This window comes from Leucopleurus acutus (genome assembly GCF_964270905.1).
Source record: "Leucopleurus acutus genome assembly, chromosome: X".
NCBI classification, from domain to species: Eukaryota; Metazoa; Chordata; class Mammalia; order Artiodactyla; family Delphinidae; genus Leucopleurus; species Leucopleurus acutus.
The window spans coordinates 131,871,659-131,943,747 of NC_139148.1; the positions used below are offsets into that span (position 1 = coordinate 131,871,659).

At 38.4% G+C, this 72,089-nt stretch overlaps 1 protein-coding gene across 1 annotated transcript; it reads left to right on the plus strand.

Annotated features, from left to right (window-relative positions):
* The first annotated feature begins 20,478 nt into the window (after nucleotides 1-20,478).
* SPRY3 (sprouty RTK signaling antagonist 3) lies at nucleotides 20,479-30,096 on the plus strand. Its single transcript, XM_082864807.1, has 2 exons — nucleotides 20,479-20,791; nucleotides 26,290-30,096. The coding sequence occupies exon 2, from the start codon at nucleotides 26,393-26,395 to the stop codon at nucleotides 27,257-27,259; it is 867 nt and encodes a 288-aa protein (XP_082720933.1). The 5' UTR covers nucleotides 20,479-20,791; nucleotides 26,290-26,392; the 3' UTR covers nucleotides 27,260-30,096.
* The last annotated feature ends 41,993 nt before the right edge of the window (nucleotides 30,097-72,089 follow it).

The window sequence follows — 72,089 nt, forward strand, 5'->3', positions numbered from 1 at the left end:
TTGTGTGCTTTTTTCTACATAAATGTTATATGGTGTGTGTGATTCTGTAACCTGTTTTTTTTCACTGAATTTTACATTTTTAAGATATTTTCTTATTGATACATATAGCTTTAATTAATTTATTGTGACTGCTTTATGGCATTCTATTGAATATATAATTTTTTGTTTAACTATTTCTGTATTGTTGGACCTTCAAGCTGTTTTCAAATTTTTGCAGTGTTGTAGAAAATATTCTTGTACATGTCTCCCAATGTGTTTTCTCCAAGGAAGAAATGAAATTGGTGTGTCACAGGTTATTAACATTTTCAATTTTAATAGAACTGCCAGTTTATATATGCTGATTGGCTGTACCAATTTATACTCCCACCATTTTCCTATACTCTTGATAAAATTAGATCTTATCTTCAAAATATAACCTATATAAAATCAATCCACCTATGGCAGTCCCAGCATGGAGTCATGTCCAAATAAGCATTTGTCTAAAATCCAAAAAGAAATGTAAAAAAATTACCTTTGTGTGTTGCCTTTCAAAACACATGGCAAACTATCTTTTAAAAAATAATTTTGACCCATTTACTTCCCCAAATTCCCACTTATTATGGCATAGCAGATACTCTAATCTCTTTCTGCCTCTCTCAGAATTACCTAAAACAGTCATATCTAGCCCAGGTTAATATTTTCTTCTTTTAGTAATTGTCTACCCTTTCCAATGTAAGTCAAACAAATCCTGGCATGTTTCATTTCTCTTAACCATTATCCTGATCTTTGGAACAAAGTCCAGGAACAGAGTGTGCAAGGACAAAATTCTCTTTGGTGGATGTATGAGAAGTAGAGGTTGTAAATATTTTTATTTTAAGTCTTTTCTTATCTTACACGCTTATGTAAAATGCAAGATTAGTTTTAAGTTTGAACTTTAAGCAAGAAGAATGTATTCCCACAAGTGGAGTTTAAAAATTCCTCCCCTATGTACACAGTACACAGAGAAAAAGAAAAAGAAAACAGCTTTCAGGGAGAAAACAGATAAGAAGTGCTCAGATCAGAACAGTTGCAGCAAGAAGTATTAATAAAACACTTTCTAGTTATGATTACTCTACTCATACAGTTTCTGTTTCAATTATTCTGAGCCCTTCAGCAGGGCTTTAAATATTCCCATGATTGGTTAACAGATATTTCTAGAGTTCCTGCTGTGTGCAAAGTCCAATATTGTCTAGTTTGTGAGAAAGGTGGAGCAAGTGAAGATTAGGAGATATGGTGTCTGCTCTTAGGGACTTTTTAATTTAGTTTCAGAGTGTCATTGTGGTTAAGACACACAAACTGAGGTCAAACTGCATGGGTGACATGACTTCACCACCTATTTGTGTGATCTTGGGTAAGTTGTTTTAGCTCTCTGAGTCTCAATTTCCTAATTTATTCAAGTAATAATCATACCTATCTCATAGATCTGTTCCTGATATATCTTACATGAAGGGAAAATAAAAACATATCTTTTCTCTGATTCTCACTCACTTCTCTATCAGGGACATGCAAGTCAAAACCACAGTGTGATACCACTTCACATCCACTTGGATGGCCATAATGAATATTTTTAATGGAAAATAACAAGTGTTGGGAGTTCCCTGGTGGTGCAGTGGTTAAGAATCCGCCTGCCAATGCAGGGGACACAGGTTCTATCCCTGGACCAGGAAGATCCCACATGTCATGGAGAAACTAAGCCCATGCACCACAACTACTGAGCCTGCGTACTGCAACTACTGAAGCCCATGCACCTAGAGCCCGTGCTCTGCAACAAGAGAAGCCACTGCAATGAGAAGCCTGCACACCACAACCAAGAGTAGCCCCTGCGCAGCAATGAAAGACCCAACGCAGCCAAAAATAAATAAGAAAAAAAAGAAAATAATAAGTGTTGGCAAGGCTATGGAGAAATTGGAACCGTTATACATTGCTGATGAGAACATAAAATGGTTCAGCTGCTGTGGAGAACAGTTTGACAATTCCTCAAAATGTTAAACATAGAATTGCCATATAGCACAGCAATTGCATTCCTAAGTATACACAAAAGAAGTGAAAACATGTTTTCAAACAAAAAGTTGTACATGAAAGTTCATAGGATTCTTTTCTAAATTTAATTAATTAACTAATTAATTTTGGCTGCGTTGGGTCTTCGTTGCTTGTACATATGTGTGTGTGTGTGTGTTTGTGTGTGTGTGTGTGTGTGTGTGTTCCATGGTAATCCTACAGTAGAAATTCCGGCTAAATGCTAAGAGTAAGTAAAAGTGTTGGAGAAACAAGAACAGCATGAACAGGTGACATCCTATGACAATATGTGTTTTTGCAAGGGCAGTCAGACACAATGCTGTCCAGAAGATCTCCTGAGGTAGTTTGTGGTTAAGCAGCAGAAAAATGTCCCCTGCTTCCTGGGGTGACTGGAGTGATGTTTCCTTGCAAAAATCCTGCCATCTATATCTCTGCAAAGTGTGCTGTTGGTTTCACTTTGGATTCCAAGGGAGAGGGGCTTTTCCTGGCAAATGCAACTTAAAATGTTTCTCTCAGTGTCATGTTATACAGAAAACACTAACCCCACAGAGAGGATTAGCCACACACACACACACACACACACACACACAAACCAGAGGAAAAAAGTACTACATGAGCACAGGCCAGGACACTAAAGTCAAAGAGACGGAGCCACAGCCTCACACAACCATTGCTCACGTTGTACAGAGCATTACTAGAGGGAAACAAAGTCTTCCACAGAAACCTCCTGTACCACTTTTAGGAATGGCTTCCTTTGGCTTGGCCTGGGGCCACTCTACCAGTGGATTATTTCATAGTAGCCTTTATAGGTAATACCTAGATTTTCAGACTCCCCCAATTCAATGGATTGAGTCTTAGGAGCTCTTTCTGATGTGTGTCTGATTCAAATTGTGTTTTAGGAAAACATGGAATCAAGGAAGAGTATGCTGGTAAAGTACCAAGTGCAAAGCTCCTTTACAAACTTCCGATAGTGTCAGAACTCATATCTAAGGAATATAGGAACACCTTTCAATTCCTAGTCCCTTCCCACCACTCAAACATTCCTTATGGAGAACAGAGACCCAGTGCGACTTCAGTCCCAGGAGCAGCTCTAGAGAAAACTAAGCTGGAGAAATTCACCTTATCTCAGACCAACTCTAACTCCCTGAATTTTGTTTAAATCAAAGCTAGTCAATTAGAAGGGGTAAGGTAGTTAGTGTTCCATAGTGTTTAAGGTTTTCCTTGAAGCAGTAGTAAAGGTCCTTGACTTATTACTTAACTGTTTATGTCAGTAAGGGTGCATCAGAGAACCCCCTGTTGTAATTAAGTTACATCACTACTAAGGAGCCCATAAGACTGTGGGCTGGTTCAAGGACCATCATGAGGTGCAGATACTGAGAGCCACTGACAGCTTTTTAGAAGTGCAGCTTAAAGCAACCAGCAGTAATAACAGACAAAAACTTCTGTTGATGGGAGTCACCTGTGAGGGCAGCAGCTAAATGTTCAGGCTTGGGTGATCTTACTGTTCTACAGTACCTGGCTTTGTCTTCTAAACAAAAATCATCCTTCACATCAGGAAAGAATATTGATATCTAAATAGTCTTGTAATTGAGCAAATAAAGTAATTTGACCTTGAGCAATTTTTTTAACCTCATTGAGGATCAATTTCCCCATTTGAACATAACAGTACTTACCTCATGGGTTTGTTGTGAGACTTAATTGAGACAAAATATGTAATTAACCTTGCATAATACTTAGTACATAGTAAGCACCAATAGTTATTAATATTATTATTTTCACTAGCAAATTTAGTAGGGCTGAAGGCTCTGAAACACTGGGTAGGAACTTGAGCCAGCCATAGAGACCTTGAATTGTAACCTGGCCTTCAGATTTCTCATCAAGAGGGTGGGACCAGGAATAAGAGCTACACTTGGCACAAATCCAAACTGCATGACTGCACAAACACTGTAACTGTTCTGTATTCAGACACATTTGAAAGGATTTTTCCAGCATAAATTTCTAAATGTGCTGCTTGTTTTGTAATTCAATCTAGGGCAGCAGCAGCAGCAGCATTGCTATCATTATTTACATTTCTGCCTCTCAGTCTTGGATCCAAGATATTTGCAGCAGTATGAATTGGTGCATAGCAAAACTCTTCTCTTTTCCTAAAAAAGTATTTCACATTACTTTCATTTATACCCATACACAAATAAATATTAACAATATTTTACATTGATTTGTTCCAGGGACATTTGGTCAAAAATAATTTATAGAAATAAACTGTCTGATCCAGACACTATAAAGTAGTTTGACATTAAATTCTTCCTATTGCTTTGATTTTAAGAAATTTTTCAGTAGAGGAGAGCCTTGTTAGCAACACATTAACTTTCTAATATTATTATTTTTCTCCATCTTAATGAACAAAAGACAATACAAAGACCTTATAAACAACTGGAAAATCTCACCCTCGATTAGTTGTAAATTGGAGTAAAACAAATTATTTATGTATTTGTTAAGTCTTAAGATGGTTCTAATAATGGCCAGTTACTTTTCACTCTTTGCTTTATCCTGGTTGTTTTTGGAGTCTTACATTCTCTAACATTAATAAATAACTGCACATCTGCATTAGTGTTTCTTCACTAGGGTACGTTCAAGTTCTGGAAGGACTAACATGGCTGGTCTACAATGGACTGCTGCAACAACCCCGGTAAATGAATTCCTGCAGAATCTGCAACTAGCCTAGACTAAAAGCATGAGAATAAATAGTTTTTGAAAGATGAATGATTGAACAGTCAGGATTGTTCTATGTAAGAAGGCTACTGGGAGTCATTCTACATACAAGGTTTCCAGGGACTATATTTCAGTATTTCTGCCTATATTTCTAGTTACTCCTTCTTTGAATCTTTTAATGTCTCCTCTTGGCTCCAAACTGTGGATCTGGGACCATATATTTCTCCAAGTAAACTTTCAACCCTCAAGTGCCCTCAGTATTACATCATTTATGAAGGATAACAGAATTTTTTTCTAAATTAAAGGGGAATCACAAGGCCTCACACTTAATAGTTCCTGATTCAAAATTAAATTTTCTTCCTTAGATGCCTAAATTACACCAGCACACAATTACAGAATCTTGCTTTGAAAAGGACCCTAGAGCTTAATCTAATTTTCAACTCACTGCAGGATTCATTATTATAGAATCACGATAGTTTGTAAATCAGTCTCTGATTGAGTACTTAGCTGATAAAGAATACTGCATTAGTTGTTAGAAAAGTATTTCTTAAAATTTTCTTTGAGTAAAGGTTCATGGGTTCCATGTAAGGAGAGATCTTTCTATTTTCATTTAAAATGTCGTCCTATCAAATTCTCTCTAAATAGATAAAACATAGCATATTTTAACAGGAAGTATTCCTAGTATTTCTATCTCCATTAATCCATACTCCAAAATGTTGTCCCCTCTTTCAAGCTATTGCAGCAACCTAAACATCAGTGTCAAAATCAGAACTGCATTCTCCTATTACATTAATAATAATTTTACAGTATGGTGGCAGGAAATGCACTTTCAGTTCACTGGCTGTAGCTATTACACTATGCGGAAACGACTGCCTGGAAGGCAGCCAGGTCCCTTGGCTTAAAGGCCAACCCTGAGGAAGGCAGAAGGTAATACAAGAAGGAAAACTATGCCACCTGACCAAAAGCATTATTGAAACACTCTAGAGCAGGGCTTCTCAACTCTCTATGGTGAAGGAGCATTTTTTTTTTAAAACCCAATCTGCCATTGACTTTTGTAAAATAGGAAATCATGCACTTGGATGTAGCAGCAATGTCAAAATATGCTAAAAATTTTCTAAATACTTACACTTACTGTTTGTATATTTGATCAGTATACTTATACTTGTATGATTTGTATATTTATCATACTTATGTCATGAGGTTGGTAACAAACAGTTTTAAGACTGGTATTAGTCTGTGGAACACACACTGAATAAGAAAGGATGAGAATTATGTTCGGCAACCTAATCCTTTGAGTATAGTTCAAGTGATATGCTAGTTCAAGCTTCCCTGCTGCTGGTAAACACCAAATGTTTGTATGTTAAATACAAATTGATGGGCATATTTAAATAGATAGTAAACACCTGGTTATGCAGATCATATCAATGAAACCAACTGCCATTTATAAATCATGTTTAAAGTAGTTAAATAATGAAATCTTGGCTAATCAAATGCATATGGGGAAAATATGTTTGCCCAGTGGTAGATTGTATCAAATATCATTTTTTCATAGTTAGATAATTAACAGAAATTGAGTTTAAGAAGTGGCATGGCCACACAGGCAAAAGAGAGACATCACAATAAGTAATTTTGCCAGTAGAACCCTGAAATAGCCCTAGGTCAGAGGTAGCAAGGAAGGAATGGGAATGGGCCATAGGATGACAGATGGTGTATTTAATTAAAGGACTGAGGAATAATTACATGAATTCCCCCCATTCTGTCACTGGTGTTTGCACCAGGATGAAGACTTTTGAATGAAGAATTCGGACATTGAAGGCTATCAGATTGGGCTGACCAAGAGGGCAGTACCTCATGGAATGTCTGCCTGCTACATGGAATCAGTAGACTGATTAGAAGGTAACCATCCACCATGAAGGGGCAACTTCTTGTTTTATCCCTGCTCCCATGTGCAATGAACTAGGGATGTACCAATCAGATTCTGCATTAACTGCCAAGGGAACATGAATTTTCACATTTACAGAGGATATGAATTCCAGCCACAAATACCTTTCAATCTAGGTCTTCATGTGTAAATTATACACAGGCAACCAAGAACCACCAAATATTTCATCAAAAGTAAAAACATTAAAGAGAGTCACCAGACTCAACAAACACAATAACTAATTTCTAAGGAAATAGTAAATGATGAAAACAGAAAAGAACTATAAATATGTATAAAATAGTATTTAGAGAAAGATTCATCTTACTCATAGAATATATCATTAAATATCTCACATTCATAAAATAAAAATAAGCTCCTATTCAAAAAATAAAATAGTGTTCTTATTTGTAAACAATTTCATCCATGCAGGCTAGTCTAAGCATAAGGAAATATTTACTGAGTGGCTACTATGTGCTGGCTACTCTTTTAGACATTGGGGATACAGAAGTGAGTGAAAAACACAAAAGTCCCTGTCCTTAAGGAGATTATATTTCAGTGGGAGACTAGAGACAACAAAGAAGCACATGATTCAGGTAGTGATATCGAGTAAGGGAGACAGCAAATGACACACAGACACACATATGCATACCCCTGTCATTTGTAGATGGAGTGTTCAGAGAAGGCCTCTCTGATAAGGGTAATAGTTGATCTAGGAATTAAAGGATGTGATGAGGTGAGCCAGGAGAATAGAGGAAAAGTTTTCCAAGCAAAAGGAGTGTGTGGGTTTCTTGACTGATAGTAAGGAGATCAGTATGGCTTCAGAGGAGTGAGTAAGGAAGATTGCTAGACATTGAAGTAAGAGCAACAAGAACAGGCCAAATTATAGATTCTGTAGACCATTGTATTTTGACTTTCACTATGAGCTATATGGAAAACGATTGTAGGGTTATGAGTAGAAGACTGACATAATCTGACTTACATTTTAGCATTTTCACTCCGGTGGCTATGTAGACAATAGCCTTCCAGGGGCAAGGGTAAAAGTAGGGAGACCAGTTTGCAGGTTATTACAGTGATGCAGGAATAAGATGACTGTGGCTTGAGGCAAGGTGTTAGCAGTGGGGATAACGCTGTATGGTCAGACTGGATACATTTAAAATGAAATATGGGTAGGATTTGCTGGTAGACTGAGTCTGGGGCATGAGAGAGATAAGACAAGCATAACTCCAAGATTTTTGTCTGAAGAACTAGAATAACTAAGGTACTATTTATTAATGGAGAAAATAGCAGGAGAAGCAGTTTATTTGTTGGAGAATGAAGAGCAGAGGTTTTGGAGATGTTAAGTAGAAGATATCTATTAAACATCCAAGTGGAGATGTTGAGTAGGCAGTGGGATATATTATTCTTGAGTTCAGGAGAGGGATCTTAGGCTATAGATATTAATTTGAGAGTCCTCTCTCTATATAAGGCATTTAAAATATTCATACTGGATGAGATCAGCTAAGGAACAAGTGTAGATAGAGAAGATAAGAAGAGCAAGGATTGAGTCTTGTGTTACTTCAACATTTTGCAGTTGGGACCTAAAATATCACCAGAGGATAGTGAGAAAAAATAACCAGTGAGACAGGAGGAGAAGAATAATGAGGTGTCCTGGAAGCCAAGTAAAGAAAGTTCTTCAAGAAGGAGAGAGTAATCGACCATGTAAATAATACTGACAGGTAAGATGAAGTAAGATCAAGTAACATGAAAACCGATAATTAACCTTTGAAATTAGCAATATGGGGTCATATTGCTAATATGCTAATATGGGTTATGAAACCGTTATAGCATTGCCAGGCAGCACTAAAGGCCCTCTGAGGTTAATGGTCATGAATTTGAAGCTAAAATGAAGATCAAACCAGTTAACATGGAAACAGAATAAGTGGAGAGTTGGATTTAAGCAGGTTTGGGTTTTTTATCAGGTGAGTATGATGAATGGAAAAAGAGACAAAGGAGTTAATGATATATACCTGGGAGTGATGGTAATGATGGACCATGAAATATAAAGTCAGGTAAGAAGGAACGTGGCAGTAAAAAGAAGCAGGGTCAATAGATTGGAAATCCCAGCAGGGTCAAGAAAATGTTGGTTTGGGGGCATTAGAAAGAGTGAGCAGACAAGATAGGAAGAAATAGTTTGAGAAGGGGATGCTGAGATTGAGATTATATGCATAGTGCAGTTATTTATTAAAAGAAGTCTTGGAAAACCAGTCTTGAGGCTCACTTTCCAGAAACAGTTGCCCAGGACAAATGCCACAGAACTGGCCTGATAAGAAAAACTGTTGCTCCTGAATTAGATGCCAAGAAATTGACTACTGCAACAGCTACTGCTGCCAGCACTGATGCTACTACTTTATTAAGAACTTAACCTTGCCATCTCTGCCATCCTTCAAAGCCGAGTTCCTTCACTACTACCTATTCCAGCAAAACAGAAACCATACAATACCACTGTATGCATGTCTTCAATTCCAAATCAAAGTCGCATATCAGGGCATCTGATTGGTAGAACCTGTCATATTCCTACATCTTAGTTTCAACACAGACTAGAAGTTTGAGTTTTGACTTCTACATTTGAGATGTAAAAATTATAATGTAAGAATTTCCCAAATATAGAAAGGACATTCATGATATGTTGGTCAGACACAAATATAACAAATGTCTACTACAGAGGTTTTAGAAATTAAAAACATACTTGCCAAAAATTTACTCATTACTAAAGGGGTGACTAGCAGTATGCATGCAACTAAAACCAGAATTACTTAGTTGAACACAGAGATTCTCCCAGAATGCAACACAAAAACCAAAGAAAAGATAAGAAAAATGAAGAGACATACATATCTTTATGAGAATTCCAATATCTATTGAATGAGAGTTTCAGAAAGGAAAGGAAGGGAGGGGAAGAGAAGGAAGAGACAGAGAAAGAGAGATAGAAAGAAGAAAAAAGAGAGAGAAGGAGGGAGGGAGGGAAGAAGGGAGGAATGGAGGGGCAGGGAAGAGGAAGGAATCAAAGAAATACTGGATAAAAAATTCCTTAAACTGAAGAATGACTTAAGTCTTCAGATTTAGAGACCCCACCAAGTCTCAAGCCAGAATAATGGGAAGAATGACATGTGCCTAGATAGATTTTAGTAAAAAAATTAAACTCTAAAGCCAAAGAAAATATCTTCTCCCAGGCACTTTTGTGCAGTGCCTAAGTTACACATTCTTATGAGTTAGCTCTGCTGGATCGCTAACTCATCCCCACAGGAAAATAAACTCAAATGGATCAAAAATATATCAAAAAGTATAAAATCATCAAAATGTAAGATGTATTAGAAGAAAACATGAGGAGATGTGGCACAAAACCTAGATGTCATAATCCCTTAATGGAAAAGATTGATCAGTTTGACTACATAAAAATTTAAAACATTTGCCCATTTTTTTGATTGGGTTGTTCGTTTTTTTGATATTGAGCTGCATGAGCTGTTTATATATTTTGGAGATTAATCCTTTGTCAGTTGCTTTGTTTGCAAATATTTTCTCCCATTCTGAGGGTTGTCTTTTCATTTGTTTATGGTTTCCTATGCTGTGCTTTTAAGTTTAATTAGGTCCCATTTGTTAATTTTTGGTTTTATTTTCATTATTCTAGGAGGTTTGAGGTATTATAAATGAAGTTAAAAGGCCAATGGCAAACTAATAAAAAATATAATATATAAAAAATATGTTTATACCAGAGATCATGCCTTAATATTTATATTAATATTGATATTTAAATGTATATATCAAATTCTTACAGGTCCAGAACAAAAAAAAACTCAATAGAAAAATGAACAAAGGACATGAAAATACTGTTCTCAAAATGAGACATATAAGTAGCCAACATTTATGTGAAAAAATGTTGAATCTCACTCATATTTTAAAAACCCAAGATTTTTACTTTTCAGGTGGAAAAAGGTTGAGAAATTTGATAATATGCTAAGAATGTGAGAAAATGAGTATCCTTTTAAACTCTTGGTGGCAGTGTAAATTGGTGCATGTTTTTTGGAGAACAATTTGGTAATACTGAATATTAAGCAAAATTAAAATACATGTATTCTTTGTCCCTGCCTTTTTACTTTAGAAATTTATCTTACAGATAGACTAGCACAAATATACAAAAATATATGTAAAAGATGTTTATTGCAGCATTGTTTGTAACACGAAAAACCTGAAAACATTCTAAATGTCCATCAGTCAGAGATTAGACTTAGGCACTCTGGCAAAGTGAAAAGGTCTACATGACAGAAGTCTATTTTCATGAGGACTAAAGAGTCTCCCAAATGTATTCTTTTCAAAAAAAAAAACAGCTTTCTGAGATATAATTCACACACAATAAAATCCACCCATTTAAAGTGAAAAATTCAATAGTTTGTAGTCTATTCATAGAGTTTTGCAACCATCATTAACTAATACCAGAACTTTTTCATCACCCCAAAAAGAAACTCATTAGCAGTCACTTCCCATTTCCCCCTCTCCCCAGCCCCTGAATTCATTAATCTGCCTTCTGTCTTTATAGAATTTCCTATTCTGGAAATTTCATATAAATGGAATCATACAATATGTGGCCTTTTGCATGTGGCTTCTTTCACTTATTGTGATGTTTTCAAGGTTCATCCACGTGGTAGCATGAATCAGTACTTTATTCCTTTCCATGGCTGAATAATATTCTATTGTGTGGATAGACAACATTTTATTTATCCAGTCATTAGATTGATGGACATTTATGTTGTTTCTACCTTTTGGCTATTCTGGATAATGCTGCTGTGGATATTTTTATACAGGTTTTTGTGTGGAGCTATGTTTTCAGCTCTTGCCATATCAGTTGATAACTTCATGTTTAACATTTTGAGGAACTTTCAAACTGTTTTCCAGAGTGGCTGTATCATTTTTACAATATCACCGGCAGTGTGTGAGGCTTCCAATTTCTCCATATCCTTGTCAGCACTTCTTACTGTCTGTTGTTTTGACTTTAGCCATCCTAGTGGGTATGAAGTGGTATTTGTGTCTTGCTTTGCATTTTCCTAATAACTAATGATGTTGAGCATCTTTTCATACAGACATTGACCATTGGTATGTCTTCTTTGGAGAAATATCTATTCAAATCCTTTGCCCATTTTCAAGTCAGTTATTTATTTTTGTTTCTGTTGAGTTGAAAGCTTTTTTTATCTTCTGTGGATACAAGTTCTTATCAGATATATGATTTCTGAACATTTTTCTCCCATCACGTGGGTTGTATTTTCACTTTCTTGCTGACATGTTTAGTAGCAAAAAAGATTTTGATTCTGAGGAAGTGCAGTTTACTTTTTCTTTTGTCATTTGTGCTTTTGTTATTGTATCTAAGAAGGCTTTGCTTAATCCAAGGTCACAAAGATTTATTCCTATGCTTTCTTCTAAGAATTTTGTAGTTTTAGCTCATACAATGGGTCTGTGGTCCATTTTGAGTTAATTTGCATATATGGTTTGAAGTAGAGGTCCAACTTCTTTTTGCATTTAGCTCATACAATGGGTCTGTGGTCCATTTTGAGTTAACTTGCATATATGGTTTGAAGTAGAGGTCCAACTTCTTTTGCATGTAGCTATCCAGTTGTCTCAGCACCATTTGTTGAAAAGACTATTCTTTCACCCATTAAATTGTCCTGACAATGGACCATAAATGCCAAAGGTTTATTTCTGGACTCTCAATTCTGTTGCATTGATATATATATATATATATGGGAAAAACCCGAATGAACTTTTTGGCCATCCCAATATATATATCCTTTTGCCAGTACCACATTATCTTGACTACTGTAGTTTTGCGGTAAGTTTTGAAATCAGAAAGATTGAGTAGTCCTATTTTGTTCTTTCTTTTCAAGACTGTTTTAGCTATTCTGTGCCCCTTGTATTTCCATATAAATTTAGGATTAGCTCATTGATTTCTGCAAAAAATCCAAGTAGGGTTTTGACAGGGATTGCGTTGAGTCTGTAGATTACTTTGGGGAGTATTGCCATCTTAACAATACTGAGTCTTCTGATCCATGAGCATATGGAATGTGTTTCCATTTATTTAGGTCTTCTTTAGTTTCTTTCAACAATATTTTGTACTTTTCAGTGTACAAGTTTTGTACTTCTTTTGTTAAATTTAATGCTAAGTATTTCATCTTTTATGATACTTTTGTAAATGAAATTGTTTTCTTAATTTCATTTTCAGGTTGTTCATAGCTAGTGTGAAGCAATACAATTTATTTTTTGTATATTAACCTTATACATTGCCATCTAATTGACTATGTTTGTGTGTTTGTGTGTGTGTGTGTGTGTGTGTGTGTATTTTAGACAGAGAAGTTGCTCAGGAAGTTTGTTACAAATAATAATCATGGGCTATTGGGTAACAGCAGTGGAGAAAAAGTCATTTGTATTGTTGAGTGGTAATTCATTGTATGGATATAACCACTCCACCTCTCATTCCCTGTAATGAGTGCAGAATTTGTAATATATCCGTAAAAATTGTTTGGATCCTGATAAACTCACAGTCTAACTGGAGGGTAAAGAGATTATCAGTGCCTAAAACTCAGAATCATAATTCAAAACATGCAGAAAAATGAAAGCGAAATCCTTTCCAATTCTTTCATGTTTTACTCCAGTTTCTCTGAATTCCTTCACATTTTGCTTTAGAAAAGCAAAAGTTAACGAGGGTAGTCTTCTTGGTCAGCTGAAAGCTATTTTAGATGCAGTTACCCTTCCCATTGTAACTTCCCCTGTAACTGCTCCCTCGTTAGATGACATACCTACATTTACCTCTCTTGGCCTCTGTTGCCCCATACAAAACTGGGATGATTTTAGTGCCTTACTTGGAGGATTTTTATAAGGATTATATGTATAAAGTATTTAGAATTATACACTGTTAATGAGCAATAAATGCCGCCATGTCCTTAATATTACATGTCAGTCAGTCGGCACATAAGGAAAGAGACATAACTATCTCCAGCCTGTGAAGATTTAAAAATAAGCAAAGTATTTCATTTTAGACTTGGGACATCTGCATTCTCTTGACCTATCAGGGGCGGGGGTTCCTAAGAGCTTTTCTTTTTAAAAATTGGAGACATCAAGAGGAAAGTGCCCAGAGGAGATAGTGAAGAATACCAAGAAAGCAGAGAAGAGAAATCGGAAAGAAAAGAAAGTTAGGAGAAGAAACCAAGGAAGCCAAGGAGAAGAAAGTAGGTGGTTGGCAAGAGGGGGTATAACAAGAATAAGGTTCATAAAGGCAGGAGAGAGAGAGAGAGAGGGAGATAGAAAGAGAGAGAGGGAGAGAGATGGAGGGAGAGGAGAGAGAGAGAGATCTTGTAATACAGAGCTAAGAGCTTTATTGAAGTTTAACAGAAAAGAAATCCTTGTTTGAAAGGAAGAGACTGGCTATATTTAGTACTGGGTAGGATGTCAGTTCTGAAAATAAACTGCTCCCAGAACCAAATGTAATCCTCTGTGGTGTTGTCACCTGCAGCAGGCTGGCCACCCTGGAACGTGGACACATCACCTACTTCAGAGCTCCTGACAATCACAAGGACTTGCCCCACTTTGTCCCCTTACCCCATTCCTAAGTTTTAAAACGTCTGATTAATGTGGAGAAAAAAAGTTACATAGCTGAAGAAAGTGAAGTGTATGTTGGTATATACGTGGAGCAGTGAAGTGTCCTGCTAAGTAAATACCAGAATATATATACATATGTCAATGAAAGAGACTTTCCATAACCACCATACATAAAATAGCAACCAACCTTACCCTCAATTACGTTTGATGGATAAAGGAAAATGATGGGTGGAGTTGTCTGATAGGCTGTTGGATATATGGGTGTAGAGTTCAGCTGGGAAGTCTGGACCAGAGATGTAGAATTGAGAGTTTCCATCAAGGACCATGTGGGACTTTTTGAAAATGCAGATTCTTTGGATCTCACCCAAGATCTCTTGAATAAGAATCTCTGGAGGTGAGGCTTATTTCTATTCCTGATTCATATCCACTTTTAAGCTCAAAAGCCATGTATAATATTGCCTAGATTACCATTTAGATATTACATGGGCACCTTGTTAGATATGGCACAATCAGCATGCCATATCTAATGAGTCATTAAGTCTTACTTATTCTACATTCTACCTATCATGCACTTTTCTTCATCTATACTGTCCCTACCTGGATTCAGGGCACAATCATGTCTTATCTGATTTAGTGACAGACTGTATTACAGTTTATCTGTTTACATGTCCATTTACTCTACTAGACTGTGAGTAATGAGAGGATAAGACCACTAATTTATTCATTCAACCAGTATGTAGTGAGGGCCTACTACATGGCATATCGTGTCACTTTCATCTCTGTGTCTTTCCCATCAAGTATACTGCCTAACATTAAGTAGGTGCTCAGTATGCTTGTTTTATAGGATTACATTGAAACTTACTATGTTATAGATGAGAAAATAGGACCTAGAATGAAAAATGACCTGCCAAAGCCACACAGCAGGTTAGAATACTGGAGTTTACATTTCCTTACTCTTAGTCCAGTTTTGTTTCCTCGGGACCACATTGTCTCTCCCTCCTACCTCTCCATACTCTCCCAGGTTATTTTTCTCTCTCTGACTTTTCTGTACCATTCTTTCGTGGCGATATTGCTCCTATACTTGTTTGCCAGCTTCTGTGGAAAAGAAAATAATCATGACCATCCTATAGGCTTCTTGGTTAAGAATCTCTATTTGCTTGGCATTGCTTGATTTATTCTGGCATCATCACTGCTGAATCAGGATGAACATAGGTCAGCTTTTCATCTGGCTCCTCTTGACTCCAGTAGAGTATGGATAGAGCTGGCTTCATACAGGAACTTGTAAGCTCTCAACAGGTTTGGGCTGTATTCCGGGAAAAACAGAATGAGGAAAGACTTTCAAAATTTGTGCAGAGTAGGTGTTTTATGCAGACAAAGTAAGAGAGAATGTGTTATATGCTGAGAGAACTTATTTGATTGGGTTTATGGATGAAGACTCTGAAAACGATTATTTTAGACACTGTATTGGACTATCATACCAAGCTTTTTTTATATATTATGTATTTCACTTGCTACAATTTAATAAAACCTAAATAAGCTCAGTACATTCTAGGAATATGAATAAAATATGTGGGTGGTACCTTCTAGAGAAAATTTCTGCTTTGAACTTCTTCAGGCTATGAGTGCAGGGGACCCTCTTAGAATAGCTTATAAACATGTTGTTTTCACATCTTTGTATCTTTGTTCATCCTGTTATCTCTGCTTGCAATGGTTTTTATTCATTCTCTTATTTATAAACTATTTTCTGAGCATCTACTCTATGCCAGACACTATGCTGAGTTTGGGAGATTCGGTGACAGTTCTTTATGCAGGCCATCCTCTTGGCTTTTGCACATGCTATTCCCTCTGGCTGTAATGTCCTTCTCATCCTTCGAATTCATATTTAAACATTACCTATTTTAGGGAGCATTCCACAACCCCCTCAATACTGGATTACGTGTATTTCTTCTCTGCTCCCTTCCATAGCACTTATCATCCTTTATTACATTTGTGTATTTGATAGCTTTCCTACTAAATTACGAGCCACTTGAGAGTAGGGATTCATTTATTAATTATATATTAATTAATAATGTATGATTATTATATACAACTTAATATCTATATTAATACTATATAATTAATTCATTTATTTTATATATTAATTTATTACTATATCTTTACTCTGTGGTCCTATATTAAGGTAACAATGGAAACAACTGAGATTATTCAACCTTCTCACCTCTTAAGATGATACCTGTCAAAAATAATAATCATGTTAATGATCATTCATTCGTTCAACAATGCCTGCTATGAGCCACTCACTATCTAAGTGCTGGTGATTCAACAACTAAATTTCCTTCTTTCATGGACTTGTCATTCAAGTAGTAGGGAGAGATGTTTACTCTGTGCCAGATACTGTTCTAAGCATTTTACATGTTTTAATTCACTTAATTCTCACAACAACCCTAAGAGGTATATTGATAAATTGTACTGATTTTACAGTGAGAAACCGAGGCCCAAAGTGATTAAGTAACTTGGCCAAGGTTATACAACTGGTGAGTTGCAGACCTGATATTTGACTCAGGTCAACTCACTCCAGAACTTACACTCTTAACCACAGAACCCTTTTCTCATCTGCAAATCCCTTCAAGGATTTTTGCTCTAACTATTCTAAATTACTTAATATGCCTGAATATTCCATGTTGTTATATATTCCCTTGCCTTTGAATATCTTGTTCACACTTCCTGAAATGCCTCCCTAACCTATATCCTTTAGACCTTAGCCTAGAAGTCACTCGTTCTAGGAAAAACCTTGCTTAATCACTTCTCTCCCCAAAAGACCACCTTAGGTATCTGTCCTCTTCTTTATCATCCTTTATTATAATTTACTGTCTCCCATTCTAGAAAGTGATTTCTAGAAATTTTATTTGTGCTTTAGGCTGTTATGTTTCTAAAAGACTACTTGTAATTTCTTGATTTTTGATAGTATATCAGGATAGTACAGTTATATACAGAAATTGATGTTGAGACATTACAAAATTCACTATATGATACCTGACAACTTGTTTTACAAACTTGTTAGATTCAGTGTATTTCAGAAAATATGCTTTCTTAACTCTTTAGTTAATGGTGTGCTTGTTAGGAAATATATTTTGACAGATTCATTGAGTTGTCCAAGATCATACAGCTAGTTAGTGAGAGTGTTGGGCGCAGAAGTGAACACAGGTCTGCTGTTTCCCAATCCCAGGCCTTTTTTCTTTTTATAGGCACCTTGCTGACATTAATTCAATTCCAATTAAATTTGGAGATACTGTCTCAGCACAGATCAACCCATCTCTTCTAAAAGCCAGTGATTTCCAAAAAATAAATGAGTAACCTTAAAGGACACCAGAAAAATCACTCTTCCCTCCAAATATTGTCCTTACTAGTATGTTTTAGAAATATCTAAATTATAGTTTTATAGTGAATTAACCACATCATTCCACACTTTATAGCAACTAGTTGTTCAGATTATTTGTAACATGACAGTTAACTCAAAAAAGCTTTTGAAAGAAGGGAGAGTATATGTAACAGAGTATACTGAATAAGGAGGACAGGACATAGTTGAAAATGTAGAAATAAATTAGGGGATCAGTGAAAACTATCATAGGGCTTTAGAACATAAAGGAGTCTTAGTCAGGGAAGGATTTACAGAGAAATTAGGACCTGAAGGTAGAAAATGAATAAATATATGTAATTCATGTGGAGGATACACATGGTAAGCTGGACTGGTAGCCATGTGCATTGGTATCTGAAAAGAGTGAAACATTCAACTTGTCTTATGTTGAGGAGAGAAATGGCATGTATATAGTTGGAACAACTTGATTGACAGGCAAAGTAATTTAGACTTAGTGCTCTAGGAATTAGAAATAAGTTTTTGAACAAAGGAATAAAGTGTGAAAATAAGCCACATTTAAGGAAGGTATATATTTGGCGCATATCTGTTCAAATTTAAAGCTGGACTTAAAAAAATAATAGGATTAAAATCATCTCTTCCTTCTCCTACAGGCTACATTAGAGTGAGAACAATTTCTTAATACTCATATCTACTGTTCTTTGAGCACTTACTATATGCCAGACACATGATAAAACTTTTAAATGCAAGACCTTATTTAATGTATGAGAAATATCACAATCCTGTGAAGTAGGTACTCTTGCTACCTCCAGTTTAAAGATGAAGAAACAGGATCCCGAGAGGTGAATTGATTTTCCCAAAGTCAGATAGCTCACAGATTGAGGAGAAAAAATGTGAACCCTGATCTGTTTGACCTGAATCTAGTTAGTACAACTATTGCACTTAGCTGACATGCAACAAATACCTGTTGAATAAATGGGTGAATGAATATATCAGTAAATCTATCCTCTTCTGCAGATGACCCTACATATTAGCTTTAATGGTTTTCATGATCTTGATAAGCTTAGGTCAGTGTTAAAAGTAAGGAAGAGGTTTGAGCTACAAAAGAGAAGAATTTACATAGGAAAATCTCTTGACTGGAATTTCTGATTGCATAGAGATATGGTTTTGGTTAGAAATTATGTATATATATATATATATGTACACACAAACACACAGATATACATGTATATATGTATGTGTATGTGAGTGTGTGTGTAAACACGTACATACATACACTTCAACAGAACAGTTTGGATCACCTTTGACACACACGTACATGCACATGCAGACCCACATGCTTTCTTTTGTTTTCTTAACCCTCCTGAAAGGGTGTAAATAATAGAATGTCAGAGCTAGAAGGGACTTTAGCAATTGCCCAATCAGATGCCCTCATGTGAATGTAGAGATTGAGGCACTAGAGGGAAAGTAAATTGCAAAGGTCACACAAGGAGTTAGAGTAGATTAAGAATTTGAGTTTCCTAACTCACAGGTTTGTTTTACTTTGAACTGTCACCATTTACCATCTCAGTTTTATAGATGGGGTAACCAAAGTATCCTAAGAATGTTGATGGTCAAGCTCCTGCTACTTGTCCGTTGAAGCAGGACTTGAAATCAGATCTCTTTTATTTTAAATATGAGGCTTGTTTTCATTCAAGTGCTTCTGTCTGGATGCCCAGAAGGAAGACCTTTTCCTATTGAATTAAATAGTGGACTGAAGATAATTTCCAGAAACCTTTGTCCTTCACTTTAAGAGAAAATGGCCAAAGCTGCTTTATTTTCAGAAGGCTGGCAGTCCCAAGGAGGCTCCATGAAGGCAGGGATTTTGTCTTCCTGACTGAATCCACAATACCTAGCACAAAAGAAGGCACTCAAAAATATTTGTTGAATATATAACATACTTTCCCACGAAGGGAAAGTAATGGTCCCCCAATGGATGACGGATGGATAATCATTATTAGTGCTGAAAAAATGGGAATGACTGTGGAAAAGAGGAGGGAGAAACCGTTAAACAAAGGAGAAGCTCGGTGTCTCTTTAGCTGATTGAAGCTGCAATCACTCAGCAAGGGCTGAGTGGCTTGGTAGGACTGCGATTGGCAGAGATATTTAAATGAGGCCTCCTTAAAATTGTTACTCTCCACCCCACCCCCACTCCTCTTTAAATTCTGTTTCAGTCATTACCCAGGGACCGGATACAGAGATTCCTATGGGGAGTTCTAATGGGTCGATTCAATTTCAACGGGATGACGCCACTTAGCCAAGCATTAAGAGCTATAGCTCCGGGAAAGCAAACGAGGCGGGGGGGAGAAAGAGAGGCAGAAAGAGAGACTGTAACAAGGAGCAATAAATCCCTTCCCTCCCCTATAACCCATTCACAAGACCTCTAGAAAACGTCTACATTCACAAAACAGCTGGCTAGCTGAGCTGAACACACTGCAATCTCATCCCCCTTCCTCCCCCCACCACCGCGGCCCGCTCTCTGCAGATTATATACCAACACACCCTAAGCTATATAAATAATCACACACTAGCGGTATCTATTGCTCTGTTGAGATACCCTGTGTCTACAACTGCAGTTTCTGCTGCTTCGGTTCATCTGTCAGATTGGAGGAGGGGGGAGGAGGGAAGGGGGAGGGGAAGAGAAGGGGAAGGAAAACGCTGGAGGAGGGGAAAAAGAAGGAGGAGGAGAAGGGGGAGGAGAAAGAGGCGGAGGAGGAGGGGGAGGAGAAATAGGAGAAGGAGGAGGAGAAAGAAGAGGAGGAGGAGGAGGTGAACAACTTACCCCGCTGAGCTTTCTTTGGGGAATACGTGCATCACGGTTTAGATCTGCATGTAAAATCCATACAAAGTATCTGCCACTACAAGTCTGACTCTCCTCCCTACCCCGTTTGTTTTTTTTCTTTCTTTCCCTTTTCTCTGCTGTCAGAAAGACTGAAACAGAACTATCTCTGTTTCTGGCTCCACTGCCAGTGAAGGAGTTTTCATTCAGACTTTCCGAAGAGAGGTGGAGAAACCTAAAGACTCAGGAGAAGAAGAGGTCCTTTGAGCCAGATGGGGCATTAGTTCTGCTTTTCTCAGCATGGATAAGCCCTTTCTTCAAGGTAAGCTTAGAGATTAGCTCCTAAAGACCTCAGAATTCTTTCTATGAAATGCACAGATTGCCATTCATTCCAGTCATCGTGTGTGTGTGTCTGTGTGTGTGTGTCTGTGTGTGTGTGTTTGAGAGCGCGCGCGTGTCTGTGCACGCGCACAAGCGCAAGCGCATGGGTAGAATAAAATGAAAACCGTTTAACTGAGATTTAAATGAATCAGCTCTTGCAGAAAACTATCCGTATCGGAAATTTCTAAATCAAAGGAGAACTTCAAAATAACTCTTTTGTAGCCAAATGTCAATGCAATTTCTAGCCTGTTGACCTTTAAATGAATTTTGGTGCTTGCCTAAGCCCCTCATAGCGCAGCCTAACCACCCAAGCTGAGAACGTACGGAGAGCCCGTGCTGAGGCCAGTCTGGCTGCCCAGCGGGCATCCTGTCAGTGTACGGCTAGTCTGCTATTGGCTCAGAAGTCTGGGCTGTGCATCGTTCAGATTTCATCACATCACCTTGCCCTGGGTAGAAATGGCGCAAGCTGACACGGCATAACCCCCTACTTACATTGAGTCAGAGCAATGATTTAGAAATCTCTGGATCCATGCCTGGGTGTGTGTGCACATGTCTCTGTGTGGCATATGGAAATTTTGTCAAAAGTGAGAACCTGTGAGCATGTCTAGTTAGCCAATAGACATCTGATAGGACCTAGGGCAGTGGTTCACAGTCCCTTCCATTCGTGTAATTATAGTTACCACTCGCCTCTGTATGCTGCAAACCATGTTGGATGAACAGAAAACATACCTTGAACTCTTAGACAGAAAATCTATTTTGAAACGCAAACCATTGTTGCTTTTCTGGGTACATTAAAACCTCACTGTAACATAATGTGCTATCACATGAATTTGGATATACCAGGTGTTAAGTGATGTTCCCAACAAGTCAACTGCGTACATACATACAAAGAAGGCACAGGCTAGCTTTTTATCCACAAGGAAGTATTAATCTTGTTCCCTAAACCTCTAAATAAACATTTCGAAGACTTTATTTTAACATTGTATACATTTTGGCTTTTTTGTTCTGTTTTTAGGTCTCTCTAGCTGGGAAACAATCTAGTTAGCGATCTGAGTGACTTGGATTCAGAGTTGAGAAGTTGAGTTGTGAGGAAGTAAGGAACCTGAAGGAAAGGACACCAATTCTTCATGAAAGACTTTTGAGGCAGAGGAACGCAACCAACAAACCCAGCATAAAAATTTAGAGCATAAGGACAAGAAGGGGATTTAAAAACCTTCCTTTCATACCCCCCTCATTTTGCAGATGAAGAAACGGGCCTGGAACAGAAGTCACTTGCCCACAGTCACACAGAACTTAAGTTTCCTGTCTCTTATAAAAGGATTTGGGGTTTAAAGAAAGATTCCTACTTCTTAAATGAGCAACTAGCATTTTCTTCAGGATTAGAAGTGTGTGAATTCATTTGATATTACAAGTTTTTCTTGTATTGCTCCTATATCTTTAAAAACGCAGGCTCTTAAAACTGCAAGACTCTCTGGTTTGAAATAAACTGCTGTTGAGTCTTAATGAAACTGTGAAGGTAATGAATAGGACTAGGGTAACAAAGTGACAAGTTAAGAGTTAAATGTGGTGAGAACCTGGCAGCTCCAACAAGATGTATGTGGTAGGACGGAGGCCCAGTCAGTGGCTGAGAGGTTAGTAATGTAAACTATATACAACTTGGTATTTGTAAGGGGGGGAGTGCTTTGATAGAGATGCAAATGCTCTTGCACAGAGAGGGATTTTTAGAGAGCAGACTTTGGAACAGTAGAACTAAGAAAACACATAAAGCCATAGCAGAAATGCCCCCTATGTTTGCTTTCAGTTATTCTGAGAACGAGTGTATATAACAGCAGAGCACAGAAAAAAGCAACACACCCCAGAGCCGTTACACAGTAAGGTACAAAACAGCATTGAACCCATGGGACTAGGAGAAAACAGGAGCCAGGCTCTCCTTCTCTTCTCCCCTCTTCTTTGAAATCAAGATTGAGTCATGCTGTATCGGGAAGGATTTATCATAAAAATCAGAACACTCTTAAGGTGTTAGCATAGAAGGGCTTTAGATAGGAAAGTTTTCAACTTTAGTCTCAACATGGCAGATTTTAGGTTCCAGGGAGAAAATACATTTTTCTTTCATTAACAAACAGCATTTCTTGAATGGATTTACCTTTCTAGTCCCTAAGTTGGCATAAGAAAAGAAATTTCTGTTTAGGTTGAACATAGCAAATTTCAGGGCTACAGAAAAACTGTTGAGAAAGCTATGAGCACCTGGCCAGAGGGACTGAGATGGGAGTGGGTTTACAATGCATCATTCATTACTGCACAGGCACTACGTGACAGAAATCACTAGATCCCATCAACGTGCAGCCAAGACTTGTAATCACCTCGGCTCCTATTTAATAATATATGATATGTATATTCTCTCTCTCACTTAATAGAATACGGAATTCACCAGCAGCACAGTCAGTTTCTTAACTGTTGCTGCTCACAATGAATGGCCCTTTAATGAGTGGATTTCTGAATCATAAACGTGCTTGCAGTAGTAGTTTTTCGTCTAATCTATGTGCTGCAGCAGTCTCTTGTCTATTTGTTTCTCAACTTTTTTTCCCCTCTTACCTTCCCCTACAGTATCTATTTCAGTTCATCCTGTTAGCCAGATCGGAGTCAGCACATCCGGAATGGCAAACAATTTATTGTCATTCAATCCTGTTTTATCCTACTCAACACCCTGATTTTACCCAGGTCCTACTGCCCACCGTATTGCAGATCTTCCACAGTCCATTCTAGTAAAGATTTTACAGGGCAGGAAGAAACCTTCTGAGTTCATCCTGTTAATCCCCTTACCTGTAAGCAAAACAGTAGTACTTCATCATCCCAGACTGATGCCCAAAGCCTCATTTAATCATCCAAGCATCTCAACTCTTCAGTCTTGCAGCACTCTAATCAATATCCAAATACACCTTCTCAACCTAAACACCATATACCCTTCTGCTGCCAAGACAGGATCCCCTCGTGCCTCTGAGTTATTTGTATTATGACCTAGATTCCTCCAAGCATAGCTTTCAACCTTCTGGGCAAGTCCCTGAGATATCTAGTGACATCCTTGGGATCCCATATGATTATCTCCTGTAACATTAAGACCTAGTATGCCTTCCTTTGAGTCCTTGAGCTTTTGAATTTCCAGTCTGTTTGAATCTAATTTCCTTTGGGAAATCAGTGAGTCTAAAATGCATCTAGCATGTACGTTATTGTTTTTACAGTGTAAATGACTTGAAGAGCCCCACACATTATTTATCTGATCAATGGGGAATAAATTCATTTCTTATAAAATTATCAAAAGATTCTTCCCAATCCAAAGCTCCTACATCCACATACCCTGCAAGCCAGCTGAACAATGTGTCCTTGTTTATTTGGGTGTCCAGATGAAAACTACCTGTTTCTTTCTAATGCTGGGACTATGAGTCTTAACAAAGATACAGCAAAGGTAGAGGTGTAAGGCTTCAGGGGATTGTGAGTCCAAGTAGATAAAAGAGACAAACATGTTGCTTTTGAATGCCCAAGTAAACAAGGGCATGTTGCCCAGTTTACCCTCAAGGGCTGAAGATGTAGAAGGTATGGACGAAGAGAATTATTTTGTCAAATTGTTTAGTTATGTAATTACAGACCATAATAGGGAAGAGTCCCTCAAAATCACCTAGTCCATTCCTATAATTATATAGATACCGGAACTGAGGCCCAAACAAAGTAAGTGATTTGCCAAAGGTTACATGTTTGAGTCTTAGAATCTCCATAGTCTTTATCTGCATTCTCTTGTGCTGCATTAAATAACACTGAAACAAGTAGCTAAAAAGTGAAATTATAGTCAAACTGGTTCTTTGATGTGATGTGCCAGAAAAGTTATTTTTAACTAAATTAAATCTTCTTTTCAAAAAATGAACAGATGTAAATTCAACTAAATAAGTTTGCATGGGGATATAGCCTCGAAAGGCAATGAGTCTGATCATATTATTAGCCACTGAGTCCTTTATGAACTACGTCTTTTTTTTTTTCTTGCTATTGAACTTTGGGCACATTTCAGTGTCATGTTTGCTTGCTTATGGAAATCTAATCAAGCACTATCCTCTTTCACTTGTTCCTTTCTATTACTCATTCAAGCTTTCCATCCCATACAGTAGTGTGAGTAATCGATCTATTTTGAGGAGGCCTGAAGTCTGATGGATTTCAAATATATACTTTATTCATGCTAGTGTTTCCTAGGTCCTAATGCCCCCATGGTGACTCTTAGATTTTTGTTTAACTTTCCTTATGCACACCTCTTTTGGCTGTTCAGTCTTCCAGGTGGTGCAATACAGTAATCTACTGCTGGAAAAATATTTTCCTCATGGTCACCGTTATCAGTACTAGGCTCAATCAAATGCTTCAGGGAATGACCACCGAGCGCTTCCTGATTGTGGTACAATGAAGGCACAAGCATATATTTTCTAGATATTCAACTTGTCTGAAATTTGGTATAAAAACTGCTACTCTTTAAGAAAGCCAGTTTATTGTATAAGGTAAAGATAGAGAAAAGCAGTCCAAGCAGATTCTGCCTCATAAATCCCATCAATATAGACTTGACTTAGGGCGGTAAAAAGTACAATTATAGGTGATATTTGAAATGATTCAGGGCTCATCTTCTGTGGTTCCCCCATCCCCAGGTTATTCCTATGTATACAAAAGTTTGATTCTGAAGCCATGCTGCCATTTAGAAAGAATTACCTCCTCAGTAAGTTAAAGCAGCTTATAAAATGAGGAGAACAGCAAGATGATTAGTCTTGACTTTCTTACCCCCTTGGGAAGCCTTTTTTCCTATTATTCTACAGATAGCCTAATTTCTGCCATCTGTGTCTCTGCCATACCTCTGCTATTACTGCAACTTGCTTGCTTGCCTGTATTCATTGAATCAAGCTTGTCCTTTATCATCTGTTTATTTGTGCTTATAAATTTCACCGAAAGGAAAATTTTGCTTGAGAATATATATATACATATATATGTATATGTATATATGCAACTTCTCATGGAAGGCTTTTGAGGCTTTCTCTTTTACATCAGTGTTGCTTTAGGAAGTGACCTTTGCATTTGAAATTAGGTTCCATTTTTATAAGAACTTTGATGCTGAAGGCCTAGATTTCTTGGTTAGCAAAGCTCTTAATGAGCGAAATGCTCCTGTGACCCTAGTCGTATGATGGGCTACTACAGGAATCCATAATCAGATCTTTGCTCCCAATGTGCTTTATAGTCCGGATGAGATAACCAGACTTGCCCGTAAAGAAGTAGGTGAGGTCAATTACAGAATAGAGGAGTAACATGAAGACTAAAGTGATTTAAGGTAGTGGTGGTGATGGGGCCCGAGGTTTGTTGGTTCCCTGCAAAGTACTCATGCCTGTGTGTTCTCATTCATTGTTTCTATTCCCTCTCTCCTAGGATTTTCTGATGCGCCCTAAGATCCATGTAACTACAAGGGCTCTTTATCACCACAAGTGCCACCCTGACCCAAAACCACTCAGAACTCAAGAATCAAGGCAAAATGGATGCCACAGTGACAGATGATTTCCAACAAATCCTGCCTATTGAACAGCTGCGCTCTACTCACGCGAGCAATGATTATGTGGACCGTCCTCCAGTCCCCTGTAAACAGGCCCTCTCCAGCCCTTCCCTTATCATGCAAACCCACAAATCTGATTGGTCCCTGGCTACCATGCCTACTGCTCTCCCACGCAGTCTCAGCCAGTGCCATCAATTGCAGCCCTTGCCTCAGCATCTGAGCCAATCTAGCATTGCCAGCTCAATGTCCCATAGCACCACTGCCTCTGATCAAAGGCTCTTGGCCAGCATTACGCCCTCACCTTCAGGCCAGTCCATCATCCGAACCCAGCCTGGAACAGGAGCCCACCCAAAGGCTGATGGTGCTCTGAAGGGAGAAGCTGAGCAATCTGCCGTGCACCCCAGTGAGCACCTCTTCATCTGCGAGGAGTGTGGGCGCTGCAAATGTGTCCTCTGTACGGCAGCTCGCCCTCTCCCCTCCTTCTGGCTGTGCAACCAGCGTTGCCTTTGCTCCGCTGAGAGCCTCCTCGATTATGGCACTTGTCTCTGCTGCGTTAAGGGCCTCTTCTACCACTGTTCTACTGATGATGAAGACAACTGCGCTGATGAGCCCTGCTCCTGTGGGCCTGGCTCTTGCTTCGTCCGCTGGGCAGCCATGAGCCTCATCTCCCTCTTCTTACCCTGCCTGTGCTGCTACCTGCCTACCCGTGGATGCCTCCATCTGTGCCAGCAGGGCTATGATAGTCTTAGGCGACCAGGCTGCCGCTGTAAAAGGCACACCAACACGGTGTGCAGAAAAATCTCTTCTGGTAGCGCGCCCTTCCCCAAGGCCCAGGAGAAGTCTGTATGACCTTCCCACAAGAGGGATCCAGTGCTTTCTCCTTCTAGGCCCCGTCAATAAAGCATAGGCCTCATCTTTGAAGAAGGGGAGGAGGAGTAAAGTAGCCAAGCCAAAGTTAGGGCTCACCAATTTTGTTCCTGCAGTGTCAGGGGAATGGTCAAGTACATCCTGGTGCAGGATGCCTTGCTCTTTCTCACAGTATCTATCCCACTCCTCTTCAGTCTTTTTACACCCACCATCTCAGCCCTTATGGCTGTCATGGCATATTCAGGTGATATATAAGCATGAGATTTGGACACTGAGGGCTGACAGAGCCAGCAACGTGGAGGTTTAGGGGCTCCCCAACGTAGTAGCTCTCGATGCAGGCTCTGAGTGTCACTCTGCTTTCCACAGTGCCTTTGGAAGCTTTCTTCTTAGATGGTTTTCACAGGTCCACGTGGAACGGTGTTCAGTATTCCAGGGAATCTGACCCCTTCTCCGTCTACCGCCCCTCTGGTCTTTAGTCTTTTTCTCATTTTCTCCTCTTCTTGCATTACTCTGTTCTGTTCTCATTCCCACTCCATTCTCACCCTCTCTACTTTTACTTTTCCTCTCTTTTCTTTCTCTCTCTCTGCTTTCTTCTCCTTCCCTCCCTTTCTCTCAGACTAATCCTTTCTCTGCCTGTATTTCTGTCTTGTTTGATCTGATCTTTGTCTCCTTCTACCTGTCCCTCTTTCTCTCTCTAACACGTCAAAAAGTGCTGTTTTTCCGTAGGTGTTTCCTTTGACGCCAAACTTTGCTGTTATACTATTTACTAATTTTTATTGAGGGAAATTGATTACTGTAATGAACTTATCACTAGCAATAGTGTGTGTGCACTCATAACCACACTCGCCAGTTTATGAGCATATGAGGCAAACTTATCTTACATTTCCAGGTTTAATTAGTTGAAGTTTTACTCCCTTTCCCAATAATCAACTTACAGTACTGACAGATTCCACTAGCATGCTGAGTAGGATAGTAAATCAGGATGCTCATAACTTTGTATGTCTGACCCAAGTGCCAAAGGCAGACGTGCTTTATAGCTAAATGAACAAAGCAAAGGATATTACAGAGGTCTGTTCTCTCTTAGAAGCTAACTGCCCTGAGACTGCATGGCTCAGGCCTTAATAATGGACATAAAAAGTCATAAAACTTTAGAGCTGGAAGGATCTTAACTGTTAATCTAGTTCAATGCCCTTATTTTACAGATGGGAAAACTGAGGCCTGGAAATAGGAAGGGAACTGCCCAAGGCTACACACTGAGTTAATAGAGTTGGGCCTGGCATACAGGTCTTGTGACTCTTGGTTCAGTATTCTCTATTAACAATGACAGAAAGCCATTCCCATTCAATTTTCAGGAATCATGCCAAGCTAGTGTGGTGGTCTTTATGTGGGGCACAGTGGGTAGCTAACTTTCAGGTGTCAAGGCTGCCCCCAGTGGACATCACCTTTGGCTCTGTCACCTTGTAGAAGCTCAAGTGTGCAAGAGAAAAGCTCAAGGAAGCCCTAATCAAGCTGCATCTTCGCCCTTTGCTACACACTGTGCTTGCTCCTGGCTTTGTCTGCAGTGGCAGCTGCCTGAGACCTACATTTCAGCAACAGTGGAAAACTGAGATGAAAGATGTGTAATGCAGAGAACTGACTTCTCTCCTATGAAATACCAAGAGCTTGTGCTGTGAATCCCCTTCAATGGGAAAAGGCTGCAGTGGTGATAGCAGGCTCCTAAGGACTGCTGCTGAAAGATGCAAGAATTAGATACAGCTTCCCTCTGTAAGTGAATCCAAAATTCACTACAGAATTCAAAGATTGAGGGCACTTGCTTGAAATCAAGGTGCTCCGACTCAGTTTAAGACTTCCAGACTCTAGCTTTATATATCATCATCTCTTTTAAAGTGTGCATGGGTATGTATTACAGGGTGGAAAGGTGGGGAGAAATGTATAGTCATACACAGGGGGAAGAAGAAGGGAACATCCACGTCCCCTTGTCGGCTATATACTATAGGAATACGTGCCACTCAGTCTTTGTTGGTTCTGAATCTCCCTGAAGTGTACTGACATTTGGGCTGCAGAGACCCTCACCTTCTCTTTCACCTCCTCTTCTAGAATTGCTTTGCTCTATTTTTGTATATATAAATATGTCATGACGATTATTAATAATGTTAATGATATCGCTGCAAATGGTGCCACATGCAAGGTTTGGCTTCTTGGAACATTTATAACCCGAACCAGTACCTGCCACCTCTCATGTTGCTTTCAAGTCCTTCCATTTAAGTAACTTCTTTTTACCTTACAAGTCTGCCTGATTGACCTTTGAACTTAGCCACCCCTAAAAGCTGTGCCCGGTTTTCTGGGTCAAGCTGGATGGTGATGAGTAGCAACACACACTTCTCTTCGCTTCTGCCTGAAATTTGCTTAAAGCTGAGATAAGTAAGGATTCTGACACTAGTGCATTGTTCCTGGAGCTAAAGTTATTCTATGGATGTTTGCTGATTAGTTTCAGGACCCAAAACAACACAAGTCCCTCCTCCTTGATAGCTCCTTCATATCTCAATCCTGCAGTCCTTACTCAGGCAAATTGTGCACTGCCAGAGGCTCTGGGCTCTGCCCTGGGCTCTGCCACACACCCAAAGGAGCTCTTCTCAGTGTATTTCTAAATGGCCTTACACTTGGTAGAAGAAACTGAACGGTTACGCCAATGCAGTTGCAGTCTGCAATCTGCTGAGTCAGGGCTCTCATTTGTGTCCAAGTTGGCCTGATATGGACTGCATCTGGTTTACGTATAGATGGGTCCTGTTGGGGTATGCGCACAGACATGTGAGTGTGCATATATATCCCCTCTGTGATATATATATATATATATATATATATATATATATATATATTACATATATATATGTAAATATATATCCACACATCTCTATATATTTTAATGTATTGCACATGTATATTTAAAATATATATGAAAGAACTCTAAATCCTGCAGAGAGGCTCTGTTTTCATTATTTTTCTACTTTGTGTCATGTACTGTATAAACAGGAATATTTAGAGGATGTTTCCTGCTTAGCATTTTTTTGCAGTTAAATCATCTGTTACCCCCTAAATCTACTGCTTTCCACATATTGGTCCCTTGATACATTTCATATGGCTTTAGCCAAAAGTTTGTTGTTGTTGTTGTTCCAGCCCATCTTTCCTCATCACAACAGCTATAATAAATGTAGTGAGCACTTACATAGTGCTTACTATGTGCTAAGCACTATTTTAAGCACATCACCTATATTAGCTCATTTAATCCTCACGGCAACTCTGCAATGTATGCACTATTATGATTGCCATGTTACAAATGAGAAAACTGAAGTACAGAGGGGCTAAGTGACTTGTCAAAGGTAACAAAGCTTGTAAATGCTGGAACTAAGATTTGAACCTAGGCTGTCTGACTCCAGAGTCCATGGTCCAGAGTCAGGTATAGAAGTCCAGAGCGTAATATAAACCCCTGTGGTATAACAAGCCTCAAACGGTGAATGGTTCTGTCCCTAACTCCAGTCCACCTGCAGCCTAAGAGTTGAAACAAACATGCTACTATGTTAGGAGTGAAGCAATAGTTACAGACATCATATTATTAGCTGTCTTGCTTCCCAAGATGGTGGCATTACACACTTCTCCACTTTTCCCTTTGAAAACATGTTTGCAGCCAGTTACCGTTTCTCAATCAGCTTATGGTATGGAGCCAGTAGAGAAATTTTTTTACTTTGCCAGAGAGGGTAAGAGTTTACTTGGCCTTCTCTTTAAGGGCCCAGGAAATCTAATTCAATTTCTTTCTGAAGAAAGTAGAACTAAATCTATGTTTGGCACTTGAGATTGGTTGGAGCTGTTAACATTCAAGCTCATTGATTATATTGAGTGCATTTTGCTGATTCAAATGTAAGTAATCCACTGATGTCCATTGGTCAGTATACCACCTTACCTCTTCCCATCACCTACTTCACACAGACATTATTTCAGAGCCAGAAAGACCCTTAAAGAACATCTATTCCAACATCAACATTTTATAGTTGGAGGAAAAGATGCACAAAGAGAGAAAATAACCTGCCAAAGTCACACAGTTATAAGTTAGGGTGGAATTATGACAATTCCAGATTTCCTAGTTGCCAGATTCCCTGGTCTGAGTTTCTTAGAAAATAGAGCTTGAAGCAAGAGCTTATGTGAAATCCCAAGGAAGTAGGAGCAAGGAAAAAGAGGTAGGGAAGGAGGGAGAATAACCTGTTTCATGACAAGCTAACTTCTCAATCTCTTACGATAGGCCATACTGTATCTCAGCCCATCTGCGTGAGGAAAGGGGAAGAATTCAACTCCTATCTCCCATCTCATTAGTCAAATACGTTCCCTGTGGAAAATTAGCTCCCCTGCACTTTTGGGTAATGCATGTGTGGGTGCCCAGGCATGTACCTTGGCATCTTAAGCCTCAGCAGCAATGGGGTAGCATTACAGACAGCAAGGCAAGTGTGCGTATAAAGGGAGACATATGAACTTAAACTGGTACACTAGGCTGGTGCTTTTCCCTTACATCTTTATTCACTTTCATCCAAAGTGAGTTAGAGATAGCCTACAATTTTTAAAGTATGTAAGGCTTTATTGTGGTGCTCAGAAACATACGAAATTTGCCTTCCTAAACCTATATATTCCCCGACTTGTTTTTAAGGACTTCTTTCTGCATGGAAATGAAGTTCCTAGTTCAACCAGAGAAGTAACAATCTAGGCCCATATCCTTATCTTGACCCTTAAAGCAGTGTTGCTGCTTTCAAAGGCCAGAATGAACAAGACACACAGCTTTCAAGGAAAGACATCTTGCGAGTGACGCTGCTCATTGTTGTTTAGGGATCTTTCTGTCATTACAATCAAAGTGATGTATGTTGCTCCCACATATATTTGCTGGCCAGTTCCCTGTAAAAGAAGGGGGTAATCCTGACACACAAGTTGTCATTCTCCAACTATTAAAGCAATCCTTTTGGCTGTACTAGATAATGGTCATGTCTCTGATAATAAAAGACACAGATGACAAGGATTAGGAAACCCCCAAGTCCTTGAAGAACTGACCAACACTGCTGTTGCCAGTCACTAAGGAAAGAAAACAGAGATAATCCTTCAGGTGAACACCCTAGTTTTATTAATACAGGGCTTTAACCTCAAGTCACCTGTATGTTCTGTTGTGATAAGATGAGGTGACCCGTAAATGCATCCTAAGGGCTCATTTTGAACCTATGTCCTAAGGCCTAAACTACGGGAGACTGAATGACGCCCTTGGCCCCTTCCTCCTAGTCCACACTTTAATCTTAGCCCTCAAAGTCTTACCACTCTGGTGACAAAAAGAAACACTAAAAGGGAAAGGAACACTAATTTTTATAATATCAGAAATTAGTTGGCTTAATTTTACTCTGTAAAAGTTTTAAAGGATCCCCTTCCAATGGGTGTTAAGGCCTCCCAATAAGGAGAAGGCTCCAGGCCCATCGTAATACATAAGGTATACTGAAGGAAAAAGAGAAAAAAGTAGTGTGAAGTAATACTGTATGTAGGTCCAGAAAGAAAAACAAATGTTAAGAAAAAGCTATGTGAAAGAAAAAAGCTCTGTAATCAGTTTGTTTCTCTCATCCAAAACTCCATTTTATTAACCTCTTGGCTCTGTTGTATATTTAAACTCCTTTTTGTCCTTGACTTGTAGCAGCATTCGTTTTTTTTTTCAAACTCCTACAACACTTCCACTGGAATGATTGTGTGTGTGTGTGTGTGTGTGTGTGTGTGTGTGTGTGAGAGAGAGAGAGAGAGAGAGAGAGAGAGAGAGAGAGAGAGAGAGGGAGAGATGGATAGAGCCTTGAGCTCTCCCCTAGAGGTTCAGAGTTAGGGTATGTACTCTAAAACTTTCAGCCTTTCAAACTCCCTTCCAGGACATGTCCCCATAGTACTTGGATCTTATACTAAATGACAAAGTTTCTCTCCTTTAGAGAGAAATGCCAGACTGGATTTGTGGCTTTACCTGGATTGGCTTCTTGGTGGTGTGGAAATTACAGTAACCTGAAACCAATTAAATCAGGATCTTTGGAGGTGAGGCTGAGGAATGGATTTTTTAAAAAAGCTTCCAGGTGTTTATAATACACAAACAGGGTTGAGAAAGCTCAGTCACCTCGTTCTATAAATTCAGATACTGAGGTTCAGAGAGGGGAAACGACTCACTCATAAATACACAGTGAGTTAGGGACAAAGTTAGGAATGTGAGAATCCAGGTCTGCTGACTCCTGGGCCAAAGTTTTTGTCTTTATATTATGCTGCTTTTCTCTACCCTGTGCCCTCTCTGGATCTTTGCTTTCCTCATCTGTAAAATGAAGATAATAAAGCCTAGAGATTTTGTGAGAGTCATTAAAGTAGAAGCATCTTTTAATGTACAAGGTTCTGCACAAATGCAAAGGAATTTTATACTTGAGGGAATTAATGTACAACACATACGTGAGGCTGAATGTCTAAAACAACATAATGAAAGTTTTAAAAAAAGTTTAATCCATCAATCATTTGGGTGTTGTGACTACCTGATAACATGTATGAAGACTGAACACTTGTGTAGGTTTTCTGTACCTTTAAACTAAACTTGGCCTCAGTGACAATCAAAGAAATTAGGAGCTGAGGACAGAGGTCATTCTTTTATTTCTCTTTCCCTCACTGGGATAGGGATTAAAAGAAATATAAAAGCAAAGGGATATTTGGACTTCTCATACTTGGTCAATTACAATGTGACCTTAGAACTGAACTAGCCTAGCGTTTCTATGGGACTTGTAGATCCCATTCCTGGGGTCTTTCAGGGGTTGGAGGGAAGGGGGTCAAAAAAAGGACATCTCTTCTGAAAGGCAGTATGCATAAAAAGCCAGCAGGGAGGGCTGCCCATTAGGAGGAGCTACTGCTATAGAAGCCAGAAAGGAGGGAAGTGGCTTTCTGATTTGGCTCATTTGAGGAAGTAGATTATTTGGGGATCTATAACCGCAAGGAACATGTTTCCTGAACTCCAGGGCCCCGGAACAGAGTATCCAGACCCATTCCTGTCCTTCCATTCCAGATATTAGGAATTTCCAGAGGGGGCCACTTCTGTTCTCCTAGGAGTCATATATCTGGCTACTTGTTTATTTGGTAAAAATGGAATTCTGTACCATTTATAGAATGGACTTCTTGTGTCTTCCTCATTTTGAAAGTATAATACACATTCTTAATTCATCATTAATTTTTGCCAATGCCTTTTAAGTATTTATTTGAAAGTTATTTTAAAATATGAAAATATATTTATTTAACAAAGCACTCCTTTATCCTTAGTTGAGCCATGCTAACAAATTAAAAACAAGCCATGATCAAACTGTTTCTATGTGTCACATTACAAGCTAAATTTAAAAACCTATTTAGTAAATATATCCTCATTTCATCTTGAAATGCCTCCTTTTTAAGCGGGAGGTAGACATGGAATTAGTGGGAAGCAAGAGGCCTTAAAAGTATAGTGATGGGCACTTATAATCTAGACCTGCCTTAGGCAGGGCTTACCTTTCAGGTAGTTAAGAGGTGATGAGCTATACTCAATCAGGAAAAACTGAGTCGTTAGAGGCCATGTTTCAGTAGTCTATGATTTCCTGGAAAATATAATCCAAAAAACTCCTTGCTAATAACTACACTGCCAATAAAGTGCTTGTACTTTGCCTGATAACAATTAACACAAGAGCCTAAGATGAGCTGCATAAAATAGCATGTGGACCAAATGAGAAAGCAGACTGTAGTTCTAAAGGAAGGATCAAATTTGCTTGTGGTGTCAGCCATAGGCATTAATTGTAGGGACATTGAAATCTATTTCAACAGAACTTCAAATAAACATAATGGAGACTGGACCTGAGAAGGTGAAAAAGGGTAATTACTGCATAAGAGGTTAGAGCACAGCCTGAAGTTCAGAAGCAACACTGAATTTAGAATCAGAAGATAAATGTAATAACACACAAGACAGTATGAGATGGAGGAGCCAGTCTTGATGAGTTTCATCCAAACGATTTATAGACGGCTCCACCATGTGCTAGGCATCTTTAGTAAGTTACTTAGGCTTTCTGTGCCTGGTTTGAAACTCAGGAAACATGACTCTGAAAACTGTGCTCTTAACTACTACGATCTACTTCTTATAGTATAAAAATGGCTATATGAGTAGAGTCATACTATGTCCCAATTTGCCCAGGACAGTCTCAGTTAATACCTGTGTCTCAGAATATTTAATAGTGTCCTCTTACATTCTGAGAACTTATCTTGACATGACTTGTATATAATACATAATGGTATATTTAATTTGCTAACTTTGATAAAATCATTGCATGAAAAGAGATCAGGATAATTTTAGTGTTGGCCCTTCTCTCATATTATCCTCAAGCATCATCCAAAATTGAGCCCTCCCACAATTTTTAAATTTGTCACCACCCACCTCAAGTCCTTTTTGCCCAGCTTACATTCCCTGGTCTTTCACAACAACACCGCCGACCCTCTCTCCCCCTAGCACACCCCTAGCCTAACAAAATCTGAATCTTAGTTAAATATAACCACCTATTCCACATTTTAATCTAAACAGATGAATGTAGTTGGAGAAAAACACACAATCACAAATTTCAAGTGGGCCCTCAGTACCACCAGACAATTTCTACTTTGTTTCTCCCTTCAGTTTATTTTCCAACTCTTAAAAAAGGCTATCTCACCCTTCTCTTTCATCATACCTCCAATACCTCCACCTCCTCCATACTTCCACTCCCAACTTGTGACCTTGCCACATATCATTGAGAAAATAGGGTATTCCCTCTTGAACCCACTCCAGCCAGCCTTTTGAACCCACCTTGCACTGAAATAACTCTTGTCAATGTCACCAATGATTCTACCTTGCTAAATCCAATGGTCAATTCTCAGTCTTCATCTTATTCACCCAATCAGCAGCATTTGTCCCACCTGATCATGCACTCTGACTTAGCTCCTCCTCCCCCAAATCCTAGCAGAGCCTGAGGCAAGGACTTACATGTAGTTTATTGGGGGAGGTGATTCAGGAAACAAGAGAAGAGGACTAAGAATGAACCAAGTAGGGATGGGTATGTTCAAGGGTATGTTATTAATGTGTTTACTACTGAAGGCAACTGTGGATTATTCCCACTGAGGACTCTCTTTGGTGCTGTGTGGAATGTGCCTCAGAATTTTCCACCAGACACAGAAGAGTGTTTATCCATCAGATTTCATCTCCCATTGACCAAGGGTAATCCTAGAGGGTGTTAACTCACTGGCACTTGCAGGTTTGTTCATGACCTAGAATCACTGAGCAGGCTCCTGCAGATGTCCGTCCCATCTGGTGGTAGCAGAGAAGCCCCAAGGCAGAAAGCAATAGTGTGAGATACAGCTGAATGAGGTAGCGTCAAGCTACCCCTGCACACAGCAGCTGCAATACTGTCCTGAACAAAAGGTGGTCCAGGAGAATGTGAAATGAGGCACAAAAGATGTTTGACACACTCTCTTTTTTGGGGGTGGGGGGTGGGGTACGCGGGCCTCTCACCGTTGTGGCCCCTTCCGTTGCGGAGCACAGGCTCCAGACGTGCAGGCTCAGCGGCTATGGCTCACGGGCCCAGTTGCTCCGCGGCACGTGGGATCCTCCCGGACCGGGGCACGAACCCGCGTCCCCTGCATGGGCAGGTGGACTCTCAACCACTGCGCCACCAGGGAAGCCCCACGCGCTCTCTTTCTTGAAACACATTCTTTACTGGCATCCAGCACACCACACTCTCCTAATTCTCTTCTTATCGCATTGATGTCTCCTTCTCCAAGTTCTTTAATGGTTCTTTCTCAACTCCCTGAACACTAAATATTAGAGTGCCTAAGGTTTCAGTTCTTAGTCCTCTTCTCTTCTCTATCTAGACTCACTCTCTTGGTGATCTCGTCTACTCTCCTGGATTTAAACACCACTTATATACTCATATGTATCTTTTTAGTTAGTGATTTCATTTCCTTCGGATAAAAACCCAGGAGTGGTATTGCTGGATCATATGGTAGTTCTATGTTTAATTTTTTGAGGAACCTCCATACTGTTTTCCATAATGGCTGTGCCAACTTACATAGCCACCAACAATATACAAGGATTCCCATACTGCACATCCTTGCAACACTTGTTATCTTTTGTGATTTTGATAATAGGCATTCTAACAGGTGTGAGATGATATTTCATTGTGGTTTTATTTGTGTTTCCCTTATTGTTAGTGATGTTAAGTACCTGTTCATATACCTGTTGGCCATTTGTATGTCTTCTTTTGAGAAATGTCTATTCAGGTTCTTGGCCCATTTTTTAATTGGGTTATTGGGGTGTTTTTGCTATTGAGTAGTGAGCGCCTTATATTTTTTGGATTTTAACTGCTTATCAGATGTATGTTTTGCAAATATTTTCTCCCATTCCACTTCTCCCCTCTCTTCACTCTGTTGATTGATTCCTTTGCTGTGCAGAAGATTTTTGGTCTGATGCAATCCCACTTGTCTGTTTTTGCTTTTGTTGCCTGTGCTTTTGATGTCATATTCCCAAAAAATCATATTAAATTTCTGGCTGCTTTGCTTGCCACAGCCAGTATCAAGATCTCAAGCTAGCTGTTATATTGGACTTCCCTGATAGTTTTCCATGTTCAGTTCTAAATCAGGACTACTTCCTCCAGCAGTGAAGCTGCTGTTCCTTATGACCTGCCTCATCTCTGGAGAATTACCATGGCATGGAGCTGGAGGTGGGTATGGGAGTATCCCCAGCCTGAAATGCCTCAGGCTCCCATTGTTCTTACTGAGGTTTAGCAATTTTTCTTGAATAGACTCTTCTCAATTTGTTTTATGCCTTTGGCTAATTTACAGAGTTCTGTAATGGTAGTTTTTGAAAATTTTGTCCAATTTTATTTTTTTTAGGGGAATTGTCAAGGTCCTCACTCAGAATTTCCAGAAGTCCCGCCCCAAATCATTGATTTTTTACCTTTCTTCTTTTTTAATATAATCATTGAAGTTTTAAATTTCCAAATAAGTACTGCTGTAGCTGTAGACCTATGAATTTTGATGTGTTGCATTTATCAATCGGTTCTAAATATTTTATAATATCTTCTTTGACTCATGGGTCATTTAGAAGTGTGTTGATTCATATCCAAGTAACTGAGGTTTTTCTAGATATCTTTAAATTATTGTTTTGTAATTTAATGTTGTTTTGGTCAAAGAATGATCTCTATGCTTTCAATTTCTTTCCATTTATTGAGACTTACTTATTTTATGGCCCACCATATGGTTCTTCTCTATGAATACTTTCACATGTAGTTGAAATAATGTGTATTTTGCTGTTTTGGGATGGAATGTTCTATAAATATAAATATAAATTGGATCAAACTGGCAATTAGTGTTGTTCAGGTGTTTCATATACTTCCTAATTTTCTGTCTGTATGTTCTATCAATTACTGAAAGAAGTATGTTGACATTTCTAACACTAGTTATAACTTAACTATTTCTCCTTTCATTTATGTCAGATTTTGCTTTATGTATATTCAGTCTCTGTTTTTAGGTGCATATACATTTAGGATTGTTATGTCTTCTTGGAGAATTGACCCCTTTATCATTATGTAGTCTCATGTTCAACCTGAAAATGTACCTTGTTATGAAGTCTACATCATCTGATGTTAGTATAGCTACTTGATCTTTCTTTTGTATAGTATTTTACTTTTAACCAATGTCTTTATATTTAAGGTTGTTTTCTTTTGTGCACATATAGTTTCTTATATATGCATATTTTTATTCTACCTGACAATTTCTTTTTGTTGTAATTTTTAGGCCATTTACATTTAATGTAATAATTAAGGCTGTTGATGTAATTCTGCTTTCTTGCTGTTTGTTTTCAATTTGTTGCATCAATTATTTGTTCCTTTTTGTCTCTCTCTCTTTTTTGCCTTTGGTGATGAGGATTTTTTAAAAATTTGCAATACATCTCCTTTATTGGCTTATTAACTTTACCTCTTAATTTATTAATATTATTATTTTTTACCATTTTCCCTAGGGTTGACAATATACATCTTTGACTAATCAGTGTCTGCCTTCAAGTACATTAAACTTTCAGGTTCAGCATAAGAGTCTTACCACAGTATACTTCCATTTTCGTCCTTCCATTCTTTGTGTTATTGTTGTTATAGGTTATAATTTCAAAATACATTGCTATTGTTTCAATTATCTTTTAAAATTTATTTTTAATCTACACAAGTAAAATTTATACTTTTTGATGTATAATTTTTTGAGTTGTGACAAATGCATAAAATCATATAACCACCAGAGTTCCAACTGCTCTAAATCCTTATTAACTTGGTATTGTTACTTATTAACTTGGTATTGTTACTTAAAAATGTTTTTAGCCACTCAAACAGGTATATTAATGGTATCTCATTGTGGTTTTCATTGTGTCCATGTTTTACTTTAAATTATTGAGCATATTTTAATATTTATAATACTTGTTTAAGGTATTTGTCTACTGATTACATCATCTCTATCATCTCTATCATTTCTGCATCTATTTCTATTCCACCATTTTCCTCCTTGCATGAGTAACATTTGCATGCCTGGTAATTTTTCATTGTACGTTATACTATGTGCATTAATATTTTTGGACAATGGACTTTGTTGTCTTTTTTAGAGTGCTAAAGTTTGGTGAACAGTTATTATTTTTGTATCAAGGTGATTTCTTTGAGATTTATTAAATTCTTCTAGGGAAGGTTTTCTGATTTTCTTTATGACTAATTTAGTAAGGTGTGACACTTGGGGTCTCTACAGAATGTCCCAACATTTATCTGAGGTATCGTTACTCTGGCTTGACAGAACTCAAATAGCTCTCAGCTTTGTGTGAGTTCTGGGTAGTTGTTATTGAATTTGCTTAATGGGGTTTCATCGTATATGTGCATGGATTAATATCCAGCCAAAGGCTTAAGAAAACCCCTATGCAGATTTTTGGGGATCTTTTTCTGACTAGTTCTCCCCTCTTCAGTTATCCAACCCCAAAATTCCAGCATCCCAAGTATCCTCAAACTCAATTCTCTGTCTTAACTCAGAAAGACAGATGTGCTCTGCTTGGGATTCTTCTCTCAGCACCATGGTCCAGAAGGTGTCTCCAAACACAAAACAATCATAGGGCCTACCTCATTTGTTTTCCTTCCCTCAGGGGTCACAATCTTTGCTCCTCCTTTCTAATGTCTGAAAAATGTCATTGCATATATGTTGTCCACCTATTTTTTAAACATCTTTATTGGAGTATAATTGCTTTACAATGGTGTGTTAGTTTCTGCTTTATAACAAAGTGAATCAGTTATACATATACATATGTTCCCATATCTCTTCCCTCTTGCATGTCCCTCCCTCCCACCCTCCCTATCCCACCCCTCTAGGTGGTCACAAAGCACTGAGCTGATCTCCCTGTGCTATGTGGCTGCTTCCCACTAGCTATCTATTTTACGTTTGGTAGTGTATATATGTCCATGCCACTCTCTCACTTTGTCATAGCTTACCCTTCCCCCTCCCCGTATCCTCAAGTCCATTCTCTAGTAGGTCTGTGTCTTTATTCCCTTCTTACCCCTAGGTTCTTCATGATTTTTTAAATTTTTTTTCTTAAATTCCATATATATGTGTTAGCATACAGTATTTGTTTTTCTCTTTCTTACTTACTTCACTCTGTATGACAGACTCTAGGTCCATCCACCTCACTACAAATAACTCAATTTTGTTTCTTTTTATGGCTGAGTAATATTCCATTGTATGTATGTGCCACATCTTCTTTATCCATTCATCCGATGATGGACACTTAGGTTGCTTCCATCTTCTGGCTATTGTAAATAGAGCTGCAATGAACATTTTGGTACATGGCTCTTTTTGAATTATGGTTTTCTCAGGGTATATGCCCAGTAGTGGGATTGCTGGGTCGTATGGTAGTTCTATTTGTAGTTTTTTAAGGAACCTCCATACTGTTCTCCATAGTGGCTGTATCAACTTACATTCCCACCAGCAGTGCAAGAGGGTTCCGTTTTCTCCACACTCTCTCCAGCATTCATTGTTTCTAGATTTTTTGATGATGGCCATTCTGACCAGTGTGAGATGATATCTCCTTGTAGTTTTTTTTTTTCTTTTTCGGTACGCAGGACTCTCACCGTTGCAGCCTCTCCCGTTGTGGCCTCTCCCATTGCGGAGCACAGGCTTCGGACACACAGGCTCAGCGGCCATGGCTCACGGGCCCAGCTGCTCTGCGGCATGTGGGATCTTCCCGGACCGGGGCACGAACCCGTGTCCCCTGCATCGGCAGGCGGACTCTCAACCACTGCGCCACCAGGGAAGCCCTCTCCTTGTAGTTTTGATTTGCATTTCTCTAATGATTAATGATGTTGAGCATTCTTTCATGTGTTTGTTGGCAGTCTGTAAATCTTCTTTGGAGAAATGTCTATTTAGGTCTTCTGCCCATTTTTGGATTGTGTTGTTTGTTTTTTTGTTATTGAGCTGCATTTTTCCACCTTTTAAATTGTTTATGGTGGAAAGACAATTTCAAAATTAAGGTTAGAGTTTAGACCTCAGACATTTTCTTTTTTCCATGCGTGCACCCTAGATGATCTTATCTAATCCCATTATTTTAAATATTTGCATCTTGACATCTCCAAAATTTATTTCTCCAGCCTGGAACTCTCTCCTCAACTCCAGATGTATACAGTCAAGTGCCATATTCACTTGGATGTTTAATGGATATCTGAAGCTTCACATATTTAAAACCAAAGTCTTCATTTCTTCCTTCCAAACCTTCTACCCAATGTTCTCCATTTAGGTAAGTGACAACTCTATTTTTCTAGTTGTTCAGTCCATCCGTGACTCTTTCTCTAACACCTCACATCTAATCTATCAAAAAATTCTTTTGGCTATACCACTCAAATTATATATAAAATCTAACCCTCTTTTACTACCTCCACTGCTACTATCCTATCGAAGCTCACATTATCTCTTACCTATATTACCTTAATAGCCTCCTAACAGATCTTCCTGCTTCTATAACTGTATCCCATAGAGAGTTCTATCTCCTCAGAAAGGCCAGAGTGATTCTGTTAAACTATAAGTCAAATAATGTCATATCTGTTCTCAAAATCTGCCATGGCCTGGGTACTTCATGTTTGATGTACCCACTACTTTGAACACTCTTCTCCCTGGTACCTGCGTATTTTGTTCATGTTCTTCATTCAGGTTGTTACTAAGTCCAAGCTCGCTCTGCTCACTGCACGACAGGCCAATAAATCAAAGACGAGATGTTGAGGCAAGGAATACGACTTTATTCAGAGCTGGCAGACCGGGCAGACTGAGAAGATGACAGACTAGGGCCTCAAAATAACCATCTTATTGGGGTTTGGATGCCAGTTTCTTTTACAGCACAGAGAGGGGGAGGAGATGAGGAAGTAAAGTAAAAAGGCCATAAGTTTTGCAAATATCACCTGGAATGTCCAGCCTCAGGGAGGGGATGTGTTAATTTCTTCTTTCTTGCGGCCATTCACAGGTGGGCGGGGTCAGGATGCTTCCCTGAAAAAAGGTACTTTGGTTTAACATTCGGGCAGAGGGGCAGGGTTCCCTGAGGCAGGCCATCAGGTATAGACAGTATACATTTAGTGAACAAATCAGCGGAAAGCAAAGGTTAAAGCAAAAGAAACAGATCCAACATGTAGTCACATTTGGCTCTTCCCTGTTACAAGGTTTCTGTGGAAATGTCACCTTATCAATGAGGCTTTCCCTCAAACTCTCACTCTGTCATTCTGTCCCTTTACCCTGATCTAATTTTCTTCTTAGCTCTTACCACCACCTAATATACTATGTATTTGTTTGTTTGTTACCTACATCAACTATGAGAATGTAAGCAGAAATTTTGTTTTAATTTGTGCTGTGTCCCCAGTAACTGGAATAGTGCCTGGCCCATAGTAAGCATTCCATAAATTATTTGTTCAATGAATGAACACACACAGCCTCTTATTGTCTACTTATTTTTATTTTACTTCTTTCTTGGAAAAAGCATATGCTTAATTTATTTTTTACCAATTTCATACGATCTATCTTTTAAAGAGATAATTGAGATCATCCACATTTTGTATGTTTCATACGCTTTATTTAATTTCTTACATGTTATTTAATACACATTATTTAATAAACATATTATTTATTTTACATTGTGGTTCCCTATTTTCCTTTTCCCAAGTGTGCTGATTTTATCAAGTATTCAGTTTTCCTTTTGTTAACTTGTGAGCTCTAATATGCTTTACCATTTCATTAATGGTTAACTCAACTTTCAGACACATGTGCCTCCACTGTTATTTGAAAACATGCCTTTTTTCCCCCTCTTAGGATTCACTGCTCCTCCGATATTTTTATTTAGAATATTTTCTTATTTATTTAGTATAGTTTCACTTTTCTCCCTCTTCTAAATTCATGCCTTCCCAGATAAGACCTTTAGAACGTGTTTATTTCTCTGTACTCATTCCTTTGCTATCCATAAGTCTGATTTTTCATAGATGACATGGTACTTTTAGTTCTAGACGTTAGAGTTTCCCTAGAAATATGGACCTTCTGTTTTTAAGAATCCTTATTTAAGTTATGTTACCCATTCCCGGACAGTCTATTATCACTCACTTACATTTAACTGTTGTATTTCACATGCAGACTTTTTTTTTCCAACTCAAGGATTGTTCTTCTATTGTTTGATTAATTTTGTCATTTTCCACATGTTTTATTTTCTCTGTTTGGAGCTGAAATTATTTAAATATTTGGCCTCCTGTATCTATATATCAGTGAAGATCCATACCATTAGAGCTCTTAGATATCAGTCTCTAGGTACTTGCTTAGCTCATCGTGTAAAAAGCCCAGCGCCAATTGTTTTTATTATAATTATCACAGTATCAAAAAGTTCATTTGTCTCCAGGCTACAGGTGCCATTTGACCCAGGTGAGGTAGATAGTTTGGAGTTCTTACTGGAGGGAATGGTGAGCCTTGTTCAGATATTCATCTTTCCAGAGGATAAGAACTCAGGAATGTTTTCTTACTCCTAAAAGTGTGGAGAGGTAACTTATTTTTCTTCTGTTTCCCTACATCTTCTTCATGTTTGTTTGAAATGGTAACAGTACTTTCACCTGGGTGTGCTCAGAAACTCTGGCCTTCTTTCCTGCTACTTCTTTTGTAGGCTCTTACTCCCAAGATCATGAAAAAATAAAGTGTGGCTTGAGGTATACTCTTCTTTAGAAGAAGCTTAGCTAGTTATACTTCTTTTTTCACGTAACCATCCGTTCACTCAAAAATATTGAGTACCTACTCTGTGCCAAGTGCTGTTCTAAGTGACTAAGGCAGATACTGTCCTTACCCTCATGAAGCTTACATTCTATTGGGAAGAAAGAATCAAAACTTAATTTTACACAGCTATAAATGATATAAGAAAACTGTGGGATGACTGTAGGGAGTGCTGAGATAAAAGTGTGAGTCAATAAAATCTTAGGAGACTGAGGATGTGAGTAGGAAGACTGGGGAAAATCAAGGGAAAGCTCTTGATAGTAGAAAACTTTGTCTACCACTGCACAAATGCAGCAAAAACAAACACAGGGCTTGCTATTTTGCCGAACTCCATGTCAAATTGTAAGAATAACTAAAGATATTTAATTAAGGAAAAGTTATGCTCCTGACCAGGTGGAGTAAACTCTCATACCAACATTTAACAAATTTCAGAAGAAAGAACACAATTGCTCCAACTAAGGCTGTGCATAAATCTTAGCTGAGCTTTCTACTTGTACCCTCTGCCCAAACTTAGAAATGAAAGTTCATGGGCCCCTCCTCAGAATTATTGAATTGGAATCTTGGGATGAGTCCCAGGAATTTGTATTTTAACTAAAAGCCCTCTCTCCAGGTGACTCATATGGAAGTTAAAGCTTGACAACCACTAATTTAGAACATGATATTGTGTATAGGTGGAGAGATCTTTAAGTTGCCAACATTATATTAGTGAAAAAAGGTCTAAAATAGGTAGAATAGTCTATGTTTAAACAAGCAAGGTAAAAAGAAGTAGCACAGCAAATATTCAAACACACTGGAGGGGGAAAGTAGTCATAAAAACTAAATGTGGAAGAAAATAAGTGATGAATACTGAAAGTCATCTCCTCATTTCCCTTGAATAATTAATAAAAATCCTGTGCATATGGTTGCACAGTTAGAAAACTACATTTATTGGCCTTTGTTACAGCTAGACATGGTCATATTATTAAGTTCTGACCAAGGGGATATGAGCAGAAGTGATATGGTTCACTTTAAGGTCATCCTCTTGGAAGGAATAAATGTGTGCCCCGTATCCATTCTGCCTTCTCACTGGCTATAGATAGTAGTAACTGGAGAAGCCAGTTGAGACACATACGTGGAAGCTACACAATTTGTCCTACCAACCCCACACTACCCTCCCTCTGGACTGCAACGCAAAATAGTATAAACTTCTATTTTGTTTAAGCTAATGTATGTTGAGGTCTCTTTGTGACAGCAGTTTTAGTATACACCCTAATGAATACATTGAATGAATCCAATAAAACAAGGACTCAAAGACAAATGATAAAACAACAGAATTAGATGAAAAGGCAGACTGCAGAACTCAGGAAGGGTCAAAACGATATTACTGCAGAATTAATTACTAGGAAGCTGAAAAGAATAGAAAAAAGATGGGTTAAAATATAATTATTAATATAGAGAAAGACCTGAGATATATTCACTCAACAAATACTTGTCTAGCAGCCACTTTCTTCCAGACACTGTTCTAGGTACAGGTAATTGAGGGAAAGAGATTACAGGTTGTATTTCAGACAAAGGAAACAGTATGAGTGAAAAGCTTGAGGCAGAAAAGAAGTGGGTGTTTTTATTCACAATAGAAGTTAATTTGGTGTAGCTAAAGCTGCATGAGCAAGGCTGGAGGAATTTTATGGGATTAGGTTGGAAAATTTGGGAGGGACCAGATTATGCAGGGTCTCTATGGACCATGGTAAGAACTTTGATTTTATTCTAGGATAATTGGGAAGCTACTGGGATGTTTTAGGTGGGAAAGAAGCATGATCTAATTTTGCATTTTATTTTAAGAGATCATTTTAGCTGTTACATGAAGGATAGATTACAAAGGGACAAGAGTGGAAGCAGGGAAACCTACTGCTCACTTTCCCTCCACTAACAACCCCAAAGCAAGTAATCATGATGACCTAAACTGATAGAGAGAACCATATGGTTTTCAGAGATATTTTTATGGTGCAATGGATAATATTTAGTGAAAGTGTATGAAGGGAGTAAAAGAGAAAGAAGTCAAGGATGATTCTCAGGTATATGACCTAAACAGACTGATAAGTGCTGTTTATTGAAATGGGGGAAGACTGGAAGAGGAACATTTTGGGAAGGGGGAGAATACCAATATTTCAATTGTGTATGTGTAAAGTTTGAAATGCCTATAAAGAAATATCTAAGTGATGTCTCACAAAAATTGTGTATGTAGATATGAAGCTCGGAGGAAAGGTTTGATCTGAAGATATAAAATTGGGAGTCCTCAGCACGTATTTGGTAGTTGAAGGCATAGGACCAAATGAGATCAGCTGGGGTGGAAATGTGGCATGAGAAGATAAAAGAATTCAAGACCAAGCTCTGTTGAGGTCTCAACATTTACAGTGTACAGAAGGGGATACACTTCCAAACAAGGTTGAAAGGAGGGGGATCCACAGAAGTAGGAGGAAAGCTAGAGGAGTGTCATGTTATGGAAGGTGGAAGAAGAGAGTTTGCTTCACTAAGTAAAATGCTGCATGGAGAAGTCAAATGAGATGAGGACTGGACAGTGTTCATTGAATTTAGCTATAAAGAAGTCTTTACTGGGAGCTGTTTTAGATTGTAGATGGCTACAGACTAGGAGACAGGTATATAAGTACTTTTAATGGTAAGATGGCTCAGAGCCTGCACCCCTTAGGAGAAGACCTAGCTCTTTCTCTCCTGTCCACTTTCTCATTTTATACATGATACCTGGCCCTAGGGAAAGCAGTCTAGGTCAGCTTAGCTCTAGGTACTGAACAATGTTTTTCTTCCTTGATCCATTTCTCTGGCATTAGAAGATGTGGCCTTAATGCTACTGGAAGGTAATATCAGAGGTTCAGGTTTGGGCTTTGAAGAAAGTCACTTAAGCCTTTAGATTAAAAGGAGAGAATTTTTCCGTGTGACTCAAACCAGCCTACTAGACTCTTTATTTAAGATTAGGATCCAAGTTATCAGCTGACAAGTAAGTATTTTTTGTTTTTTCTTTGTCTTTGTGGCTGTATCTACCTCAGAGACCTCATAGAAAGGAAGGATAGTTGGGGGATACGTCAGGATTCATATATTCCTGGGACTTCCTATCAAAATACCTCCTTAATAGACCTTCTTAACAAATCCACATTTCAGCTCCTTACATAACCAAGCTACCAATTGAATTACAGATCTCTTGAAAGTCCCTGTCTTGTTCAAACCTGTGCTTATAGTCTTATATTGAAAACCTTCCTTGTATTCATATACCTCTCCTCTACAGTAGTACAGTCATACATTAAACTTCAACCTTTTTTATTGAGATATATTTGAGGTACAATATTATATAAGTTTCAGGTGTACAACACAGTGATTCACAATTTTAAAAGGTTATTCTCCATTTATAGTCATAAAATATTGGCTATATTCCCTATGTTGTACAATATATCTTTGTAGCTTATTTATTTTATACGTAGTAGTTTGTACCTCTTAATCCCCTACCCCTATCTTGTCCCTCCCCCAATTTTCTCTCCCCACACGTAACCAGTAGTTTGTTCTCTATATCTGTATGTTTCTTTTTCTTATTATATTCCCTAGTTTGTTTTATGTTTTAGATTCCACATGTATCATATCATACAGTATTTGTCATTTCTATCTGACTTAAGTCCATCCCTGTTGTTGCAAATGGCAAAGTTTCATTCCTTTTTAAGGCTGAGTAGTATTCCATTGTATATAATATATACCTCATCTTCGTTATCCATTCATCTGTTGACAGACAGTTAGGTTGCTTCTGTACCTTGGCAATTGTAAATAGTGCTGCTATGAACATTGGGGTCCATATATCTTTTCAAATTAGTGTTTTTGTTTCTTTACAATATATACCCAGGAGTGGGATTGCTGAGTCATATAGTAGTTCTATTTTTATTTTTTTGAGGAAACTCCATACTGTTTTCCATAGTGGCTACACCAATTTACATTCCCACCAACAGTGTACAAAGGGTTGTTTTTCTTCACATCCCCACCAACATTTGTTATTTGTGGTCTTTTTGATGATAGCCATGCTGAAAGGTGTGAGGTGATATCTCATTGTTGTTTTAACTTGCTTTTCTCTGATGATTAAAGATGTTGAGCATCTTTTCATGTACCTCTCGGCCATCTGTATGTCTTCTTTGTAAAAATGTCTATTCAGGTCTTCTGCCCAATTTTTAATCAGGTTTTTCACTTTTTGTTGTTGAATTGTATTAGCTATTAATATATTTTTGATATTAGCCTTATTGGTCATATCATTTGCAAATATTTTCTCCCATTCACTAGGCTGTCTTTTCATTTTGTTGATGGTTTCCTTTGCTGTGTAAAAACTTTTAAGTTTAATTAGGTACCACTTGTTTATTTTTGCTTTTAGTTCCTTTGCTTTAGGAGAAGGATCCCAAAAAATATTGCTTTGATTTAAGTCAAAGAGTGTTTTGCCTATGTTTTTTCTAGAGTTTTACGGTTTCCAGGCTTACATTTAGGTCTTTAATCCATTTTGACTTTAGTTTTGCATATGGTATTATAGCATGTTCTAATTTTATTCTATTACATGCAGCTGTCCAGTTTTCCCAGCAGCACTTACTGGAGAGACTGTCTTTTCTCCATTGTATATTCTTGCCTCCTTTGTCATAGATTGATTGACCATACATGCATGGGTTTATTTCCGGGCTCTCTATTCTGTTCCATGGATCTATTTGTCTGTTTTTGAGACAGTACCATACTGTTTTGATTATTATAGCTTCATAGTATAGTTTGAAAACAGGGAGTGTGATCCAGCGTTGTTCTTCTTTCTCAAGATTGTTTCGGCTACTTGGGGTCTTTTGTGTCTCCATACAAATTTTAGAATTATTTGTTCCAGTTCTGTAAAAAATGTCATTGATATTTTGGTAGGGATTGCATTGAATCTGTAAATTGCCTTGGGTAGTATGCTCATTTTAACAATACTGATTCTTCTAATCCATGAACATGGTATATCGTTTCATCTGTTTGTGTTGTCTTCAATTTCTTTCACCAGTTCATTATTGTTTTCCAAGTAAAGATCTTTTACCTCCCTAGGTAGGGTTATTCCTAGTTATTTCATTCAGGATGCAATGGTAAATGGAACTGTTTCCTTAATTTCTCTCTTAAAAAAAACAATATAGATTTATTATTGTACAGTCAGAAGTCAGATACAGGTCTCACTGGGCTGAAATCAAGGTTGGCAAGCCTGTGTTCCTTTCTGAGGCTGTAGAGGATAATCTGTTTCCTTGCGTTTTCTAACTCTGACAGGCTCCCAGCATTCCTTGGCTCATGGCACCCTTTCTCCATCTTCAAAATCAGAAACTCTGACTCTTTTTTTTTTGGGGGGGGGCTATGCCACACAGCTTGTGGGATCTTAGTTCCCTGACCAGGACCCTCAGCAATGAAAGCACAGAGTCCTAACCACTGGACCACCAGGGAATTCCCCTTAATTTCTCTTTTAAATAGTTCATTGTTAAGGAATAGGAATGCAACTGATTTCTGTATATTAATTTTATATCCTGTAACTTTACTGAATTCATTCATGAGCACTAGTATTTTTTTTTTGTGGTGTCTTTAGGATTTTCTTGGATTGGAAGAATCAATATTGTGAAAATGACTATACTACCCAAAGCAATCTACAGATTCAATACAATCCCTTTCAAATTACCAATGGCATTTTTCACAGAATTAGAACAAAAAAAATGTACAATTTGTATGGAAACACAAAAGACCCTGAATAGCCAAAACACTTTGAGAAAGAAAAACGGACCTGGAGGAATCAGGCTCCCTGACTTCAGACTATACTACAAAGCTACAGTAATCAAGACAGTATGGTACTGGCACAAAAACAGAAATATAGATAGCATCATGTCATCTGCAAACAGTAACAGTTTTACTTCTTCCTTTTGAATTTGGATTCCTTTTATTTCTTTTTTTCTCTGATTGCTGTGACCAGGAATTCCAATACAATTTTGTCTTTTTTTAAATTGGAGTATATTTGCTTTACAATGTTGTGTGTGTCTGCTGTACAGTGAAGTGAATCAGCTTTATGTATAAATACATCCCCTCCCTCTTGGACCTCCCTCCCACACCCCCCACATCCCACCTATCAAGGCCATCAGAGACCACCAAGCTAAGCTCCCTGTACAATAGAGCACGTTCCCACTAGCTATCTATTTTACACAGGGTAGTGTATATATGTCAATCCTAATCTTCCAAATCATACCACCCTCCCCTTCACCCACTGTGTCCACCCATCTGTTCTCTATGTCTGGATCACTATTCCTGTCCTGAAGATAGGTTCATCAGTACCATTTTTCTAGATTCCACATATACGTGTTAATATATGGCATTTGTTTTTCTCTTTCCGACTTACTCACTCTGTATGACACACACTAGGTCCAACCACATCTCTACAAATGACCCAATTTCATTCCATTTTATGGCTGAATAACATTCCACTATATACATGTACCACATCTTTATCCATCATCTGTCAATGGACATTTAGGTTGCTTCCATGTCCTGGCTATTGTAAATGGTGCTGCAATGTACATTGGGGTACATGTGTCTTTTTGAATTATGGTTTCCTCAGGGTATATGCCCAGTAGTGGGGTTGCTGGGTCATATGGTAGTTTTATTCTTAGTTTTTTAAGGAACCTCCATACTGTTCTCCATTGTGGCTATATCAACTTACGTTCCCACCAACAGTGCAAGAGGGTTCCCTTTTCTCCACACCCTCTCCAGTATTTATTGTTTGTAGATTTTTTGATGATGGCCATTCTGACTGGTATGAGGTGATACCTCACGGTAGCTTTGATTTGCATTTCTCTAATAATTAGTGATGTTGAGCATCTTTTCATGTGCCTCTTGGCCATCTGTATGTCTTCTTTGGAGAAATGTCTATTTAGGTTTTCTGCCCCTTTTTGATTGGGTATTTTTTTAACATCTTTATTGGAGTATAATTGCTTTACAATGGTGTGTTAGTTTCTGCTTTATAACAAAGTGAATCAGTTATACATATACATATGTTCCCATATCTCTTCCCTCTTGCATGTCCCTCCCTCCCACCCTCCCTATCCCACCCCTCTAGGTGGTCACAAAGCACTGAGCTGATCTCCCTGTGCTATGTGGCTGCTTCCCACTAGCTATCTATTTTACGTTTGGTAGTGTATATATGTCCATGCCACTCTCTCACTTTGTCCCAGCTTACCCTTCCCCCTCCCCGTATCCTCAAGTCCATTCTCTAGTAGGTCTGTGTCTTTATTCCCATCTTACCCCTAGGTTCTTCATTACCCTTTTTTCCCCCTTAGATTCCACATACATGTGTTAGCATATGGTATTTGTTTTTCTCTTTCTGACTTACTTCACTCTGTATGACAGACTCTAGGTCCATTCACCTCATTACAAATAGCTCAATTTCGTTTCTTTTTCTGGCTGAGTAATATTCCATTGTATATATGTGCCACATCTTCTTTATCCACTCATCCAATGATGGACACTTAGGTTGCTTCCATCTCCTGGCTATTGTAAATAGAGCTGCAATGAACATTTTGGTACATGACTCTTTTTGAATTGTGGTTTTCTCAGGGCATATGCCCAGTAGTGGGATTTCTGGGTCATATGGTAGTTCTATTTTTAGTTTTTTAAGGAACCTCCATAATGTTCTCCATAGTGGCTGTATCAATTTACATTCCCACCAACAGTGCAAGAGGGTTCCCTTTCCTCCACACCCTCTCCAGCATTTATTGTTTGTAGATATTTTGATGATGGCCATTCTGACTGGTGTGAAATGATATCTCATTGTAGTTTTGATTTGCATTTCTCTAATGATTAATGATGTTGAGCATTCTTTCATGTGTTTGATGGCAATCTGTATATCTTCTTTGGAGAAATGTCTATTTATGGTCTTCTGCCCATTTTTGGATTGGGTTGTTTGTTTTTTTGTTATTGAGCTGCATGAGCTGCTTATAAATTTTGGATATTAATCCTTTGTCGGTTGCTTCATTGGCAAATATTTTCTCCCATTCTGAGGGATGTCTTTTGGTCTTGTTTATGGTTTCCTTTTCTGTGCAAAAGCTTTTAAGTTTCATTAGGTCCCATTTGTTTATTTTTGTTTTTATTTCCATTTCTCTAGGAGGTGGGTCAAAAAGGATCTTCCTGTGATTTATGTCATAGAGTGTTCTGCCTATATTTTCCTCTAAGAGTGTGACAGTGTCTGGCCTTACATTTAGGTCTTTAATCCATTTTGAGTTTATTTTTGTGTATGGTGTTAGGGAGTGTTCTAATTTCATACTTTTACATGTAGCTGTCCCGTTTTCCCAGCACCACGTATTGAAGAGGCTGTCTTTTCTCCACTGTATATTCTTGCCTCTTTTATCAAAGATAAGGTGACCATATGTGCGTGGGTTTATCTCTGGGCTTTCTATCCTGTTCCATTGATCTATCTTTCTGTTTTTGTGCCAGTACCATACTGTCTTGATTACTGTAGCTTTGTACTATAGTCGGAAGTCAGGGAGCCTGATTCCTCCAGCTCCATTTTTCGTTCTCAAGATTGCTTTGGCTATTCGGGGTCTTTTGTGTTTCCATACAAATTGTGAAAATTTTTGTTCTAGTTCAGTGAAAAATGCCAGTGGTAGTTTGACAAGGGATTGCATTGAATGTGTAGATTGCTTTGGGTAGTAGAGTCATTTTCACAATGTTGATTCTTCCAATCCAAGAGCATGGTATATCTCTCCATCTATTTGTATCATGTGTAATTTCTTTCATCCGTGTCTTATAATTTTATGCATACAGGTCTTTTGTCTCCTTAGGTAGGTTTATTCCTAGATATTTTATTCTTTTCGTTGCAGTGGTAAATGGGTGTGTTTTCTTAATTTCACTTTCAGATTTTTCATCACTATTGTATAAGAATGCCAGAGATTCCTGTGCATTAATTTTGTATCCTGCTACTTTACCAAATTCATTGATTAGCTCTAGTTGTTTTCTGCTAGCATCTTTAGGATTCTCTATGTATAGTATCATGTCATCTGCAAACAGTGACAGCTTTACTTTCTCTTTTCCGATTTGGATTCCATTTATTTCTTTTTCTTCTCTGATGGCGCTGGCCAAAATTTCCAAAACTATGTTGAATAAAAGTGGTGAGAGTGGGCAACCTTGTCTTGTTCCTGATCTTAGTGGGAATGGTTTCAGTTTTTCACCATTGAGGATGATGTTGCCTGTGGGTTTGTCATATACGGCCTTTATTATGTTGAGGAAAGTTCCCTCTATGCCTACTTTCTGAAGAGTTTTTATCATAAATGGGTGTTGAATTTTCTCGAAAGCTTTCTCTGCATCTATTGAGATGATCATATGGTTTTTTTCCTTCAATTTTTTAATATGGTGTATCACGTTGATTGATTTGCCTATATTGAAGAATCCTTGCATTCCTGGGATAAGCCCCACTTGATCATGGTGTATGATCCTTTCAATGTGCTGTTGGATTCTGTTTGCTAGTATTTTGTTGAGGATTTTTGCAGCTATGTTCATCAGTGATATTGGCCTGTAGTTTTCTTTCCTTGTGACATCTTTGTCTGGTTTTGGTATCAGGGTGATGGTGGCCTTGTAGAATGAGTTTGGGAGTGTTCCTCCATCTGCTATATTTTGGAAGAGTTTGAGAAGTATAGGTGTTAGCTCTTCTCTAAGTGTTTGATAGAATTCGCCTCTGAAGCCATCTGGTCCTGGACTTCTAGGGCTAGTGCTGTGTTAATGGTGGGTGGAGTCAGGGTCCAAAAGACCATGGGCCTGTTACTCATCCAATGGTGGGCGATGCCAGGGGATAGTGCCAGCCTACTGGCAGTCAGAGCTGAATCCTGGGGTCTTGTTGCAGGGCCCAGGGGTATCAGAGCTGGTGTCAGATCACTGGTGGGTGGAACCAGTTCCTAACACTGTTGTCTGTGGGGCCTGGGTGTCTTTAAGCTTGTGTTGGTTTACTAGTGAGAGGCCCATGGCCCAGCTGGTCCCAGGGCAGAATTTGGCCTCTTTGTGGGCAAGTTGGGTCCACACACTATGGGGCTGCAGTTTTCTTGTAGTTGGTGTCTGCCTGCTGGTAGGCGGACCTGGGTCCTGGGGTCTCTGGTGGGCTAGGCCCTGTCCAGGGGCAGCTGGGGGCTCAAGAGGTTTTAAGGCAGCCTGTCTGCTGGTAGTGGAGCTGTGTCCATGCCCAGTTAGTTGCTTGGACTGAGGCATCCCAGCACTGGCTCCTGGGGCTGGGTCCTGGAGCTAATAAGCTGGAGGGAGGATTCTACAATGGCATTTGCCAGCACCAGTGTCCATGTAGCTGAACCACCTCCCCCAAATGGCTGCCACCAGTGTCTATGTCCCCAAGGTGAGCTGAAGTTGCCTCCTTCCTTTCCAGGAGACTCTCTAAGATCAGCAGGTAAGTCCGACCCAGGCTCCTGAAGTTACTGCTTCTACTGTGGATCCTGGAGCATGTGAGATTTTGTGTGTGCCCTTTAAGAGTAAAGTGTCTATTTCTCCCAGTCCTCTGGGACTCCCAAAAGTAAGCCCCACTGTCCTTCAAAGCTAAATGCTCTGGGGACTCATATTCCCAGTGCAAGACCCACAGGCGGGAAGCCCAATATGGAGCTTGGACCTCTCACTCCTTGGGGAGAAACTCTACAATTCTAATTATTTTCCCATTTGTGGTCACCCACTGGGGGGTATGGGACTTAAGTATGTTATGACTCCACCCCTCCTATGCATCTTGTCCTTCTTTATATCTTAAGTTGTAGAAGATCTTTTCTGGTAGGTTCTGATCTTTTCCATTGATGGTTGTTCTGCAAATAGTTGTGATTTTGGTGTGCTTGTGAGAGGAGGTGAGTTCTGGGGTCTTTCTACTCTGCCATCTTGGCTGATTGCCCCTTAAACTTCAATCTTATGGTTGTCACATTCCTGGCGCCACCCTTATTGCTGTAAAACTCCCTCAAGAAATTGACTGTTTACCTGTGCCAATTTCTATAGTTTGTTAACACTTTCCATCAGGCTTTGCCTAACTACCTGACTGAACTTTCTTGTATCATGCACATTGAATCTGCTATTTAATAGTCTCCTTATCTTAATGAGTATGTCTAGGCCTCTGTTACCAATCCTTCACCGTGTGGTCTGTGTAGTTATTGACCAATTTATTTAGTTTTATCCTCATTTCTCATTGCTGTAGAAATAAAGTAATAACCAGTTGAGGTTCCAATTAACTTCTTGAAGAATAAGATGATCTAATTTTGAGAGGTTCTCATTGATTCTTCTCTTGTTAAATATATTTGCCCCTAATACTTCCCCAGGTCAATATTAGTATGTCTACTGTTTGCTTTTTGTAATAAGATATCATTTAGTTTACTTCTATTGCTATACAGATTTTGGAGAAAGACATTTTCCCCTCTACTAAATGACCCAATGGAATTAAAATTTTTATAAAGACATTACTTATATCCAATAAAATTATCCATTTTAAATGTACAGTCAGATGAATCTTGGTAATTGTACACAATTGTGTAAACACCACACACATAGCCTGGTTTGGGAACCACTACTACTTCTGTCTACATTCAGCCTATTTTTAGCAATTTTCTCAGGTGGTTTATATATACACTTCAGTTTGAGCATCACTGATATATTTGTTATTGTTGCTTGGTCCAGGGTTACTTTGTATTGGATTCCCTTTCTCTCTTTTTCTCTCATGGACTGTTGATGTGCTGTGAGGGAGTTAGTTTCTCAGCATCCAAAGATAGTTGACTTTAATTTTTCTGCTGATGTTACCACATGCAGACCCACACATTCAGCTGGGGTGGACTCAAAAAATGGAAATTGTCATTCTGTTTTGCTTAGCATAATGTTAGTGAGGTTTGGTGCTTCCATAAACTCATGTCCCGAAGTTCAGTGCCAAATAGAAATGCTTTTTGTCTAAACCACAATTTGTAATTCAATTGCTATAGGTACCACTGTGGCCTGATACTCCAAATGTCAGGGATACATCTAAGTATAGGCAATGAAGAAAATGACTGCTTCTCATTTTAAGAGAAAGTAGTGGCTTTAGAATTAGACCTTCAAAACTATGCCCTGGGTTTCTGCACAAGTATGATACAGAATAAAACAATAATGTGGGTCAGCAATTTTCTATGAGATGCACAAATACTGTTTATCGTCATCATACTTTCCTCTCAGTATTCTCTAGAGAAGTGTAGAGTGGGTGAGTAGTGAATTAGAATCATTTTACATAATAAAGGGTATTCTGGAAATGAGGAATACTTATGTATTAGAGCCATGGGATCTAATCCTGACTTTATTACTAACTCACTATTCTGTGTCACTTTCCCCATTTTACAATAAGGAGGATAAATTAATAGTCTCTGAGGGCCCTTCTTGCTCTGAACTTCTATGAAGCTGTACTTCTCACCATTTTTGTCCTTCTCCAAAACCGTGGGGAGAAGGAAAAGATATGTTGGATTACTTTTACTCTTTCAGCTTAACAATTAGCTCTTGAGTTGATTAATGCTCTGCTGGCAACGGCTGTATTTTAGTGAAGATGATTTAGTATCTCAGCAATTGCTAGTTGCTTATAAATGTGCCAGCTTGGTGTATTGAAATTAGTAAAGTTTCTAAAGGTATTTCAAACTTGCCTTAATTAATTAAATGCTGGATAGATGCAGTCCAAGGTTAACCACTTAATAAATCGGCAACCAAATAAAAAATGGAATCAAATATTTTGAGCAGTTTACTAGAATGGATCTGGGCTCTACACCAAGAGATCTGTAGCAATGCTGGCAGCAGAGTGGGTCATTTTCAAGCTCCTGACTCATTGTCACTATACCCTTTCACCTAGGACTGAATCCTTCCCCGCAAGAAAACTACACAGTATTGCTTCAGCTATAGCAATAATGGTTGTGTTAATATCCATAGACTAAAAGAAAATCTCCATATGAAATGTGAATGACTGTGACAAGAACCATCTTTAATTCACTGTGTATTTGAACATAAGAATATTGTAAAGGAGGATAATAATGATAGTTCTTAGTACGTAGAAAAGTTCTTTGCTGTTTCTCTGAGGTGGTATTTAAGTTGAAGACTAGATTAAAGGTAAAGGGAAGTTGCTTAGAAAAAGGAATCATAAAGAAAGATGACACTGCTTAGAAGACTAAGATGACACTACAGAATGTTGTTGAAGATTTGAAAGCAAGAAGTAAGATTTGGCTGTGTACATAGTGAGTAGATTAATTCAGGAAAATTTCTGTTTTCTGAGAAACTAAAGGAATAGGTATTATCACTCAAGTTGCCAAGGAGCTGTATTTGTAAAAAATCTGAGCATATTGTTAAGCCAAATTATAAAGCTAACAAACACATTAAGCAGCTGCTTTGTACTCAGCTCTGTGCTAAGTGCTATGGAGAACATGAGGAAGAAATGAGATTCATGTCTGAGAGTACTTACCAAGACAGCATCATATAATGGAAAGAGTTATGGACTGAGAGTCAGAAGACTTGAATTCCACCAGCTTACTCTGTGACTTTGGCCAAGGGACTTCTCTCTGAGCTTCAGATTCTCAGACTGTTGAAATAATATTCAGTGAGATGGTATATGAGAGTACTTCAGAAATTAAGAAGAGCTGGTCAGATGCTGTCAATGACAATACAGTTGCTAATAACTGGAGGTAATAATGATGTAGTAAAAAGAACACATTGATATTCAAACAAACCTGGGGTTGAATTCTGTCTTTGTCATTTACTAGCTGTAGTGGCTTTGGGTATTTACTTACCTTTATGAGCCTCAGTTCTCCATTTGTAAAATTAGGATAATGATAACAACAATAAATATTTATAATATTATTGCCTGTCATGTAGTAGGTATTTAGTAATGGTAGCGTTTATTACTCATACACAAAATGAATACAGTTAAGCAGGAAACTGTATGATATAAGCTGTAAAAGTAATGGGAATGTAAAATTCCATGTCAAAATATATTGTGAGCAAAGTTTCATGATAGCAGAAATAACTGAGTAACCCTTTTCAGAAATTTTATATAATGAAAATAGGCCTTTAAAAGAACACGGTTGTATGTTTTAAGAAATGACGTGAGATGTGAGAGTTGATGAGGAAGTAAAATTTATAAAAGTTGATGACTCACTGGTGAGTGGAAACATGGCAAGTGAGGGAGAGTGACTTTCAAGTTTTTGTCTTGGGTGACTGAATATATGATGATACAATATATCATTCAACAAAAATTTATTGATGCGTACTATGTACCAGGCTCTGAAAATAAGGCGATAAGTTAGACATAGTTCTTGTCTACATGTATATTACAATCTAGTGGAGGAAACAAGATATAAATAAAATTAACAAAAAATGTAGTTTTGAAAATGAGTATTAAGCAAGAAAAGTAAAGAGTGCTATGTCAAACTATGTCAGAGAGACATACTAGTGAATGCAGGAGGATAACAAGGTTTTGAGTGAAAAACAAAATGATGACTTCATTTTTTGAACATGTTAAGTTTTGAAGTATCAGTGGGAAATATAGTTGAAGATATCTAGAAGGCATATGAAGATATAGATTTGGAGCTCAGAATAAGATCTGGGTAGCAAACATTAAAAGAAAATTTATTCAAATGGTGATTGAAGTTATAGGATTACACGAAGTTACCTAAAAACAGCACACAGAGCAGGGGATCCCAGAGGGTGTGTGTGTGTGTCTGTGTGTGCAGTTTTTTTTTAGATTTTTAAGAATTTATTATTTTTTATTGAAGTATAGTTGATTTACAATGTTGTGTTAATTACTGCTGTACAGCAAAGTGATTCAGTTATACATTAATATACATTTAAAAAAATATATTCTTTTCCATTATGGTTTATCATAGGATATTGAGTATAGTTCTCCATGCTATATAGTAGGACCTTGTTGTTAGTTTTGTTTTAGTTTTAATTGGATTTGAATATCTTTTGTTGGGACACACACTCTATAAGTCAAACACAGTCCTTATCATTCCCTATTTTCTTATACCTGAACAACTTCAACCTCATAAATTTATTTTACCTGTTTGGCCTCTGGAAACATTTGAGTTTTCAATTTCTGGTATGGCCAGAAAAGTAGTGGGCTTCTTAACATTTAACATTAAAAAAAATTTTAAGCTAGCAAAATATTTTAATTATTATTTTAAAATTATGATACAGAAAAATGGACTTTTTCTATTTTGCTATACAGTTCTATTAACTTTAACATAAATAGATAGATAGATATAGATATAGATATGTAATCACCACCACAATGTGGATACAGTTTCAATGCCCCCCAAAACTCCTTCATTCTACCATTTTATAGTCATCCCCTCCCTCTGCTCATAAACCCTGACAATCTATTCTCCATCCTTATAGTTTTACCTTTTTCAGAATGCAATATAAATGAAAGAATGCAGTATGTAGCCCTTTGAGACAGGCATTTTTTATACAGCATCGTGTCTTTGAGAGTCATCTAAGTTGTGTATATCAATAGTTTGTTCTTTTTATGGTGAATAATATTTTATTATATGGGGGCACTACAGTTTGTTCATGCGTTCACCCATTTAAGGACATTTGAAATCTTTCCAGGTTAGGGCAATTATGAATAGAGCTGATGTAAACATTGATGATCAGATAAAGTTTTCATTTCTCTGGTGTATAAACAGGAATTGCCAAACTATTTTCCAAAGTGGCTGTAACATTTTTCATTCCTTCTAGTAATGTATGAGAGTCACATTTGCTCACATTCTTTTCAGTACATGGTATTGCCAATATATATATTTTAAATTTATTTTTGGCTGCGTTGGGTATTTGTTGCTGCATGCGGGTTTTCTCTAGTTGAGGCGAGCGGGGGCTACACTTCGTTGCGGTGTGTGGGCTTCTAATTGCGGTGGCTTCGCTTGTAGCGGATCACGGGCTCTAGGTGTGCGGGTTTCAGTAGTTGCAGCTTGTGGGCTCAGTAGTTGTGGCTCATGGGCTCTAAAGCGCAGGCTCAGTAGTTGTGGCGCACGGGCTTAAATGCTCCACGGCATGCGGGATCTTGCCAGACCAGGGATCGAACCCGTGCCCCCTGCATTGGCAGGAGAATTCTTTTTTTTTCTTTTTAACATCTTTGTTGGAGTATAATTGCTTTAAAACTGTGTGTTAGGTTTTGCTTTAAATCAAAGTAATTCAGCTGTACGTATACATATATCCCGATATCTCCTCCCTCTTGCGTCTCCCTCCCACGGTCCCTATCCCACCCCTCTAGGTGGTCACAAAGCATTGAGCTGATCTCCCTGTGCTATGCGGCTGCTTCCCCCCAGCTATCTATTTTACATTCGATAATACATATATAAGTCCATGCCACTCTCTCACTTTGTCCCAGCTTACACTTCCCCCTCCCTGTGTCCTCAAGTCCATTCTCTACATCTGCGACTTTATTCCTGTCCTGCCCCTAGGTTCTTCATAACATTTTTTTTTTTACATTCCATATATATGTGTTAGCATAGGGTATTTGTTTTTCTCTTTCTGACTTACTTCACTCTGTATGACAGACTCTAGGTCCATCCACCTCACTATAAATAAATCAATTTCTTTTCTTTTTATGGCTGAGTAATATTTCATTGTATATATGTGCCACATCTTCTTTATCTATTCATCTGTCGATGGACACTTAGGTTGTTTCCATGTCCTGGCTATTGTAAAAAGAGCTGCAATGAACATTGTGGTACATGACTCTTTTTGAATTATGGTTTTCTCAAGGTATATGGCCAGTAGTGGGATTGCTGGGTCGTATGGTAGTTCTATTTTTAGTTTTCTAAGGAACCTCCATATGGTTCTGCATAGGGGCTATGTCAATTTACTTTCCCACCAACAGTGCAAGAGGGTTCCATTTTCTCCACACCCTCTCCAGCATTTATTGTTTCTAGATTTTTTGATAATGGCCATTCTGACTGGTGTGAGGTGATACCTCATTGTAGTTTTCATTTGCATTTCTCTAATGATTAGTGATGTTGAGCATTCTTTCATGTGTTTGTTGGCTATCTGTATATCTTCTTTGGAGAAATGTCTATTTAGGTCTTCTGCCCATTTTTGGATTGGGTTGTTTGTTTTTTCAATATTGAGCTGCATGAGCTGCTTGCAAACTTTGGAGATTAATCCTTTGTCAGTTGCTTCATTTGCAAATATATTCTCCCATTCTGAGGGTTGTCTTTTGGTCTTGTTTACGGTTTCCTTTGCTGTGCAAAAGCTTTGAAATTTCATTAGGTCTCATTTGTTCATTTTTGTTTTTATTTCCATTTCTCTAGGAGGTGGGTCAAAAGGATCTTGCTGTGGTTTATGTCATAGAGTGTTCTGCGTATGTATTCCTCTAAGAGTTTTATAGTGTCTGGCCTTACATTTAGGTCTTTAATCCATTTTGAGTTTATTTTTGTGTATGGTGTTAGGGAGCATTCTAATTTCATTCTTTACATGTAACTGTCCAGTTGGCCCAGCACCACTTGTTGAAGAGGCTGTCTTTTCTCCATTATATATTCTTGCCTCCTTTATCAAAAATAAGGTGACCACATGTGCATGGGTTTATCTCTGGGCTTTCTATCCTGTTCCATTGATCTATATTTCTGTTTTTCTGCCAGTACCATACTGTCTTGATTACTGTAGCTTTGTAGTAAAGTCTGAAGTCAGGGAGCCTGATTCCTCCAGCTCCATTTTATTTCTCAAGATTGCTTTGGCTATTCGGGGTCTTTTGTGTTTCCATACAAATTGAGAAATTTTAAATTCTAGTTCTGTGAAAAATGCCATTGGTAGTTTGATAGGGATTGCTTTGAATCTGTAGATTGCTTTGGGTAGTAGAGTCATTTTTACAGTGTTGATTCTATCAATCCAAGAGCATGGTATATCTCTCCGTCTGTTTGTATCATCTTTAATTTCTTTCATAAGTGTCTTATAGTTTTCTGCATACAGGTCTTTCATCTCCTTAGGTAGGTTTATTCCTAGGTATTTTATTCTTTTTGTTGCAATTGTAAATGGAAGTATTTCCTTAATTTCTCTTTCAGATTTTTCATCATTAGTGTATAGGAATGCAAGAGATTTCTGTGCATTAATTTTGTATCCTGCTACTTTACCAAATTCATTGATTAGCTCTAGTAGTTTTCTGGTAGCATCTTTAGGATTCTCTGTGTATAGTATTATGTCATCTGCAAACAGTGACAGCTTTCCTTCTTTTTCTCTGATTTGGATTCCTTTTATTTCTCTTTCTTCTCTGATTGCTGTGGCTAAAACTTCCAAACCTATGTTGAATAATAGTGGTGAGAGTGGGCAACCTTGTCTTGTTCCTGATCCTAGTGGAAATGGTTTCAGTGTTTCACCATTGAGAACTATGTTGGCTGAGGGTTTTGTCATATATGGCCTTTATTATGTTGAGGAAAGTTCCCTCTATGCCTACTCTCTGGAGGGTTTTTATCATAAATGGATGTTGCATTTTGTCAAAAGCTTTTTCTGCATCTATTGAGGTGATCATATGGCTTTTTTCCTTCAATTTGTTAATATGGTGTATCACGTTGATTGATTTGCATATATTGAAGAATCCTTGCGTTCCTGGAATAAACCCCACTTGATCATGGTGTATGATCCTTTTAACGTGCTATTGGATTCTGTTTGCTAGTATTTTGTTGAGGATTTTTTGAATCTATGTTCATGAGTGATATTGGCCTGTAGTTTTCTTTCCTTGTGACATCTTTGTCTGGTTTTGGTATCAGGGTGATTGTGGCCTTGTAGAATGAGTTTGGGCGTGTTCCTCCATCTGCTATATTTTGGAAGAGTTTGAGAAGGATAGGTGTTAGCTCCTCTCTAAATGTTTGATAGAATCCACCTGTGAAGCCATCTGGTCCTGGGCTTTTGTTTGTTGGAAGATTTTTTTTTTTTTTTTTTGTGGTACGCGGGCCTCTCACTGGTGTGGCCTCTCCCGTTGTGGAGCGCAGGCTCCGGACGCGCAGGGTCAGCAGCCATGGCTCACGGGCCCAGCCGCTCCACGGCATGTGGGATCTTCCCGGACTGGGGCACGAACCTGTGTCCCCTGCATCGGCAGGCGGACTCTCAACCACTGCGCCACCAGGGAAGCCCTGTTGGAAGATTTTTAATCACAGTTTCAACTTCAGTGCTTGTGATTGGTCTGTTCATATTTTCTATTTCTTCCTGGTTCAGTCTCTGGAGGTTGTGCATTTCTAAGAATTTGTCCATTTCTTCCAGGTTGTCCGTTTTATTGGCATACAGTTGCTTGTTGTAATCTCTCATGATCCTTTGTATTTCTGCAGTGTCCGTTGTTACTTCTTCTTTTTCATTTCTAATTCTATTGATTTGAGTCTTCTCCCTTTTTTTCATGATGAATCTGGCTAATGGTTTATCAATTTTGTTTATCTTCTCAAAGAACCAGCTTTTAGTTTTATTGATCTTTGCTATCATTTCCTTCATTTCTTTTTCATTTATTTCTGATCTGATCTTTATGATTTCTTTCCTTCTGCTAACTTTGGGGTTTTTTGTTCTTCCTTCTCTAATTGCTTTAGGTGCAAGGTTAGGTTGTTTTGTCGAGATGTTTCCTGTTTCTTAAGGTAGGATTGTATTACTATAAACTTACCTCTTAGAACTGCTTTTGCTGCATCCCATAGATTTTGGGTCGTCATGTCTCCATTGTCATTTGTTTCTAGGTATTTTTTGATTTCCTCTTTGATTTCTTCAGTAATCACTTTGTTATTAAGTCGTGTATTGTTTAGCCTCCATGTGTTTGTATTTTTTATGGATCTTTTCCTGTAATTGGTATCTAGTCTCATAGCGTTGTGGTCAGAAAAGATACTTGATACGATTTCAATTTTCTTAAATTTACCAAAGCTAGATTTGTGACCCAAGATATGATCTATCCTGGAGAAAGTTCCATGAGCACTTGAAAAAAATGTGTATTCTGTTGGTTTTGGATGGAATGCCCTATAAATATCAATTAAGTCCATCTTGTTTAATGTATCATTTAAAGCTTGTGTTTCCTTATTTTTTCATTTTGGATGATCAGTCCATTGGTGAAAGTGGGGTGTTAAGGTTCCCTAGGATTATTGTGTTACTGTCGATTTCCCCTTTTATGGCTGTTAGTATTTGCCTTATGTATTGAGGTACTAATATGTTGGGTGCATAAATATTTATAATTGTTATATCGTCTTCTTGGATTGATCCCTTGATCATTATGTAGTGTCCTTCTTTGTCTCTTGTAATAGTCTTTGTTTTAAGATCTATTTTGTGTGATACGAGAATTGCTACTCCAGCTTTCTTCTGATTTCCACTTGCATGGAATATCTTTTTCCATCCCCTCACTTTCAGTCTGTATGTGTCCCTAGGTCTGAAGTGGGTCTCTTGTAGACAGCATATATATGGGTCGTGTTTTTGTATCCATTCAGCCAGTCTGTGTCTTTTGGTGGGAGCATTTAATCCTTTTATTTTAAGGTTATTATCAATATGTATGTTCCTATTCCCATTTTCTTAATTGCTTTGGGTTTGTTATTGTAGGTCTTTTCCTTCTCTTGTGTTTCTTGGCTAGAGAAGTTCCTTTAGCATTTGTTGTAATGCTGGTTTTGTGGTGCTGAACTCTCTCAGCTTTTGCTTGTCTGTAAAGGTTTTAATTTCTCCATCAAATCTGAATGATATCCTTGCTAGGTAGAGTAATCTTGGTTGTAGGTTTTTCTCCTTCATCACTTCAAATATGTCCTGCCACTCCCTTCTGGCTTGCAGAGTTTCTGCTGAAAGATCAGCTGTTAACCTTATGGGGATTCCCTTGTATGTTATTTGTTGCTTTTCCCTTGCTGCTTTTAATATTTTTTTCTTTGTATTTAATTTTTAAAAAATAATTAATTTATTTTTGGCTGTGTTGAGTCTTCGTTTCTGTGTGAGGGCTTTCTCTAGTTGTGGCAAGCGGGGGCCACTCTTCATCACAGTGCACGGGCCTCTCACTATTGCGGCCTCTCTTGTTGCAGAGCACAAGCTCCAGGTGCGCAGGCTTAGTAGTTGTGGCTCACGGGCCTAGTGGCTCCGCGGCATATGGGATCTTCCCAGACCAGGGCTCAAACCCGTGTCCCCTTCATTGGCAGGCAGATTCTCAACCACTGCACCACCAGGGAAGCCCTGTATTTAATTTTTGATAGTTTGGTTAATATGTGTCTTGGCATGTTTCTCCTTGGATTTATCCTGTATGGGACTCTCTGCACTTCCTGGACTTGATTGACTATTTCCTTTCCCATATTAGGGAACTTTTCCACTATAATCTCTTCAAATATTTTCTCAGCCCCTTTCTTTTTCTCTTCTTCTGGGACCCCTATAATTCGAATATTGCTGCATTTAATGTTGTCCCAGAGGTCTCTGAGACTGTCCTCAATTCTTGTCACTCTTTTTTCTTTATTCTGCTCTGCAGTAGTTATTTCCACTATTTTATCTTCCAGGTCATTTATCCGTTCTTCTGCCTCAGTTATTCTCCTCTTGATTCCTTCTAGAGAATTTTTAATTTCCTTTATTGTGTTGTTCTTCATTGTTTGTTTGCTCTTTAGTTCTTCTAGGTCCTTGTTAAACGTTTCTTGTATTTTCTCCATTCTATTTCCAAGATTTTGGATCATCTTTACTATCATGACTCTGAATTGTTTTTCAGGTAGACTGCCTATTTCCTCTCATTTGTTTGGTCTGGTGGGTTTTTACCTTGCTCATTCATCTGCTGTGTTTCTCTGTCTTCTCATTTTGCTTAACTTACTGTGTTTGGGGTCTCCATTTTGCAGGCTGTAGGTTCGTAGTTCCCATTCTTTTTGGTGTCTGCCCCCAGGGGCTAAGGTTGGTTCAGTGGGTTGTGTAGGCTTCCTAGTGGAGGGGACTAGTGCCTGTGTTCTGGTGGATGAGGCTGGATCTTGTCTTTCTGGGGGGCAGGACCCCATCCGGTGGTGTGTTTTGGGGTGTCTGTGACCTTATTATGATTTTAGGCAGCCTCTCTGCTAATGAATGGGTGGGGTTGTGTTCCTGTCTTGCTAGTTGTTTGGCATAGGGTGTTCAGCATTGTAGCTTGCTGGTTGTTGTGTGTACCTGGGTCTTAGCATTGAGATGGAGATCTCTGGGAGAGCTTTCTCCATTTGACATTACATGGAGCCAGGAGGTCTCTGGTGGAGTGATGTCCTGAACTCGGCTCTCCCACCTCAGAGGCACAGGCCTGATACCCAGCTGGAGCACCATGACCCTGTCAGCCACATGGCTCTTTTGGGAAGTCTGAGGTCTTCTGCCAGCATTCAGCAGGTGTTCTGTAGGAGGTGTTCCACATGTAGATGTATTTCTGATGTATTTGTGGGGAGGAAGGCAATCTCCACATCTCACTCCTCCACCATCTTGAAGGTTTCCCCCCAGCAGGAGAATTTTTAACCACTGCACCACAAGGGAAGTGCCACTGATATATATTTTTAAAATTTCTTTCCTGCTATAATAGTAAATGATTCATTTTTTTTTAGTAAATATAAAATATAAGGTAAAATGTATGAAGTAAAATCCTCCATTGCCCCTTCCACTAACCATGAGAAAACTGTTAATGGTTTTGTGTATATCTTTTCAGAAGTATTTAACTTATTCATGAGTATATATGGACCTTTACAAGTACCCTTTTGTTACTTTTATAACTTTAAATTGTATTATAAGAGAATATGGTTCTGAACATAAATGTATATTGTATATGATATAAGGCTAAGGTTCAGGGGTTTTCTTTTTTGCTTGTCTTATTTTGTTTGTGTATTTATGTCCAATTGTTGCAACACCATTTGTTGGAAAAACTATCTTTACTGCATTGAATTACTTTTGCACCTTGGCCAAAAATCAATTGGCCATATTCATGTTGGTGTATTTCTGGGCTCTTTATTTTGCTCCACTGATCTATGTCTATTCCTTTGAAAATGCCATGCTCTTTTGATTACTGTAGTTTTACAGTAATTCTTAAAATAAGGTAATGTGATTGCTCCAAATTTATTTTTTCTTTTTCCAAATTGTTTTAGCTATTCTAGTTCATTTGTTTTCCTTATAAATTTTAGAATCAGTTTGTCTATATCTGCAAAAAAATCTTGCTGGGATTTTGATAATAATTGCATTAAACTTATAAATAAATTTGAGTAGAATTTGTATCTTTACTATGTTGAACCTTCTAATCCATGAACATGTTATGTCTCTCCAGGTCTTCTTTGATTTCTTTCATGAGCATTTTATAGTTTTCAGTGTACAGAACCTATACATGTTTTGTTACATTTACACTTAAGTATTTAACCTCTTGGGGGTTATCATAAATTGTTTTATTTAAATTTTTTTATTTCCAATTGTACATTGATAGTATATAGAAGTACAATTGATTGTTGTTTGCTGGCCTTATATCCTTTGATTGCTAAACTCACTTATTATTTCTATAATTTTTGGCAGATTATGTTTATATATCACTGAATTAAATTTCCTAATACTTTGTGTTGGTTTTGCAACTGTGCTCTCCAGTGATGTTAATCTGTTGTTTCTTGTAATTTCTTGTAACATCTTTGGTTTGGTATAATAGTAACACTGGCCTCATCGAATAAACTGGTAAGTACACCCTCCTCTTCAATTTTTCTTAAGAATTTGTGTAGAACAAACTTCTTTCTTCCTTAAATGTTTGACAGAATTCACCAGTGCAAAACCATCTGAGCCGTGTGTGTGTGTAGAATTTACATTATAAATTCAGTTTCTTTAATATAGATGAAGGTACTCAAGTGATCTATTTCTCCTTGAGTGAGCCTTTTTTTTCAGTTGGCAGCAGCAATCTACCATAGGACATGATTATCCCTTCAAGTCCTTGCTGGGTATGCCAAGAATGCAAGGCCCTGAACACTCTAACTGGATTGTTTCTCAGGGTTTTATTTTCAGTGAACGGTCTAGAGGGATGAGGTAATGTCCCTCCTTTGGACAGTGTAGTGGTTCACTATAAAAATGGTGAATACCCTGATATAAGTGTTTCTCTCCTGTAATGCAGCCCACTGAGTGTGTAAGTATCTATCTAGGAGTCTCATGTTTTCTGCCAGCATCCATGAAACAGTAGGACATTATCTCAATAGCTTGTCATAGGGTAAAATCGTAGACCCTCACAATTCTTGACAATTTTGGCAATGAGTATGGCTGTGGGCTGTGTTAGTGGATGTGAAAAGATTCCCCAGTATGTAATAGAGAATGTTTCTCCCCAGTGATGGGAGGGCCAAGGTGGAAATAAGGGTCCTCCACTGTTCTAGCTGTTAATGAGACCAAGGATTGCAAAAAAACCCTCCAATGATTTTATGATTATTGTTCACTCTCATCTGGGTGGGAGTTTGAAGAGATGTTAACATAACAATAGGGCAGCAAGCCCTGGAACTCCAGCCAAAATGCAATGTATGCTGAGTCAAAGGACCTCCAATGAGGATATAGTGTCAGCTATGTAGATGTAGAGTTTTGAATGGAACAAAACATTAGAAGTTCTTTTGTTGAGCCTGAGCAAGTGTCCACTTGAAAACCAAAGTAAATGTAAAGGTTTGTTGTGGAACTTCTTTCTCTCTCTGCACCCCTGATGACTCTCTCCTCTTCTCCCCCAATCTCAAGTGATTTAAGAAAAAATCTGGGTATACTCGGGAATTTGGAGGAAAGTAGGGACTCAAACTTTTATAACTCTATTAGATATAGGCACCCAAGTCACCATCTTACCTGGTCCTGTGAGGGTATTCAAAAACATTGAGGATTGCAGGACAAAGTTGCAGCAGCATGTGTGGGGGCAGAAAAGGCCTCTGGGCCTGGGCCCTTGATGGTCTCTAGGAGGTACATGGGGAAGAGGCAGCACCAACTCTGTGTCAAGGAGCCAAAGGGGAAAAAAGCTTCTGTGCAGCTCAGCCTTATAAAATGTATCTGTAAAAATCCTGCAGCATATGTCATACCTAAAGATTGAAGAATTAATATTTTCTCTGTAAGATTATGAACAAGGCAAGGTTGTCAACTCTCATAATTTCTATTAAACATAGTACTGGAAATCCTAGTCAGTATGTAAGGGAAAAAAAGAAATAATCAGTATACTCATTGCAAAGGTAGAAGTAAACCTCTATTCATAAATGACATGATCATCTATGTATAATAACTTAAGGAATCTACTTAAAAAGCTATTTGAACTAGTGAGGTCACAAGACATAATGTCAATATACAAAAGTTAATTGTATTTCTATGTATGAAGCAATGAACAATTAGCAATTTTAAATGCCATTTACAAAAGCATACAAAAACATTAAACATGAATGGATAAATTAAATAAAATAAGTGCAAGACTTCTACACCTTAAAGCAGTGGTTCCCAACCTTTTTGGCACCAGGGACCAGTTTCATGGAAGACAATTTTTCCATGGACGGGGTGAGTGGATGGTTTTGAGATGATCCAAGTGCATTACATTTATTGTGCACTTTATTTCTATTATTATTACATTGTAATATATAATGAAATAATTATACAACTCACCATAATGCTGACAGCAGACGGAGCTCAGGCAGTAATGCGAGCGATGGGGAGCTGCTGTAAATACAGATGAAGCCTCACTTGCTTACCTGCTGCTTACCTCCTGCTGTGCGGCCCAGTTCCTAACAGGCCACGGACTGGTACCATTCCATGGCCCGGGGGTTGGAGACCCCTGCCTTAAAGTACAAAACATTGTTGAGATGAATAAGCAGAAGATATAAATAAATGGAGAGATATACCATGGTCATGTATTGGAAGGCTCAGTATTTTTTAGATACTGTGTTGGTTTTCTATTGTGTAAGAAATTACCACAAATTTAGCAACTTAAAACAACACAAATTTTTTATCTCATAACTTATATTAATCAGGAGTCAAGGTACAAGTTAGTTGGACCTTCTGTTCAGGGTTTCACCATGCTAGCTGAGATCAAGGTGTTGGCCAAGGCTATGCTCTCATCTGAGGCTCAGGGTCCTCTTCCAAGCTCACTGGTTATTGGAGAATTCAGTTACTTGCAGTTGTAGGACTGAGGATCAGAGAGTCACTGACAAGTCCTCTGAAACACTAGAGCAAATGGATAAGTTGGAGATTTTCCGGGTAATCTGAAAATTCAATTACATCTAGCCACTAAAGTAGAACAACGAAGTGGAAGCTCATGCAGCGGTCTATGGGAAGTTTTGCCTTTGTATAAGTTATAACCTCTTTGGGATCTAGCATCTGATGGTAGATCTGGGGCTGCTGTTGATCAGCAGGGTCAACAGTCAGAAATAAGAGTTACATGTTGAGCAGAGGAGAGCAATGACAAACTGGAATCTATCAGGCGCCTCTGCATCTATCACCATATTTGCAGATTTACATTTTTCAAAGATGGCTGCAACAATATCTTCCATTTTATATGCTCATGAGAAATATGACCTTGCCACTTCTCCATCAAGAGGTGCAGTCTATTTCTCACCCCACTGAATCTGGGCCCCACCTGTGACTACTTTGACTAACAGAACATGGTGTAAGTAAAACTATGCCAGTTTTGAGCACAGCACTTTCCTGGCATAAAAACTTCTGATTGCTGCTTCTTGGAACACTCACTATTGGTACATTCCCTCAGGTAACCCCGTTTCCATGCTGTAGAAACCCAAGCCTCACCTACACATGGTGAGGCCATATGTAAGTGCTCTAGTCCACAGCCCCAGCTGAGCTCCCAGCCAACAGCCAGCTATGTTCATGAACATCATAGTTGGATGTCCAGTTCAGTTGATTTTTTAGATAAATTCAGCTCCAGATACCATCTGCCTGAAGCTGTGAGAGCCCAAGTGAGAGCCACTCAGCTGAATCCAGTCAATCCACAGTACCATAAGAGAGCATAAAGTTTTTCAGCCACTAAGTCTTGGGATGATTTGTTATGTCACAATAGATAATCAAAACAACATCTGATCATGAAGACCCTCCAAGGATTATAGCCATTGCTTCACTTCCACCTCCCAAATCTCACATAGATTCCTCTAACATGGAACCATTCAAATAAAGGGATTCTGGGAAATGTAGTTTCCAGCTCAACTAAGTTGACAATAGAACACTCGGTATACAGAGTTTAGGTATGTAACTGTGGCTACTGGAATATGAACTGACATGACACAAGCAGAGGCTTTAAATATGTTTGTGTGTTAGCTTATTCTTGCACTTTTACCACCTGCCATGAGAATAACTTGCCCTGGGTAACCTCTGGTGTGATCCCACAATGATAAGATACATGGAGCAGACCTGAATCCAACCCTCAGTCTGGAATCAAGCCTAGCCAAGCCCAGCAGAGCCCAGCAGAACCACAAATGACTAGCAGATATTTGAATAAGAAATAAATACTTATTTAAGCCACTGAGATTTTGGAATTGTTTGTTACATGAAA

What these genes read in the sequence shown, in the direction of transcription:
- SPRY3 (XM_082864807.1), top strand. Translation starts at nt 26,393, where the DNA reads ATGGATGCCACAGTGACAGATGATTTCCAACAAATCCTGCCTATTGAA.